The sequence below is a fragment of the Triticum urartu genome, chromosome 1 (genome assembly GCF_003073215.2).
Source record: "Triticum urartu cultivar G1812 chromosome 1, Tu2.1, whole genome shotgun sequence".
NCBI classification, from domain to species: domain Eukaryota; kingdom Viridiplantae; phylum Streptophyta; class Magnoliopsida; order Poales; family Poaceae; genus Triticum; species Triticum urartu.
Genome location: NC_053022.1, coordinates 497,363,354 through 497,435,442, shown reverse-complemented (window position 1 = coordinate 497,435,442; position 72,089 = coordinate 497,363,354). Strand labels below are relative to the sequence as shown.

The window sequence follows — 72,089 nt, the reverse complement described above, 5'->3', positions numbered from 1 at the left end:
GGAGGTGTGGCCGCCTTCGGGCGTCTCTCTGCCCAAAGGGGCCCACCGTCTGTGGGCCACACTGGCGGCCCGTCGTGGGTGATGCCAAGGTCAACATGGCAACAGTGCCGCGCCGGACGGGTCGCGCCTACCCCGTACCGCGCACTGCGCCAGGCGTGCTCCAGGATTCGGGGGTGGCAGGCTCTTCTGTAAGCCACGCCCCGTCGCACCGCCGTTAGGTGGGTGCAAACTTTGTGGGTACAGTCTTGACCGCTTTATGGGGAGCTGGCTTCTTGGAGTTGGCCTTCTCATGGCCGGCTTCTTGGAGTCGGCCTTCTCATGAGGGCTAAAGTCGGACCGCCTTCCGAAAGCCGGCCTGGGTTGCAGCCAGCTAGGGGAAGGCGGCCCCATGTCTTGGATTCTTGAGAGCCGGGCGGGCTCGTAACTTTTTCAGAAGGGCCAGGGGAAGCCGGCTAGGCTACCCATGGCTATTTACTCCGACAGCTCCTACGTAGCAGGTTATCTTTAGTGAGGATGTTGTTTCTAAGAGCCAGCCACATGAAGACCTTAACTCTAGGTGGTATTTTGATCTTCCACATATACAAATGTGGGTATTTGATTCCATTCTCTATTAAATGTCTATAAAAGGATTTTACCGTATATATCCCCTTGTTTGTTAGAGTCCATTTCACCTTATCTTTTTCATCCCTCAGCACCACTGAGTTGCAAGCCTCTTTTATATGTTCCCACATCTCTCTTGAATCCCCTGTCAGAGTTATCCTAAATTGTATGTTATCAATCCCCCTCCATAATATCCTTAATTGTTTTCTTTTTATCAAAACAAATGTTATACAATCTGGGGAAATTTTTGCATAAAGGTGCCGATCCAATCCACCAGTCTTCCAAGAATCTAGTGTTTCCTCCATCTCCTACAACAAATTTACAAAGCGAGGTAAAATGGTCTCTATGTTTTAATATCTCCTTCCAAAATTGGGAGTCTCCCTGTTTGGCAATTATATTTCCAATAGCCTTAACCCCTTGATATTTTTTCATAATAATTTCCTGCCACAAACCTCTTGTGTTATAAATTTTCCACCACCACTTGCTCAATAAAGCTTTATTCATATTTGTTATGTTTTGAATTCCCATTCCACCCATGTCTTTAGGTCTGCAAACATCAGACCATTTGACAAGATGATATTTTTCCTTTTATCATCTTCCTGCCATAACAGTCTAGCTCTAAAAAAAATCCATACGCTTATTCACCCCAACAGGTAATCCATAAAAGGACATCATAAAATAAGGAATGCCTGTCAGGGAAGATTGGATTAATGTGACCCTCCCAGCACTAGCCAGAAGCCTTCCTTGCCAGGTTTCACATTTTTTCCATCTTGTTCTCTGGAGGTTTCCAGTGTTTATTTTTTATTCTTCTTTTATCCACTGGTAGTCCTAAATATTTCATGGGTAAGGCCCCTATTGGACAAGTGAATATTTTAGCATATTCATCCTTTTTTTCCTCGGCCTCCCCAAAAAGAAAAAGCTCACTTTTATGAAAATTAATTTTCAAACCAGACATTTGCTCAAAAGGCATAATATGTATTTGAGGTTTTGAGCATTATCCATGTCATCTTGTAAAAGGAAAATGGTGTCATCTGCATATTGAAGCATGTTAATCCCATCTTCAACATATTCCTCCAGAACACCTTTTACTAACCCATTTTTTCTGGCATTATCCAGCATGATGGCTAAAGCATCAACTGCCAGGTCAAAATTGAGAGGTGACAAAGAGTCCCCCTGTCTCAGCCCTTTATGAGTAGGAAAATATTTTCCTAAGTTTTCATTAACCTTCACACATACTTTCCCACCTCTAATGGTTTCCATTACCCAATCTATCCATTTATCTGGAAAGCCTTTAATTTGGAGCATTTGGAAAAAGAAAAGACCATTTGATCTTATCATATGCTTTTTCAAAATCTATCTTCAAGAGCAAGGCACCTTGTTTTTTCTTTTTATGCTATTCAAGGCTTCATGCAAGATCAAAACTCCCTCCATAATATATCTGCCTTTAATAAAAGCAGTCTGCATAGGAGAGATGACATTAGCTGCCATCAGGTTTAGCCTGTTCATCAAGACTTTCGTTATAATTTTGAAACAAACATTCAGCAAACAAATATGTCTAAACTTTTGTATTTTATTAGCATATTTTCTTTTTGGGACCAAGGTGATAATCCCATAATTCAACCTACTGATATCAACTTTTTTTTAGCAAAATCATCCAGCAGAGCCTTGAGATCATGCTTAACCAGATCCCAATAGTGTTGATAGAACTCAGCTCTAAATCCATCAGGGCCAGGTGATTTGTTATGGGCCATTTTAAAGACCACAATCTTAATTTCCTCTAAAGAAAAATCCCCAGTCATCATGTCTCTGTATGGATCCTGAATCATCTATGGATTTTCAATATTTAAAGAAAATGTAGAGTCATCAGGGTGACCAAACAGGTTTTTATAAAAACTTGTGATATAATCCAATAAATTTGTATCCCCTTCAATCTCCCCCTCATCTTGCTCTAATCTATTAATCATATTTCTCCCAAGTCTTCCATTTGCCTTGGCATGCAAGAATCTTGTATTACTGTCTCCTTCTAGGAGTTCATCTACCTTAGCTCTTTGTTTCCATTTAGCTTCTTCTTGCTGCATAAGCCTATCAATATGTGCTCTGAGTTCCATTTGTTCTTTTCTGTCAGCTGCTGTGAGCCCATTGATTTCACAATCTTTATCAATATTATCTAGTTTAAGTAAAATGTCTTTCTTCAATTCAATATACCAAGCATTCATATTTCTATTCCACCCTTTCAATTTGGGTCTAAGCAGTCTAAATTTTCCTAACAATCTATCTACATTGTCCCCAGTGATGTTGTTGTCATTCCAAACATCATGAATTTTTTTATCAATCCCCTCCCTTAGAAACCAAGTATTTTCAAATCTGAAAATGGGGTCAGATTTTTGAATATCACCAGAATCCAGGAAGAGTGGAGTATGTTCAGACTTTTCTCTAGTTAGAGTTGTAATTTGGGTCAAGGGGTATACCTCCTCCCATTCTGTACTACATAGAATCATATCTAGCTTTTCAAAGGTGGGGACAGGTAAATTGTTCCCCCGTGTAAATTTTCTACCATTCATTTCAAGCTCTCTAACTCCATCTTGTTCCGGAATAGCATTGAACAGGAAGCTCCAATGTCCAGGAGTACCAGATTTATTTTTTTCACTGGCTTTTCTAATAATATTGAAGTCACCTCCAATCAAGCTAGGGTTAACACTAGTATGGAAAGTTCTAGAAAGCTCAGCTAGAAATTTAGCTTTCCTCTCTGGTTGGGCATCTCCATAGATCACCACTAGGTCCCAAATAAACCTAGTTTTTAAATCATGCACTATCATTTTTATATGGTAATCCCCTTCATCTTGTGAAATCACATCAAGAGTAGTATAATTGACTCCTAAAAGAATTCCACCAGATCTTCCCCTAGCTGGAGTGAAATGCTAATGGAAGTCTCTACTAGCACAGATTTGCTGCAGTTTATTTCTAGAATTTTTTTGTCTCATGGTCTCTTGTAATCCCAGAAAGTCAACTTTCATATCCATAATCATTTCTCTAAGAAACCTTTTTTTAATATTCTTGATAACCCACAAGTATAGGGGATCAATTGTAGCCTCTTTCGATAAGTAAGAGTGTCAAACCCAACGAGGAGCTAAATGTAGAACAAATATTCCCTCAAGTTCTATCGACCACCGATACAACTCTACGCACGCTTAACGTTCCCTTTACCTAGAACAAGTATGAAATTAGAAGTACATTGTAGGTGTTGTTGGATAGGTTCGTGATACGTCCATTTTGCATCATGCTTTTATATCGATATTTATTGCATTATGCGATGTTATTACACATTATGTCACAATACTTATGCCTATTCTCTCCTAATTTACAAGGTTTACATGAAGAGGGAGAATGCCGGCAGCTGGGATCTGGGCTGGAAAAGGAGAAAATATTAGAGACCTATTCTACACAGCTCCAAAAGTCCCAAAACTTCACGGAAGACGTTTTCAAAATATATAAAAAATACTCAGCGGAAGAAATTCACCAGGGGGGCCACACCCTGCCAACGAGGGTGGGGGGCGCGCCCTACCCCCTGGTCGCGCCCCCTACCTCGTGGGCCCCATGGTGGCCCTCCGGTGGCCATCTTCTGCAATATGAAGTCTTTCGATGGGAAAAAAATCATAAGCCATCTTCTCAGACGAAACTCCACTGCCACGAGGCGGAACCTTGGCGAAACCAATCTAGGGCTCTGGCGGAGCTGTTCTGCCAGGGAAACTTCCCTCCCGGAGGGGGAAATCATCGCCATCATCATCACCAACGCTCCTCTCATCGGGAGAGGGCAATCTCCATCAACATCTTCATCAGCACCATCTCATCTCAAAACCCTAGTTCATCTCTTGTATCCAATTCTTGTCTCCAAGTCCGGGATTGGTGCTAGTAGGTTGCTAGTAGTGTTAATTACTCCTTGTAGTTGATGCTAGTTGGTTTAATTGGTGGAAGATCATATGTTCAGATCCTATATGCATATTAATACCCCTCTGATTATGAACATGTTTATGCTTTGTGAGTAGTTACTTTTGTTCCTGAGGACATGGGAGAAGTCTTGCTATTAGTAGTCATGTGAATTTGGTATTCGTTCGATATTTTGATGAGATGTATGTTGTCCCTCCTCTAGTGGTGTTATGTGAACGTCGACTACATGACACTTCACCATTGTTTGGGCCTAGAGGAAGGCATTGGGAAGTAATAAGTAGATGATGGGTTGCTAGAGTGACAGAAGCTTAAACCCTAGTTTATGCGTTGCTTCGTAAGGGGCTGATTTGGATCCATATGTTTCATGCTATGGTTAGGTTTACCTTAATACTTTTGTTGTAGTTGCGGATGCTTTCAATAGAGGTTAATCATAAGTGGTATGCTTGTCCAAGTAAGGGCAGCATCCAAGCACCGGTCCACCCACATACCAAATTATCAAAGTACCGAACGCGAATCATATGAATGTGATGAAAACTAGCTTGACGATATTCCCATGTGTCCTCGGGAGCTCTTTACATCATATAAGAGTTTGTCCAGGCTTGTCCTTTGCTGCAAAAGGATTGGGCCACCTTGCTGCACTTTATTTACTTTTGTTACTTGTTGCTCGTTACAAATTATCCTATCACAAAACTATTTGTTACCACTTATTTCAGTACTTGCAGAGAATACCTTGCTGGAAACCGCTTATCATTTCCTTCTGCTCCTCGTTGGGTTCGACACTCTTACTTATCGAAAGGACTACGATAGATCCCCTATACTTGTGGGTCATCAAGACTCTTTTCTGGCGCCGTTGCCGGGGAGTGATGCGCCTTTGGTAGGTGGAATTTGGTAAGGAAAAATGTATATAGTGTGCTGAAATTTACTGTCACTTATTACTATGGAAAGTAATCCTCCGAGGGGCTTGTTCGGGGTATCTTCACCCCGACTAGTAGAGCAAAGAGTTGCTCCTCAACCTATTGAACCTACTAAAAATGAATATGAAAATGAAAATGCTTTCTTTGAAGTTCCTGCGGGTATGATATAAAAACTGCTAGCTAATCCTTTTTTAGGAGATGGAACAAAACATCGTGATGAACATTTGATATATGTGGATGAAGTTTGTGGGTTATTTAAGCTTGCAGGTGTACCCGGAGATGTTGTTAAGAAGAAGGTTTTCCCTTTATCTTTGAGGGGAGATGCATCGACATGGTATAGGCTATGTGATGATATGAGGTCTTGGAATTACAAACGATTGAAATTGGAATTTCATCAGAAGTTTTATCATATGCATCTTGTTCATCGTGATCGCAATTATATATATAATTTTTGGCCTCGCGAAGGAGAAAGCATCGCTCAAGCTTGGGGGAGGCTTAAATCAATGTTATATTCATGCCCCAATCATGAGCTCTCAAGAGAAATGATTATTCAAAAAAATTATGCTCGGCTTTCTGGTAACAATCGCGCCATGCTTGATACTTCTTGTGCTGGCTCTTTTATGATGAAGACTATAGAATTCAAATGGAATTTATTGGAATAATTAAACGCAACTCTGAAGATTGGGACCTCGACAATGATAAGGAGTCAGGTATGACACCTAGTTTTGATTGTGTTAAATCTTTTATGGATACCGATATTTTTCGTAAATTTAGCACTAAATATGGACTTGACTCTGAGATAGTAGCTTCTTTCTGTGAATCTTTTGCTACTTATGTTGATCTCCCCAAAGAGAAGTGGTTTAAATATCATCCTCCCATAGAAGTAAAAGTAGATGCACCTATTAAAGTTGAAGAAAAGACTATCACTTATAATGATCCTATTGTTCCTACTTCTTATGTTGAGAAACCACCTTTCCCTGTTAGGATAAAGGATCATGCTAAAGCTTCAACTGTAGTTCGTAAAAGCAATATTAAAACATATACACCTCCTAAGCAAGTTAAAGTTGAACCTAATATTGCTATTGTTAAAGACCTCTTGTCTGATAATGTTGATGGGCATGTTATTTATTTCTGTAATGAAACTGCTAGAATTGCTAAACCCTGTGATAAAGATAAACCTAGACCTGTGGTAGGCATGCCTATTATTTCTGTTAAAATAGGAGATCATTGTTATCATGGCTTATGTGATATGGGTGCTAGTGCTAGTGCAATACCTATTGACTTATACAAAGAAATTATGCATGACATTGCACCTGTTGAGTTAGAAGAAATTGATGTTACTATTAAACTTGCTAATAGAGATACTATTTCATCAATGGGAATTGTTAGAGATGTTGAAGTCTTGTGTGGGAAAACTAAATATCCTGCTGATTTTCTTATTCTTGGTTCCCCACAAGATAGCTTTTGTCCCATTATATTTGGTATACCCTTCTTAAATACTGTTAATGCTACCATAGATTGCAAAAGAGATGTTGTTACTGTCGGTTTAGATGATATGACTCATGAATTTAATTTCTCTAAATTTAGTAGACAACACCGCGAAGAAGAATTACCTAGTAAGGATGAAATTATTGGTCTTGCTTCTATTGCCGTACCTCCTAGTGATCCTTTAGAACAATATTTGCTAGACCATGAAAATGACATGTTTATGAATGAAAGAAGGGAATTAGATGAGGTATTCTTTAAACAGGAACCTATTCTGAAAAACAATTTACCTATTGAAATCCTAGGGGATCCTCCTCCACCCAAGGGTGATCCCGTGTTTGAGCTTAAATCGTTACCTGATACTCTTAAATATGCTTATCTTGATGAGAAAAAGATATATCATGTTATTATTAGTGCTAACCTTTCAGAGCATGACGAAGAGAGATTATTTAAAACTCTGAAGAAGCACCGTGCTGCTATTAGGTATACTCTTGATGATCTTAAGGGCATTAGTCCCACTTTATGTCAACATAAAATTAATTTGGAAAAAGATGCTAAACCAGTTCGCGATCATCAACGCCGGCTGAATCCTAAAATGAAAGAAGTGGTAAGAAAGGAGATACTAAAGCTCCTTGAGGCAGGTATAATTTATCCCATTGCTGATAGTCAGTGGGTAAGCCATGTCCATTGTGTACCTAAGAAGGGAGGTATTACTATTGTTCCTAATGATAAAGATGAATTGATTCCTCAAAGAATTATTACAGGTTATAGGATGGTAATTGATTTCCGCAAATTAAATAAGGCTACTAAAAAGATCATTACCCCTTACCTTTTATCGAGCAAATGCTAGAAAGATTATCCAAACATACACATTTTTGCTTTCTAGATGGTTATTCTGGTTTCTCTCAAATACCTGTGTCAGCCAAAGAACAATCAAAGACTACTTTTACATGCCCTTTTGGTACTTTTGCTTATAGACGTATGCCTTTTGGTCTATGTAATGCACCTGCTACCTTTCAAAGATGCATGATGGATATATTCTCTGACTTTTGCGAAAAGATTTGTGAGGTTTTCATGGACGACTTTTCCGTCTATGGATCTTCTTTTGATGATTGCTTGAGCAACCTTGATCGAGTTTTGCAGAGATGTGAAGAAACTAATCTTGTCTTGAATTGGGAAAAGTGCCACTTTATGGTTAATGAAGGTATTGTCTTGGGGCATAAAGTTTCTGAAAGAGGTATTGAAGTTGATAAAGCCAAGGTTGATGCTATTGAAAAGATGTCGTGTCCCAAGGACATCAAAGGTATAAGAAGTTTCCTTGGTCATGCTGGTTTTATAGGAGGTTCATTAAGGACTTCTCCAAAATTTCTCGGCCTCTGACTAATTTATTACAAAAAGATATACCATTTGTTTTTGATGATGATTGTGTAGAAGCATTTGAAATACTTAAGAAAGCATTGATTTCTGCACCTATTGTTCAGCCACCTGATTGGAATTTACCCTTTGAAATTATGTGTGATGCTAGTGATTATGATGTAGGTGCTGTTCTAGGACAAAGAGTTGATAAGAAACTAAATGTTATTCAATATTTTAGTAAAACTCTAGACAATGCTCAAAGAAATTATGCTACTACTGAAAAAGAATTCTTAGCAGTTGTATTTGCTTGTGATAAGTATAGACCTTATATTGTTGATTCTAAAGTAACTATCCACACTGATCATGCTGCTATTAAATATCTCATGGAAAAGAAAGATGATAAACCTAGATTTATTAGATGGGTTCTCTTGCTACAAGAATTTGATATGCATATTGTTGATAGAAAAGGAGCTGAGAACCCCGTTGCAGACAACTTGTCTAGGTTAGAAAATGTGCTTGATGACCCACTACCTATTGATGATAGCTTTCCTGATGAGCAATTAAATGTCATAAATGCTTCTCATACTGCTCCATGCTATGCTGATTATGCTAATTACATTGTTGCTAAGTTTATACCACCTAGTTTCACATACCAGCAAAAGAAAAAGTTCATCTATGATTTGAGGCATTACTTTTGGGATGACCCACATCTTTATAAAGAAGGAGTGGATGGTGTTATTAGACGTTGTGTACCTGAGCATGAACAGGAACAGATCCTACGCAAGTATCACTCCGAAGCTTATGGAGGACACCATGCGTGAGATAGAACTGCACATAAGGTACTGCAATCTGGTTTTTATTGGCCTACTCTCTTCAAGGATGCCCGTAAGTTTGTCTTATATTGTGATGAATGTCAAAGAATTGGTAATATTAGTAGACGTCAAGAAATGCCTATGAATTATTCACTTGTTATTGAACCATTTGATGTTTGGGGCTTTGACTATATAGGACCTTTTCCTTCCTCTAATGGTTATACACATATTTTAGTTGTTGTTGATTACGTTACTAAGTGGGTAGAAGCTATTCCAACTAGTAGTGCTGATCATAACACTTCTATTAAAATGCTTAAAGCATTTATTTTTCCAAGATTTGGAGTCCCTAGATATTAAATGACTGATGGTGGTTCACATTTTATTCATGGTGCTTTCCGTAAAATGCTTGCTAAATATGATGTTAATCATAGAATTGCATCTCCTTATCATCCTTAGTCTAGTGGTCAAGTAGAATTGAGTAATAGAGAGCTCAAATTAATTTTGCAAAAGACTGTTAATAGATCTAGAAAAAAATGGTCCAAGAAACTTGATGATGCATTATGGGCCCATAGAACTGCATATAAAAATCCTATGGGTATGTCTCCGTATAAAATGGTCGATGGAAAAGCATGCCACTTACCTCTCGAACTAGAACACAAGGCTTATTGGGCTATTAAAGAACTTAATTATGATTTTAAACTTATCGGTGAGAAGAGGTCATTTGATATTAGCTCACTTGATGAATGGAGAACCCAAGCCTATGAAAATGCCAAGTTGTTTAAAGAAAAGGTTAAAAGATGGCATGACAAAAGGATACAAAAGCGTGAGTTTAATGTAGGTGATTATGTATTGCTATACAACTCTCGTTTAAGATTTTTTGCAGGAAAACTTCTCTCTAAATGGGAAGGTCCTTACGTTATCGAGGAGGTCCGTTCCGGTGCCATAAAAATCAACAACTTCGAAGGCACAAATCCGAAGGTGGTGAACGGTCAAAGAATCAAACATTATATCTCAGGTAATCCCATAAATGTTGAAACCAATATTATTGAAACCATAACCCTGGAGGAATACATAAGGGACACTTTCCGGAACGTTTCAGACTCCGAAAAGGAATAGGTATGTGGTACGGTAAGTAAACCGACTCCAAAACAGTTGTTAAGGCAATATTTCTCCGTTTTGGAATATTTAGAAAAATAGAAAAATAAGTAGCAGTCCGGGAAGGACACGAGGGTAGAGGGCGCGCCCTACCCTCCTGGGCGCGCCCCCTACCTCGTGGGAACCTCGTGTGCTCTCCGGACTCCGTTTTCGTACACGTTACGTATTTTGGTCGGTAAAAATTCATTATATAATCTCCCGGGGGTTTTGACTCCCGTATCACGCAAAAATCTCCTTTCTTTGTTTCAAGCTGTCCTGCTGCAGATTTGAGCAACATGTCGTCCCAGGATTCGGAAGGGGAGAGCTATGTGGTTGATTACCTTGCAGACCCTAAAGTCTATGGGGATGTGGAGCATTGTGGTTGGACTACGGAAGAAGAAGAGGACTATGAACCTAAGGGAAAGGAGGAGACGAGCTCGAATGAAGATGAAGTCCCACTACCTCAACCTGGGGACATGCATGTGGAGTTCAAAAAGTCAAGCCTCCCCGATAGAGTGAAGAAACCTAAGATCGAGTTTATCCCTTTTCGCCTCTTGCAGGAAAACAAACAGGAACTATGCAAAAAGATACTGAGCCTGGAGTAGGAGATCGAGGACCTAAGGGACCAAAATTCTGTCCTCAAGCGTAAATTAAGGAAGAAACCTACGCCATCAACAAAATCACCACCGTCTCCACCAACAAAGAAGAATTGAGTATCTGGTATGGGCACCTCCCTTGGCAACTGCCAAGCTTGGGGGAGTGCCCCGGTATCGTATCACCATCACTTTTATCTTTACCGTTTTTCTCAGTTTGATCCTTTTGGTAATATCTTGATCTAGTAGAATAAAAGTTCTTAGTATGATCTAGTCGTGAGTTTTGCTTTATAATTCTTCTATGTAATCGAGTCCGTGGGATATATATATAATAAAGATTAGTGTTGAGTCGAGGGCTTGATTCTTTTGCCATGATCTTAAGTGAATAAAAGAAAAAGAGAAAGAAATAAAAAGAAACAAAGAGATCATGTGAGTCTTATGGAGAGTAATGAGCTCACATAGAAAAAGTATGATGAATAGAAGTTGTTGAGGGTTGACAAAGATAGTTTTGGTCATCGTTGCAATTAATAGGAAGTAATGAAGAAAGAGAGGTCTTCACATATAAATATACTATCTTGGACATCTTTTATGATTGTGAGCACTCATTAAAATATGACATGCTAAAGAGTTGACGTTGGACAAGGAAGACAATGTAATGGGTTATGTTTTCTTACATCTGAGATAAATTATATTGTCATGGATCATCCAACATGGTTGATCTTGCCTTTCCCTCTCATGCTAGCCAAATTCATCGCACTAAGTAGAGATACTACTTGTGCTTCTAAATACCCTTAAACCAGTTTTTCCATGAGAGTCCACTATACCTACCTATGGATTGAGTAAGATCCTCTAAGTAAGTTGTCATCGGTGCAAGCAATAAAAATTGCTCTCTAAATATATATGACTTATTAGTGTGGGAGAAATAAGCTTTATACGATCGTGTGATATGGAAGAAATAAAAGCGACAGACTGCATAATAAAGGTCCATATTACAAGTGGCAATATAAAGTGACGTTCTTTCGCACTAAGATTTTGTGCATCCAACTATAAAAGCGCATGACAACCTCTGCTTCCCTCTACGAAGGGCCTATCTTTTACTTTTATCTCCTACCCTGCATAAGAGTCATGGTGATCTTCACCTTTCCTTTTTACATTTTATCCTTTGGCAAGCACAATACGTTGGAAAGATCTTGGTATATATGGCTAATTGGATGTGAGTTTTCATGAACTATTACTGTTGACATTACCCTTGAGGTAAAATGTTGGGAGGCAAAACTATCAGCCCCTATCTTTCTCTGTGTTTGATTAAAACTCCATACCCATAAGTATTGCGTGAGTGTCAACAATTGTGAAAGACTATACGATAGTTGAGTATGTGGACTTGTTGAAAAGCTCTTATATATTGACTCTTTCCTATGTTATGATAAATTGCAATTGCTCCAATGACCGAGATTATAGTTTGTTAGTTTTCAATGAAGTTCACTATTCATACTTGAAATTGTGATTGAATTATTACTCTAGCATAAGAAATCACATGACAAGAATTATATAAGTTATTGTTCTAAGAATGATCATGATGCCCTCATGTCCGTATTTTATTTTTATCGACACCTCTATCTCTAAACATGTGGACATATTTTTTGATTTCGGCTTTTCTCTTGAGGACAAGCGAGGTCTAAGCTTGGGGGAGTTGATACGTCCATTTTGCATCATGCTTTTATATCGATATTTATTGCATTATGGGCTGTTATTACACATTATGTCACCATACTTATGCCTATTCTCTCTTAATTTATAAGGTTTACATGAAGAGGGAGAATGCCGGCAGCTAGGATTCTGGGCTGGAAAAGGAGCAAATATTAGAGACCTATTCTGCACAGCTCCAAAAGTCCTGAAACTTCACGGAAGACGTTTTCAGAATATATAAAAAATACTCAGCGGAAGAAATTCACCAGGGGGGCCACACCCTGCCCACGAGGGTGGGGGCGCGCCCTACCCCCTGGGCGCGCCCCCCTACCTCGTGGGCCCCCTGGTGGCCCTCCGGTGGCCATCTTCTGCTATATGAAGTCTTTTGATGGGAAAAAATCATAAGCCATCTTCTCGGACGAAACTCCGCCGCCACGAGGCGGAACCTTGGCGGAACCAATCTAGGGCTCTGGCGGAGCTGTTCTGCCAGGGAAACTTCCCTCCCGGAGGGGGAAATCATCGCCATCATCATCACCAACGCTCCTCTCATCGGGAGAGGGCAATCTCCATCAACATCTTCATCAGCACCATCTCATCTCAAAACCCTAGTTCATCTCTTGTATCCAATTCTTGTCTCCAAGTCCGGGATTGGTGCTAGTAGGTTGCTAGTAGTGTTAATTACTCCTTGTAGTTGATGCTAGTTTGTTTAATTGGTGGAAGATCATATGTTCAGATCCTATATGCATATTAATACCCCTCTGATTATGAACATGTTTATGCTTTGTGAGTGGTTACTTTTGTTCCTGAGGACATGGGAGAAGTCTTGCTATTAGTAGTCATGTGAATTTGGTATTCGTTCGATATTTTGATGAGATGTATGTTGTCCCTCCTCTAGTGGTGTTATGTGAACGTCGACTACATGACACTTCACCATTGTTTGGGCCTAGAGGAAGGCATTGGGAAGTAATAAGTAGATGATGGGTTGCTAGAGTGACAGAAGCTTAAACCCTAGTTTATGCGTTGCTTCGTAAGGGGCTGATTTGGATCCATATGTTTCATGCTATGGTTAGGTTTACCTTAATACTTTTGTTGTAGTTGCGGATGCTTTCAATAGAGGTTAATCATAAGTGGGATGCTTGTCCAAGTAAGGGCATCACCCAAGCACCGGTCCACCCACATACCAAATTATCAAAGTACCGAACGTGAATCATATGAATGTGATGAAAACTAGCTTGACGATATTCCCATGTGTCCTCGGGAGCGCTTTACATCATATAAGAGTTTGTCCAGGCTTGTCCTTTGCTACAAAAGGATTGGGCCACCTTGCTTCACTTTATTTACTTTTGTTACTTGTTGCTCGTTACAAATTATCCTATCACAAAACTATTTGTTACCACTTATTTCAGTACTTGCAGAGAATACCTTGCTGGAAACCGCTTATCATTTCCTTCTGCTCCTCGTTGGGTTCGACACTCTTACTTATTGAAAGGACTATGATAGATCCCCTATACTTGTGGGTCATTAATTTGCAAGATAATAAAGATTACGTAAATAAAAAGTAGGGGCTGTTTAGATAAAGACACAACTAAGTTAGGTTTAGTAGAGAGCTTGTTGTTACGAGAAAGTTATTTGTCCCTAGGAAATCGATAACTAGACCGGTAATCATTATTGCAATTTTATTTGAGGGAGAGGCATAAGCTAACATACTTTCTCTACTTGGATCATAAGCACTTATGATTGGAACTCTAACAAGCATCCGCAACTACTAAAGATCATTAAGGTAAAACCCAACCATAGCATTAAAGTATCAAGTCGTCTTTATCCCATACGCAACAACCCCCTTACTCGGGTTTATGTTTCAGTCACTCATGCAACCCACCATAAGCAAATCATGAACATATTGCAAACCCTACAGCGGGAATCCCTCATGCTTGCGCAACACGGAGAGCACCATAGGACAGCACCAATAATAAAACATGCAACTCAAACCAATCTTGATCATCAAATAGCCCATATGACAAAACGGATCTACTCAAACATCATAGGATAGCCATACATCATTGGGAAATAATATATAGCATTGAGCACCATGTTTAAGTAGAGATTACAGCGGGTACGAGAGAGGTTACACCGCTGCATAGAGGGGGGGAGAGTTGGTGATGATGGCGGTGAAGTTGTTGGTGAAGATTGCGGTGATGATGATGGCCACGACAGCGTTCCGGCACCACCGGAAGAGAAGGGGAGAGGGGGACCCTTCATCTTCTTCTTCCTTGACCTCCTCTCTAGATGGGAGAAGGGTTTCCCCTTTGGTCCTTGGCCTCCATGGCGTGGGAGGGGCGAGAGCCCCTCCGAGATTGGATATGTCTCTCTGTCTCTCTCTGTTTCTGTGTTCCCAGATTCTGCCCTTTCACCTTTTCTTATATTCCCGAAGATCCCTAACTCCGATTGGGCTGAAATTTTAACACGATCTCTATCCGGATATTGGCTTTCTTGCAGTGAAAGAAGGGCATCAACCGCCTTACGGGGTGGCCACAAGGGTCAGGGGATCGCCCCCCTGCCTCGTGCCTCCCTCGGGCACAGTCTCGCGTGGATTTTTCTTCCTAAAAATCATATATATTCCAAAAAAAACTCCGTCAGTTTTTATCCCGTTTGGACTCCGTTTGATATGGATATTCTGCGAAACAAAAAACATGCAACAAACAGGAACTGGCACGGGGCACTGGATCAATATGTTGGTCCCAAAAATAGTATAAAAAGTTGCCAAAAGTATATGAAAGTTGTAGAATATTGGCATGGAACAATAAAAAATTATAGATACGATGGAGACGTATCAAATATCTCCCTCAAAACCTCTCATATTCCAGAAAACACCTCTCATTTCTTTTTCTTCTTTTTTTAACAAAAGATTCTAATTTTTTATAGCTTAGGCAGTTTTAACCCCAGAACCTCTGGTGGTTTTCCTCTTCCTTTTATCCTTTTTGATGAAAAAAGCTCTCTCACTATTTCCCAATCATCATCCTCCCTATCATCCTCTTTATCATCTCCCTGATCTAAAAGATCTTCTAGGGTATATTCCCAGTATCAATAATCTCATCCCCCTCAGGCAAATTAGCCTGCTTTTGTTTTTTTATTAAAGTCAGACACCCACATATCAATTCTAATTTGTTCCACATTTTTATCAATTCTATATTATGTTTAATCATATCAGGATTATTTCCTAATTTAACTCCAACCCCTTCAGCAACTTTTTGAAAGAAATTGTCAGAATTTGGGGAACTCCCCATACAGGCCCACTTACCATAGTTATCCTTCTTTGCTGCCCTCTCCTTAGCCAGCTCTGTGATGTTACGATCCTAATGCACCTTCTCAACTCCTCCTCTTCATCTTTGAAATCAGCATCTCCTTTGTCAGCCTTCATAATCTTGGTCTCAAAAGAGTTTGTCTCTTGACTAGCTGTATAGTCCACTGGCTCCACATATCCCAGCCCAATTGCTTGTGCCATCTGTTCTTGATCTGTCATCTCCCCTCCCTCCTCCTGTTTGTCCTCAAGCACCATATGCTCATCAATATTTTCCATTTCCTCTCCCTCAGCAGTGTTTTTATCTCCAGATTGTGACCCTTTCACATCCTCAACCCCTTTCAAATTAATTTGAAGTAACTCATGCTTCCTTTTGACCTCCTTTTCAAGGGTTTTTCTGATAATCTTCATTTCCTTTCTCATTTTTTCTTTCAACATCAGCTGTGTAGTCTGTCTAGCAGCCAATTCCTCTGGTCTTTGTAGCCTAAGCATCAGGTTTTACTCTCTCCCTTGCAACTCTGCAGCTGCATCTGCCTCTTTGTTCTCTTTGGAATGTCATTGGTTTGGCAAATCTCCCCAGTCTTCAAGACCACCTGTTCATATTGTTTCAGACCCAAACTCCCTAGGCTCATGTTCTGCTTCCCTGTGTCTGCTTGTTTGCTTTTATTCTACATGTCATTCTTTCTTTTAGTCTCAAAGTTTTCTAGATCTAAATATTCAAACATCTTCCTTTTATTCCCCTCCTCAAACTTATACCAACCTTGTTCAACAACTGAATCAAACTCAAAGTTTATATCATACAGCAGCAAGTCCTTAGTGGTTATCTCAGTCCCTGCTGGAATCTTGTGAATATCTCTCACCCCAACTTTCACTTTTATCTCTTCCTTGCAGTGAATGTGTTCCACATCAACCTCCACTACTGGCCCCAAAGCAGATCCAATCTCACATACCCCAAATAATGTCTTAGGGTGTCAGGCACTCCCCACATTTTAATCCACACAGAATGAAGCTTCCCCTTAGCTTTATCATCTGGACTCCAGAAGTCAACCTCAACCATTGCTCCTGTCCCCAGCAGGGTGAATTTACCAAAGTTCTTTAATTTCACCAATTTAGATTTTTTAGGGAATCTCATCAGAAAGGTAGTAGGGCTTCGGAATTTGGCTCTGCAGGTCCATCCCCATTCAAACATCTTGAAGAATCCATAAGCTACTGTAGTTTCATTTAACTGCCATGATTGAACAGTTACTAATGCCATTGGGTTAGTATGTTCAGCAGCTACAATATCCTTCGTATGCTGCACTAATAAGCATAGCTCCATAGCCAACATACTTAGCCACTGGTTTGGTTTGCTTTAAAACTGTGCAATTATCAGTGTTGTGTGATGCTCTCTGACAAATCACACAAAACAACTTGTTTTTGCAGTCACTCTTAAGATGCCCCTGTTCTTTGCATTTGACACAGAACACTTCTTTGTTGTTGTTTCCTGGATCTTTCTTCTTTGGTATCTCTTTATCCCCTTCATCCTTTTGCTGCCCCTGTAACTTCAAAGTCTCTTGTTTTGGCATATTAGAGAGCAAATACTGTTATTGTTGTGCCATTTGCTCCTGTGGCATGAAACCAAACTGTCCCAGACCCATTCCAACTGGTACCAACTGAGGGAAGCTAGGGTTGTTCATCACAGGAAACCCCTCAGCCACCTGCATCTGTCCCCCTTGTATACCAATTTGTTGAAGATTAGGATTGACTGTCGTAAAACTGCTGCCAGATCCCATCTCTCTAATCCCACCATGAGCTCTATCTTGCTGTCCTCCCACTCTGCCTCGGCCAAACATTCATGTCTTGCCATCCAGATCTCTGTCGTTACCCATCGACGTCCCTTCTCCCCCAGAACCACTGCTGCTAGTCCCAGATCCCCCTTTGTAATTTCCGTCTCTGTTCCTCCAGTTGAAGCTATTTTGATCTCTCCCATCTTGTCTGTTGAAATCTCTCTCAGAATTGTTAGGCTTGTTGTAATAATTACCTCTTCCCCCGAAGCCTGATCCTCTCCCTGGCCTGGGACGCCAACTCTCTTGTCTGTTCGCCATGATCTCTTCTTCTCCCCAAGAGATATCTCCTTCCTCAGTCCCAGCTTCTCTGCTCGCCGCCGCCTTGAATTTTTTAGGGTTTGGGGGGGGGGGAACCAGGTTCTGGCACTAGAGGCGGAATGCCTCTGTTATATATGTCCACCCCCTCCACACCCCTCCCCGGGCCTCCAAAAATGTCCACCTTACTGGGCCAGATGCCCATACGGCCCACTTTATCAAAGCTCACATGCTCCCACTTTCCTCCTCTGTTGTCCTCTCTGTTCTCTTTCTCAGTAATCTGAACTCTCTCCCCTCTCTGAATTTCATCAACCATTTCCTCAAGCATATAATTTTCAGGAATAACTAGTTTAAAATCTTTCTTATCAATCTTGTCCAGTCTCTCATACTCTATTAAACTATCAACGTCACCCTTTCTAGACGGATAAAATCACCAGGCTCAATATCACTTAAAAACTCAGGAAATCTGGCATAGTCCCAAATTATTGGATTTCTAGGTTTCATTTTAATAAGCGCCATATCTATGTTACCACAATGATATTCTCCCCAGCTAGGGGAATCCATCTGAGTCAAATCCCTACTCCAATTAGTTTGGATCATATCAATTTTTTTCTTATCAGAATCACCCTCATGTTTCAGAAGCAAACTCTGAACATATCGATTCATTTTTTTCTTCATTTTTCGATTAGCACGCCTAATCCGGCTTTGCATATCAACATCACAGGATTGCCTTCTATATTTGTAGGCAGGAGAAGTATTGGGAGGAAAGGGGTTGCAAATGTTACCTGCATCTTCATCCTCGTCAGAATCGGTATCTGAATCTTTGCTAGCCAACCTCCAGAAGCGGTTGTGCGCTAGCGAAGGCTTCAGGCATCGTTTCCGGCGAGGCGTGTCGAGCGGCATGGAGTCGGAGTTGTCGGGGTTGGGGCGAGTCGAGCGGAGCGACATGGGGTCCGCGCCTCCTCCTGCAGTGGATGTTCCACCGAATCTTCACGAATCTTGATCGGCGCCATGGCCGAACCTGGGGCAGGAAGAGCCAGCACCCCCTCGCGGGATCTGAGCGTCGACTCCCTCATGGCGGGGGCGAGGTTCACCGTCTCGAAGGAGGTGAACGCAACCCACTTCCTCGCCACCTCCCTCACCGGCGAGTCCGCCTGATCCATCGCCCACAACAACACCTGGAGCGGGTGCTTGCGTCCACCCCGTCCAAACAGAGACCTCTCCTCCGCCGCCGTCAGATCTTCGAAGATTGCCTCCGCCTCCGCATACATCTCCGTTTTGCTGGTGTACCACGAACCAATCTCCCGCAGGCGAGCACGCAGGCGCACGTCCCTGCCTACAAATCTCCTCATCTTCTCCTCGCTGATCTCCACCATCGCCGCCGCGGTCGCCAACCAGGAGAGAGGGGAACGAGGCAGTTGGAAGAGGTAATGGAGGACCGAGGGGGAACGGGGCGAACTCACCATAAGTATTGCCCGAATTTAATTCCCCACCGGCCGCAATTCCTCTCCCACCTGCCGCAATTCCTTCCTCGCCGGCTTCCGAGGCGTCGCTCCCGCCCGGGTCTTCCTCCTCGATGCGCGCGACGTAACAAGGGAACACGATCATGGTGCCAGGGGCCAACACGAGCCCTCTCCTGGTCCGCCTGTCCATCGTGCATCCCCGCTCATCGACGAGATCCACCGTTGTTGGTTGCGAGCCAAGCACGACCTCTCCGTGGTGTAGCCTGAGAGTCGTTGTCGTCCGGAAATTGGCGGCGAACCACGCCGGCCACCGTCGCGGGGCGGGGTCGCCCAGCGTGTCGCCAGGGAAACGTGACGGACCTGTCAACCTCTGCCGAACTCCGTCAGTTATCCATCCAATACACGGTAGTGGCAGACTGGCAGTGTCACGTACGCACCAGCAAAACCCTCTTAGAGAAATATACATACGTACTCTCTCCGTTCTAAAATAAGTGACTTAATTTTATAATAGATTTGCATTTATTTTAGGACGAAGGGAGTACATTATTGTGGCGAACGCGCGGCTGCGGAAAGCCACGTCCATCTCGAAGCAGAAAGCAGAGACAAAAGGGAGGAACCTCCAAGTGGCGTCCATGGCGGAAAGCGAAGGAGATGGCATCTCCGAACTAGCTGTTGCCTAACAACTGATAGATCCTGCTTCAATTACATGCCCTAGCAGAGTCATGCATCGATCCAAAAAGTTCTCTAGCAGGAGTCGTCCAACAGGAGTTCTCAACCCTTATGCCTGATGATCGCACTGCCGGCCGGGGATGCCGACAGCGGGAGCAGTAGCGGGTCGTCGTGCGCGCAGTTCGATCGGTGGCAGGAGAGGAGATGATGGTGTGGTAAAGGCTAAAGAGCTCCCAGCAATAATTTCTGCTTTCCCTTTGGCCATAGGTGTCACTCCGTCAGTCACGCACTCAAGTTTGCATCTCGACACGCCCCAAATATCTGGACATGTCTAGGGTTCTTGGTCAGTGCATATTATATGTACAGAGTACAGTAGAACACCAAAACCAACTCAACTTGCTGCGTGCCTTGCTCAATTTTTAAATACGCTATTATCAGTCTACTGAGGCTGCAGGTGTCTATTCTTGTGCAATATATATCGGATTAATCTTCAGCCTAGCTACAAAGGTGGGCGTCACATGCATAATCATGAACTTATGACTCCATTCTCAGTTTCATCAAGGAAAATACTTTGCCGAACCTGGCCTTTCTTTAGGCCCTGAACCGTAGAACAACTAACAGAACCTGAGTCGGTCGCCTAGACCAATAAAAGACGTGAAAGGACACATGAGTCTTTTTTACATGATAATACGCGTCTCATTTATATAAGGATCATAATATAAGTTACGTACACACTGACCTGACAAACATAAACAAATAGCAAAAGGCTAGACTTTGCACAAAGAAAGATCGACTAAGAAGTAAAAATATAGACAAGATTAAAGAAATATCTGAGCTTGACACCAATGTCCGTCATCTGCTTCTGGCATCATCACAGTAGCTATCAAAGAACAAAATAACAAATCACCTCCACACCCGAACTCGACGCGGCTCCATCGCTGATATGCAACTCTACGGACCTCGAAGGTGGCTCGCCGAAGGCGAAACTATTACTGTTAAACGAATCAGACCGGGGCAACACCCCATACACGTCATCGAACTGTAGATCTGGCACCCCACATGACTAAGACGTCGGAGGAGGAAACCATATTTGTCATCCGCGTATCACGAACCCAGCACACGATCCACCATCTTTCAAATGCCGCCAATGCGGAACACAATCTGCATCCGCTCTTGAACTACCTCCTAAACTCCGCACCGGCACTGGAGCAGACGTCGCAACGGCGGAGTCCGAGGAACAAGTCCACCATGAAGATACTGCCGCCGCCGCACCATTCTTACTTGAACAGACTGGATTTCAGATATGCCTCCAAGCATAGGACCGATTGCTTCGTTGGAGTAAAATTTGAAGAAACTTTATTTGTTGTCGCCATCGCCATCGCTGCCGCCGAAGGCAAAACGATGAACAACCTAAAAATTTAAACTATTTTGGCCTAAAACTATTCACAAACGTGGATCCGCAATCAAGGTCGTCGGCGGAGGGGAGCCGCCGGAGGATGGCGCTGGAAGGCTGACCTCTATGGCGGCGCTAGGGTTCCAGACGCTCGTGAGGAAAAGAACGACCCGATAAAGGACATACAAGTTTGACAAGTCAAGAAGAAATGCTTAAAACTTCTCCCGGTCTTGGAACACGACTATAGATACGTATACGCCGAGTAGAAGACCATATCTAGAAGCAAGCCAGTTAGATTCCGACATGCATCAGATAGCACGGTCGGAACAGGCTACTGGAGATCGGTCGCCGACCCCATCATCGGAATGCATGCCACGTCAGAGCTCGACAGCAAGGTAAGAGAAGGTACGTACGCCGCGTGCACACTGCGCCAGCGATTCGACTCGCAGAATCAGGAAAAGGTGGCGAAAAATTAAATAATCGTTGGCATCTGCGTGCGTTGCGACGCAAGTCGAATCCAGCAGGAACCACTGACGATTTAACTAGTGATTCACCGCCGGCGACGACGTCCCGGGAGATCGATAGGATGTCGTCGTGGTCCGGCGATACGGTTGCCAGTGGCGGGTGACACTCCCTGTCTGGCTGGGATCTTGGTTTGGCAGCTTTTCTTTTCTAGACAGGTTTGTTTATACGGCCACATGATGATATATCGTGTTGGATTTACATCGTCGGTACGACGATGCTTAACTTTCTTTCGGCTCGATGATGCTTGGTTTTGCGCAGGCAAATATTCTTCCGTGGTGGCCAGCCAGAGTGTTTTACTCTCTTTTTTTTTGTGTTTTACACAACAAGTATACTCAGTTGAGCGAAAAAGGAGATGATGATTCTTGTGAGACGCGAGTTTTAAATTTCTTATAAATATACAATATCCAGACAAATATATATATAGGAGTATGCTACAGTTGGTTTTCTGTAAAGAAAACAGTTTTCCCCTACTTCTAAAACAAACACAAAATATGATAGGTTTGGAACAATGCAGTTCATTGATTTAACTTTTTCTTAAAGTCCATTGATTAACTTTTCCTTTTCGAGTGAATGGTCGAACTCCATAACTGTCCTTGTTAAATTTATTTTTATGAGGCAAATATTATACGTACATTGCTTTGGATCAGATATTCAAGAAAAGATAAAGCAACTCACAAAGTCAAGAATTGCACCGCAATCTCCCAGATGCACCTTCTCTGTGGTAACAAGACGAAATTCTACCAAGGCTTCAACTAAGACAAGGCAACACTGGAGCAGCCACACTTGAATAAATTTACCATGAGCCACCCATCTAAAAAACATGGAAAACCTTGAGTAATAAACGTACTTAGGGTGGAAATAATCCCTTACAAGTGTAGGCTATCAAATCAATGGATATTCACTATATATAGTGGCAATGAAAGATTCCAACTCGAAAAAATGAACCAATAAAATCAACAAGACACTAAAAAACTCAATAGACCCGAAGGATTGGTCATGTGATAACATGCCAGATGCATGGACACGCTTTCGGCCCAAACCCATCAAATCGACCTGATCCAAATGGCCTCTTAGGCCTGTGTTATTCAAAGATTAGGCAGGAGAAACCGTGGGAGCTATGTCTCGCTTGTCGCGAGACATAACTTCAGCTCGCCGATCCATGGCTATTGGGTCGGACCAACTCTGTAGCTACCTCATGTTTTTTTTCTCAATGATTTTCTTATCAGTTTTCACTGTTTTGCATTTTTTTGCATTTCCTTTTCTTTTTTTTTGATTTTCTATGTTTCTTTCTTTGATTTTCATCAATTTTATTTTTTCCTTTTTCTTCAACATATGTCTACATTTGCCATACACATTGTACATACACATCAGGAACATCTTTTTCATGTTTAAAATTTTCCAAATACAAGATTACCATTATTTCAAATATATATTTTGATGTGTATTTTTTAACATTTTTGCAAATACATGTTTTCGAACATGATTTTGAATACGTGTTGGAAATTTTTCAAACACACACTGAAACATTTTTTTGAATGATACAAAACTTGCTTTCTAAAATTATGCAAACATTTTTAAATTGTATAAACATTGTTTAAAGAAAAAAGTCCATTTTACTACCCTGAAGAAACCTGCTGGCCCCCTGATTTTTTTTCTGCTCCCTTTACCCCCCGCAACTATCCCATACCGGTCCAAAAAATCGCTGGTTGGTTTGCCCCGATTGAATGCTAACATGGACACGGTCAAAAGAGCTATTTGACCTACGGATGGGTCCCACTGGATTAAAACAAATCCTAAAAAGCTAGTTAACCGAGGGGGAGGCACGTGTTAGGGACCTAACTAACCCTAATTAACCCTAAACTAATCATGCCACACTAGCTACACCGGTGATTAGCTGCCGGTGGCCCAATCCACCACGGAGGGGGCTCGAGTTTGATAATTTGCCAACCATTTAATGCACAAATGGGGTCCGCAAAGAGCTGGGACCAAGCCGCGTCTGTTGGTGGTGATGTGTCTGCGGTGGATGGTCGGAATCGTTGCCTACGACGAGGCTTGCAGCGACATGTTGGAAATATGCCCTAGAGGCAATAATAAATTAGTTATTATTATATTTCCTTGTTCATGATAATCGTTTATTATCCATGCTAGAATTGTATTGATAGGAAACTCAGATACATGTGTGGATACATAGACAACACCATGTCCCTAGTAAGCCTCTAGTTGACTAGCTCGTTGATCAATAGATGGTTACGGTTTCCTGACCATGGACATTGGATGTCGTTGATAACGGGATCACATCATTGGGAGAATGATGTGATGGACAAGACCCAATCCTAAGCCTAGCACAAAGATCGTGTAGTTCGTATGCTAAAGCTTTTCTAATGTCAAGTATCATTTCCTTAGACCATGAGATTGTGCAACTCCCGGATATCGTAGGAATACTTTGGGTGTGCCAAACGTCACAACGTAACTGGGTGGTTATAAAGGTACACTACAGGTATCTCCGAAAGTGTCTGTTGGGTTGGCGCGAATCGAGACTGGGATTTGTCACTCCGTGTAAACGGAGAGGTATCTCTAGGCCCACTCGGTAGGACATCATCATAATGTGCACAATGTGATCAAGGAGTTGATCACGGGATGATGTGTTACGGAACGAGTAAAGAGACTAGCCGGTAACGAGATTGAACAAGGTATCGGGATACCGACGATCGAATCTCGGGCAAGTACAATACCGCTAGACAAAGGGAATTGAATACGGGATTGATCGAATCCTCGACATCGTGGTTCATCCGATGAGATCATCGTGGAACATGTGGGAACCAACATGGGTATCCAGATCCCGCTGTTGGTTATTGACCGGAGAACGTCTCGGTCATGTCTGCATGGTTCCCGAACCCATAGGGTCTACACACTTAAGGTTCGATGACGCTAGGGTTATAAAGGAAGTTTGTATGTGGTTACCGAATGTTGTTCGGAGTCCCGGATGAGATCCCGGATGTCACGAGGAGTTCCGGAATGGTCCGGAGGTAAAGATTTATATATGGGAAGTCCTGTTTTGTTCACCGGAAAAGTTTCGGGGTTTATCGGTAACGTACCGGGACCACCGGGAGGGTCCCGGGGGTCCACCAAGTGGGGCCACAAGCCCCGGAGGGCTACATGGGCCAAGTGTGGGAGGGGACCAGCCCCAGGTGGGCTGGTGCGCCCCCCACAAGGGCCCAAGGCGCCTCCAAGAGGGAAGGAGGGGGCAAACCCTAGGGCAGATGGGCCCTAAGGCCCACCCCAGGTGCGCCTCCCCCTCTCCCCCTTGTGGCCGCCACCCAGATGGGATCTGGGGGCTGTCGCCACCCCTAGGGAGGGAACCCTAGGTGGGGGCGCAGCCCCTCCCCTCCCCCTATATATACTTGAGGTTTGGGCTGCCCAACACACATGAATTCTTCCCCTGTTGGTGCAGCCCTACCCCTCTTCCTCCTCGTCTCTTGCGATGCTTGGCGAAGCCCTGCTGGAGTACCACGCTCCTCCACCACCACCACGCCGTTGTGCTGCTACTGGATGGAGTCTTCCTCAACCTCTCCCTCTCTCCTTGCTGGATCAAGGCATGGGAGGCGTCACCGGGCTGTACGTGTGTTGAACGCGGAGGTGCCGTTCGTTCGGCAATAGGATCTCTGGTGATTTGGATCACGACGAGTACGACTCCTTCAACCCCGTTCTCTTGAACGCTTCCGCATAGCGATCTACAAGGGTATGTAGATGCACTCTCCTTCCCCTCGTTGCTGGTTTCTCCATAGATAGATCTTGGTGACACGTAGGAAAATTTTGAATTTCTGCTACGTTCCCAACAGTGGTATCAGAGCTAGGTCTATTGCGTAGATTCTATGCACGAGTAGAACACAAAGTAGTTGTGGGCGTTGATTTTGTTCAATATGCTTACCGTTACTAGTCCAATCTTGATTCGGCGGCATTGTGGGATGAAGCGGCCCGGACCGACCTTACACGTACTCTTACATGAGACTGGTTCCACCGACTGACATGCACTAGTTGCATAAGGTGGCTAGCGGGTGTCTGTATCTCCCACTTTAGTCGGATCGGATTCAATGAAAAGGGTCCTTATGAAGGGTAAATAGCAATTGGCATATCACGTTGTGGTTTTGTGTAGGTAAGAAACGTTCTTGCTAGAAACACATAGCAGCCACGTAAAACATGCAAACAACAATTAGAGGACGTCTAACTTGTTTTTGCAGGGTATGCTATGTGATGTGATATGGCCAAAAGGATGTGATGAATGATATATGTGATGTATGAGATTGATCATGTTCTTGTAATAGGAATCACGACTTGCATGTCGATGAGTATGACAACCGGCAGGAGCCATAGGAGTTGTCTTTATTTATTGTATGACCTGCGTGTCATTGAACAACACCATGTAATTACTTTACTTTATTGCTAACCGGTAGCCATAGTAGTAGAAGTAATAAGTTGGCGAGACAACTTCATGGAGACACGATGATGGAGATCATGATGATGGAGATCATGGTGTCATGCCGGTGACAAGATGATCATGGAGCCCGAAGATGGAGATCAAAAGGAGCAATATGATATTGGCCATATCATGTCACTATTTGATTGCATGTGATGTTTATCATGTTTTTGCATCTTATTTGCTTAGAACGACGGTAGTAAATAAGATGATCCCTCATTAAAATTTCAAGAAAGTGTTCTCCCTAACTGTGCACCGTTGCGAAAGTTCGTCATTTCGAAGCACCACGTGATGATCGGGTGTGATAGATTCTTACGTTCGAATACAACGGGTGTTGACGAGCCTAGCATGTACAGACATGGCCTCGGAACACATGCGAAACACTTAGGTTAACTTGATGAGCCTAGCATGTACAGACATGGCCTCGGAACACAAGAGACCGAAAGGTCGAGCATGAGTCGTATGGTAGATACGATCAACATGAAGATGTTCACCGATGTTGACTAGTCCGTCTCACGTGATGATCGGACACGGTCTAGTTGACTCGGATCATGTAATCACTTAGATGACTAGAGGGATGTCTATCTGAGTGGGAGTTCATAAGATGAACTTAATTATCCTGAACGTAACTCAAAAGGTCTTCGCAAATTATGTGGAATCTCGCGCTTTAGTTCCACTGTTTAGATATGTTCCTAGAGAAAATTTAGTTGAAAGTTGGTAGTAGCAATTATGCGGACTAGGTCCGTAAACTGAGGATTGTCCTCATTGCTTCATAGAAGGCTTATGTCCTTAATGCACCGCTCAGTGTGCTGAACCTCGAACGTCGTCTGTGGATGTTGCGAACATCTGACATACACATTTTGATAACTACGTGATAGTTCAGTAAAACGGTTTAGAGTTGAGGCACCGAAGACGTTTTGAAACGTCGCGAAACATATGAGATGTTTCGAGGGCTGAAATTGGGATTTCAGGCTCGTGCCCACGTCAAGAGGTATAAGACCTCCGACGATTTTCTTAGCCTGCAAACTAAGGGAGAAAAGCTCAATTGTTGAGCTTGTGCTCAGATTGTCTGAGTACAACAATCATTTGATTCAAGTGGGAGTTGATCTTCCAGATGAGATAGTGATATTTCTCCGAAGTCATTACCACCAAGCTGCTAGAGCTTCGTGATGAACTATAATATATCAGGGACATATATGATGATCCTTGAGATATTCGCGATGTTTGACACCACAAAAGTAGAAATCAAGAAGGAGCATCAATTGTTGATGGTTGGTGAAACCACTAGTTTCAAGAAGGGCAGGGGCAAGAAAGGGATACTTCATGGAACAACAAATCAGTTGCTGTTCTAGTGAAGAAACCCAAAGTTGAACCCAAGCCCGAGACTAAGTGCTTCTGTAATAAAGGGAACAGCCACTGGAGCAGAATTACCCTAGATACTTGGTAGATGAGAAGGCTGGCAAGGTCGGTAGAAGTATATTGGATATACATTGTGTTAATGTGTACTTTACTAGTACTCCTAGTAGCACCAGGGTATTAGATACCGGTTCGATTACTAAGTGTTAGTAACTCGAAATAAAAGCTACGGAATAAACGGAGACTAGCTAAAAGGTGAGATGACGATATGTGTTGGAAGTATTTTCAAGGTTGATCAAATATCGTACGCTCCCTCTACTATCGAGATTGGTGTTTGTGTTGAGCATAGACATGATTGGATTAATGTCTATCGCAATACGGTTATTCATTTAAGGAGAATAATGGTTAATCTGTTTATTTGAATAATACCTTCAATGGTCTTACACCTAAAATGAATGGTTTATTGAATCTCGATCGTACCAAGCTCGTCGCCGGTGCCGATTCCGGCCAAGTCCGGCCATACCACCACCCCCACTCGACGCGACATCGGGTGGCCGTTCGGCTGGACCAAGCTGCGCGCCGAACGGCGCCGTGTAGCGAAATCCCGACGAGGCCCGGGAGCCCCCGCCGCGTTTTGACGTCGCCGGCGGCCAAACGCCGGCCGCCGCCTACGTGGTTGGCCTGGGGCCACCCCAAGGCCACTGCCAGCGGGCCCTGCGGGTCCTAGTTGACTGGGTTGACCCAGTCAACTGCTGACGTGGCAGCTACTGCCACTGACATGCGGGGCCCATGTCAAAAACGAATAAAATTAAATAGATAATTTGCTAATTAATTAAATTAGTCAATTAAACACTAATCTCTCACTGACTACAGGGCCCCACCCACTAATTAGCCTATTTAGTTAGTTTTAAAACTCTGTTAGTACCCTGTCAATGACATGTGGGTCCCACTGGACCCACCTGTCTGGTTTGACTGGTCAACCGACCAGTTGACCTGCTGACATCACTATGATGTCATGCCTGCATCATCATTCACTGTTTTGAATAATGTTGGATTTAAATAAATAATTAAAATCAGAAATTAATAAAATCTTTAAAAAATCATATCTTTTAATCCGTAACTCGGATTAAAATACTTTCTACATGAAAGTTGCTCAGAACGACGAGACGATTCCGGATACGCAATCCGTTCGTCCGCCACACCCCCCTAACCTATCGAACTCGTAACTTTCCCCCTCCGGCTCCTCTGCCCGAAAACGCGAAACACCGGGGATACCTTCCCGGATGTTTCCCCCCTTCACCGGTATCACCTCATACCGCGTTAGGGCACCCCTAGCACCGTTACTTGTCTTGTCATGCATCGTTATGCATCTGTTTGCATTGTATTCATTGTTTCTTCCCCCCTCTTCTTCCGCTAGACACCGAGACCGACGCCGCTGCTACCCAGTACGACTACGGAGTTGACGACCCTTCTCTCTTGCCAGAGCAACCAGGCAAGCCCCCCTTTGATCACCAGATATCGCCTATTCTTCTCTCTACTGCTTGCATTAGAGTAGTGTAGCATGTTACTGCTTTTCGTTATCCTATCCTGATGCATAGCCTATCCTTGCTACTACTGTTGTTACCTTTACCTGCAATCCTAAATGCTTATTAGTATAGGATGCTAGTGTTCCATCAGTGGCCCTACACTCTTGTCCGTCTGCCATGCTATACTACTGGGCCGTGATCACTTTGGGAGGTGATCACGGGCATATGATATATACTTACACTGTTACATTACTTATGATACTGTTTGGAGATGGGGGCTGAAGGGGCAGGTGGCTCCATCCAGGTAGTGATGGGCCTGAGTTCCCGACGGCCCCCGACTGTTACTTCATGGCGGAGCGACAGGGCAGGTTGTGACCACCTAGGAGAGAGGTGGGCCTGGCCTTGGTTGGTGTTCGCGGATACTTAACACGTTTAACGAGATCTTGGTATTTGATCTGAGCCTGGCTACTGGCCTATACGCACTAACCATCTACGCGGGGACAGTTATGGGCACTCGACGTCGTGGTATCAGCCGAAGCCTTCGTGACGTCAGCGACTGAGTGGCGCGCGCCGGATTGGACCGTAAGCCTGCTCTTGTATTAAGGGGGCTAGTTCTGCTTCCGGCCGCGTACGCAACGTGCAGGTGTGCAATGGGCGATGGGCCCAGACCCCTGCGCCATAGGATTTAGACCGGCGTGCTGACCTCTCTGTTGTGCCTAGGTAGGGTTGCGACGTGTTGATCTTACGAGGCCGGGCATGACCCAGGAAAGTGTGTCCGGCCAAATGGGATCGAGCGTGTTGGGTTATGTGGTGCACCCCTGCAGGGAAGTTAATCTATTCGAATAGCCGTGATCTTCGGTAACAGGACGACTTGGAGTTGTACCTTGACCTTATGACAACTAGAACTGGATACTTAATAAAACACACCCTTCCAAGTGCCAGATACAACCGGTGGTCGCTCTCTCACAGGGCGACGAGGGGAGGATCATCGGTTAGGGTTATGCTATGCGATGCTACTTGGAGGACTTCAGTCTAGTCTCTTCTACATGCTGCAAGACGGAGGCTGCCAGAAGCGTAGTCTTCGACAGGATTAGCTACCCCCCCTCTTATTCTGGCATTCTGCAGTTCAGTCCACCGATATGGCCTTTACACATATACCCATGCATATGTAGTGTAGCTCCTTGCTTGCGAGTACTTTGGATGAGTACTCACGGTTGCTTCTCCTTCTTTTCCTTCTATCCCTTCTACCTGGTTGTCGCAACCAGATGTTGGAGCCCAGGATCCAGACGCCACCGTCGACGACGACTCCTACTACACCGGAGGTGCCTACTACTACGTGCTGCCCGCTGACGATGACCAGGAGTAGTTAGGAGGATCCCAGGCAGGAGGCCTGCGCCTCTTTCGATCTATATCCCAGTTTGTGTAAGCCTTCTTAAGGCAAACTTGTTTAACTTATGTCTGTACTCAGATATTGTTGCTTCCGCTGACTCGTCTATGATCGAGCTCTTGTATTCGAGCCCTCGAGGCACCTGGCTTGTAATATGATGATTGTATGACTTATTTTATTTGTAGAGTTGTGTTGTGATATCTTCCCGTGAGTCCCTGATCTTGATCGTACACATTTGCGTGTATGATTAGTGTACGATTGAATCGGGGGCGTCACAACCTACTTGTGGCACTGCCACGTAAGTCATATCGGTATAAAACGCATGAAGAAGCTCCATGTTGATGGATCTTTGGGCTCACTCGTTTTTGAAAAGTTTGAGACATGCGAACCATGTCTATTGGTGTATATGCATGAAGAAACTCCATGCAAATGGACCATTTGGACTCACTTGATTTTGAATCACTTGAGACATGCAAATCATACCACATGGGCAAGATGACTGAAAGCCTCGTTTTCAGTAAAATGGAACTAGAAAGCACCTTGTTGGAAGTAATACATTTTGATGTGTGCAGTCCAATGAGTGCTGAGGCATGTAGTGGATATCGTTATGTTCTTACTTCACAGATGATTTGAGTAGATGTTGAGTATATTTATTTGATGAATCACGAGTCTGAATTATTGAAAGGTTCAAGTAATTCAGGGTGAAGTTGAAAGATCATCGTGACAAGAGGATAGAAGATCTATGATATGATCATAGAGATGAATATCTGAATTATGAGTTTGGCATAGAATTAAGACATTATGGAAATTGTTTCACAACTAATACAGCCTGGAACACCATAGTGTGATGGTGTGTCCGAACATCATAACTACACCCTATTGGATATGATGCATACCATGATGTCTCTTATCGAATTACCATGATAGTTTATGGGTTAGGCATTAGAGACAACCGCATTCACTTTAAATAGGGCACCACGTAATTCCGATGAGATGACACCGTATGAACTATGGTTTAGAGAAACCCAAGCTATCATTTCTTAAAAGTTTGGGGCCGCGACGCTTATGTGAAAAAAGTTTCAGGATGATAAGCTCGAACCCAAAGCGGATAAATGCATCTTCATAGGACACCCAAAACAGTTGGGTATACCTCCTGTCTCAGATCCGAAAGCAATAAGGGATTGTTTCTAGAATTGGGTCCTTTCTCGAGGAAAAGTTTCTCTCGAAAGAATTGAGTGGGAGGATGGTGGAGACTTGATGAGGTTATTGAACCGTCACTTCAACTAGTGTATAACAGGGCACAAAGAGTTGTTCCTGTGGCACCTACACCAATTGAAGTGGAAGCTTATGATATTGATCATGAGACTTTAGATCAAGTCACTCCCAAACCTCGTGGGATGACAAGGATGTGTACTACTTCAGAGTGGTACGTAATCCTGTCTTGGAAGTCATGTTGCTAGACAACAATGAACCTACGAGCCATGGAGAAGCGATGGTGGGCCCGAATTCCGATAAATGGCTCGAGGCCATAAAATCCGAGAGAGGATCCATGTATGAAAACAAAGTGTAGACTTTGGCAGAATGGCTCGATGGTCGTAAGGCTATTGAGTACAGATGGATTTTAAAAGGAAGACGGACAATGATGGTAAGTATGACCATTAAGAAAGCTCGACTTGTCGTTAAGATTTTTTTTTCCGACAAGTTCAAGGAGTTGACTATGATGAGACTTTCTCACTTGTAGCGCTGCTAAGAGTCTGTTGGAATTATATTAGCGATTACTGCATTATTTATGAAATCTTGCAGATAGGATGTCAAAACATTGTTTCCTCGACGATTTTCTTGAGGAAAGGTTGTATGTGATACAACCGGAAGGTTTTGTCAATCCTGAAAGATGCTAATAAGTATGCAAAGCTCCAGCAATCCTTCTAAGGACTGGAGTAAGCATCTCGGAGTTGGAATGTATGATTTGATGAGATGATCAAAAATTTTGGGTGTATACAAAGTTTATGAGAAACTTGTATTTCCAAAGAAGTGAGTGGGAGCACTATAGAATTTCTGATGAGTATATGTTGTTGACATATTGTGGATCAGAAATGATGTAGAATTTCTGGAAAGCATATAGGGTTATTTGGAAAGTGTTTTTCAATGGAAAACCTGGATTAAGCTACTTGAACATTGAGCATCAAGATCTATAAGGATAGATCAAAACGCTTAATGGTACTTTCAAATGAGCACACCTTGACATGATCTTGAATGTGTTCAAGATGGATCAGTCAAAGAAGGAGTACTTGCCTGAGTTGTAAGGTATGAAGTTAAGACTTAAAGCTCGACCACGGCAGAAGAAAGAGAAAGGACGAATGCCGTCCCCTATGCTTTTGTCATAGGCTCTATACGGTATGCCATGCTGAGTACCGCACCTGATGTGTGCCTTGCCACATGTCTGGCAAGAGGGTACAAAGGTGATCCAGGAGTGGATCACTAGACAGCAGTCAAAATTGTCCTTGGAGTAATAGGGACATGTTTCGCAATTATGGAGGTGATAAAGAGTTCGGTGTAAAGGGTTACATCGATGCAAGCTTTAACACCTATCCGAATGACTCTGAGTAGCAAACCGGATACGTATAGTGGAGCAACCATTTGGAATAGCTCCAAGTGGAGCGTGGAAGCAGCATTTATAATATGACCTAGAGATTTGCGAAGTACATACGGATCTGAATGTTGCAGACCCGTTGACTAAAATCTCTCTCACAAGCAAAACATGATCAAACCCAGAACTCATTGAGTCTTAATCACATGATGATGTGAACTAGTTTAGTGACACTAGTAAACTCTTTGGATGTTGGTCACATGGCGATGTGACCTGTGAGTGTTAATCACATGACGATGTGAACTAGATTATTGACTCTAGTGCAAGTGGGAGACTGTTGGAAATATGCCCTAGAGGCAATAATAAATTAGTTATTATTATATTTCCTTGTTCATGATAATCGTTTATTATCCATGCTAGAATTGTATTGATAGGAAACTCAGATACATGTGTGGATACATAGACAACACCATGTCCCTAGTAAGCCTCTAGTTGACTAGCTCGTTGATCAATAGATGGTTACGGTTTCCTGACCATGGACATTGGATGTCGTTGATAACGGGATCACATCATTGGGAGAATGATGTGATGGACAAGACCCAATCCTAAGCCTAGCACAAAGATCGTGTAGTTCGTATGCTAAAGCTTTTCTAATGTCAAGTATCATTTCCTTAGACCATGAGATTGTGCAACTCCCGGATATCGTAGGATAACTTTGGGTGTGCCAAACGTCACAACGTAACTGGGTGGCTATAAAGGTACACTACAGGTATCTCCGAAAGTGTCTGTTGGGTTGGCGCTAATCGAGACTGGGATTTGTCACTCCGTGTAAACGGAGAGGTATCTCTGGGCCCACTCGGTAGGACATCATCATAATGTGCACAATGTGATCAATGAGTTGATCACGGGATGATGTGTTACGGAACGAGTAAAGAGACTTGCCGGTAACGAGATTGAACAAGGTATTGGGATACCGACGATCGAATCTCGGGCAAGTACAATACCGCTAGACAAAGGGAATTGAATACGGGATTGATCGAATCCTCGACATCGTGGTTCATCCGATGAGATCATCGTGGAACATGTGGGAACCAACATGGGTATCCAGATCCCGCTGTTGCTTATTGACCGGAGAATGTCTCGGTCATGTCTGCATGGTTCCCGAACCCATAGGGTCTACACACTTAAGGTTCGATGACGCTAGGGTTATAAAGGAAGTTTGTATGTGGTTACCGAATGTTGTTCGGAGTCCCGGATGAGATCCCGGACGTCACGAGGAGTTCCGGAATGGTCCGAAGGTAAAGATTTATATATGGGAAGTCCTGTTTTGGTTGCCGGAAAAGTTTCGGGGTTTATCGGTAACATACCGGGACCACCGGGAGGGTCCCGGGGGTCCACCAAGTGGGGCCACATGCCCCGGAGGGCTACATGGGCCAAGTGTGGGAGGGGACCAGCCCCAGGTGGGCTGGTGCGCCCCCCACAAGGGCCCAAGGCGCCTCCAAGAGGGAAGGAGGGGGCAAACCCTAGGGCAGATGGGCCCTAAGGCCCACCCCAGGTGCGCCTCCCCCTCTCCCCCTTGTGGCCGCCACCCAGATGGGATCTGGGGGCTGCCGCCACCCCTAGGGAGGGAACCCTAGGTGGGGGCGCAGCCCCTCCCCTCCCCCTATATATACTTGAGGTTTGGGCTGCCCAACACGCATGAATTCTTCCCCTGTTGGTGCAGCCCTACCCCTCTTCCTCCTCGTCTCTTGCGATGCTTGGCGAAGCCCTGCTAGAGTACCACGCTCCTCCACCACCACCACGCCGTTGTGCTGCTACTGGATGGAGTCTTCCTCAACCTCTCCCTCTCTCCTTGCTGGATCAAGACACGGGAGACGTCACCGGGCTGTACGTGTGTTGAACGCGGAGGTGCCGTCCGTTCGGCACTAGGATCTCCGGTGATTTGGATCACGACGAGTACGACTCCTTCAACCCCGTTCTCTTGAACGCTTCCGCATAGCGATCTACAAGGGTATGTAGATGCACTATCCTTCCCCTCGTTGCTGGTTTCTCCATAGATAGATCTTGGTGACACGTAGGAAAATTTTGAATTTCTGCTACGTTCCCCAACTCGACAGTGGCATGTGTTCGACGTAAGTGTCGCTACAGGGTGCGAGGGAGCTACCTAAGGAGCGCAAAGGCATCCTAGGAGAGGGCAGCGAAGAAGGCGTCGGTACGGGGCGCGGGGGAGCTAGCTAAGGTGTCACTACGGCCACGTGAACAAGGAAATGCGGCGATAGGGTGCTCTGACCTAATCGGGGAAGAGGCCAGGGAAGAAGGGGAAAAAGCCAAGGGGGCAAGGGAAGCTGGCAAACAGCTTCGGGAGGCCTTATCCCCTCTTCGACTAGCCGCCAACAAGTAGGAGGTGGGGGCTACGCACGTGCGTTGACCACACGCACATCCTTCTGTCCAAAGGTAGAAGATGTGAGGGGCTCTAGGTTGTGTTGGCTATTGGGCCCACTGGTCAAATACCGCTATGACCTTGTCCACGTCAGCAAACCACCAGAGGAAACCACATAAGATGTTTTCTGAACGGTATTGGATAGATCAGGGGGTTAAGAGAGCAAAAAAAGGTTATGGGGTTATGTGAACCACCAAGTTTCTTCAGGGTAGTAAAATGGACATTTTTCTTCCAAAATGTCACGAACGTATTTTTGAAACTCGTGAAGATTTTTTAAATGTAATGTTCATTTTTTTAATGGTACGAAACATTTCTTCATAATTTTAAACACAACATTTATTTTACATTGTATAAAGATTTTAAAAAATAATGTATATTTTGTTTGGAATGCGTGAACATTTTGTAATATCACCAACATTTTTTTGAATGTTATATCACCAACATTTTTTTGAATGTTATATCACCATTCTAAAAAATTACTATGATAATAAACTTTTTACACCGTATTAACAATTTTCATACTCAGAGTGAATGTTTATTTAAAAAAATTATGTGAATTAAGTATTTTATTGGGAAATACATATGTATTTAGAATATTCTAAAATATAAATAAAAAATAAAAGTAAAAAAGAACGAAACTGGCGAACTATATTTACTGGCCCGACCTAATTAGGGTGTTGACAAGGCGAGGAGACAGAGACGCACCCAGGAAGAAGGGAAAAGTTTGTTTTTGCCACTCTAGTTTTTGCCCAGCTTGCTTATGTCACTCTTGAATTTGACATTTTATTTTTTGTCACTCTTAGCTTTTGACAATATTCACTTTTGTCATTCGGTGGCAAAAGCAAAATTTTCAGAGTGGCAATTGTGATGTATTGTCAAAAGCTAAGAGTGACAAATGTGAAATAAAAAATTGTCATTTTTCTATGGAATGACATTTATAATGTATTGTCAAAAGCTAAGAGCGACAAAAGTGAGATGTCAAATTCTAAAATGACATAAATAAAATGAAAAAAAACTAGAGTGACAAAAATAAAGTTTTTCCTAAAAAGTACATCTTCGGATCATTTTCTAGGGCCTCTATGCGCGTGCACAGAGTCCCAAAAATGCCAACTGCCCCCTAAAAAAACTCCAACTGGGTTTGCGGCGGATCTCGAGGCAGAAGCCGCCACCCCAGCACGATACTTGGCGCACGGACAGAGGCGGAATCCCGTCACGATTCACACGGCCGCCCAGTTCGTCTCTCACTTCAAGGTTCGAGCTGCAACGACGAGTGGCCAAGGAAGAGAGATGCTCTCTGTCATTTGTAGCACTGACTCATGTGCTACTTCTTTCTCTTTTTTTGAGGGAAAACTCATGTGCTATTTCGAAAACAAAGGGACTGGAACAAGACATGACAGCCCATGCAGATGCAGGACCGTTGCAACTCATGTGGTAGGCTGTACTATTCCAGCCCGTAGTCACACTATAGCCTGACACATTACAGATCACGAGGCCCATACGGCCGCCAAAAGCCCACCACACCACGATACTACTCCCTCTGTCCCGAAATAATATAAGAACGTTTTTGATAGTACAATGCTAGTGCAAAAAGTGTTCTTATATTTTAGGACGGAGGAAGTACTTGTTGGCGCACGGACAGAGGCACGATTCGCAGTTCGCAGTTCGCACAGCCGCCCCGTTCGTCTCTCTCTCTCAGTCTCTCGCTTCAAGGTTCCGGCCAACCAGCTGCAATGGGCTCCGTGGCGGTGCCGCCGTGCCACGTCGTGGCCGTGCCGTTCCCTGGCCGCGGCCACGTCAACGCCATGCTGAACCTGTGCCGCCTCCTCGCCGCCCGCGACGGCGTCTCGGCCACCGTCGTCGTCACCGAGGAGTGGCTCGGCCTGCTCGGCGGTCCCGCGCTCGCGCCGGGCGTCCGCCTCGAGGCCGTCCCCAACGTCATCCCCTCCGAGCACGGCCGCGCCGCCGACTGGGCCGGGTTCGTGGACGCCGTGTACAACAAAATGGAGGCGCCGTTCGAGCGCCTGCTCGACCGTATCGGGGCCGCGCCCGCGGCCATTGTGACCGACACGTTCGTGCCGGGGGCAGTGCGCGTCGGCAACCGGCGGGGCGTCCCCGTGTGCATCCTCTCGGCGCTCGGCGCCACCATGTTCTCCGTGCAGTACCGCTTCGACCGGTTGCCCACGGCTTCCGGCGGTAGCGCTGACATGACCGGTACCAGCACTATACCTCAGCTACCTCGTCCCTCTCGTAGCTAACGCGCAGTGTTCTTCTTTCTCTAGTTAAACATTTCTGCAGCACATTACTGTAAATGATTAGTCTGAAATCTCATGCAGATGTCACTGATGATCCTTGTCTGATGGAAAACTACATTCCTGGACTCAAGTCGATCAGGCTTGCCGATCTTGAGCCCACGCACTCCGACAAGATTAGGCTGGACAAAATCCTTGAAGCATACCCGTATGTGAGGAAAGCGCAGTGTGTCATCTTCACCTCATTCTACGAACTCGAGAGCAACGCCATTGACTTTCTCAGGCAAGAGCTCCCCTGCCCTGTGTTTGCCGTTGGTCCTTGCATCCCCTTCTTGGCACTCCAAGAAAACCAGGCCGATTCAGAGGAAGAAAAAGGCTACATGACTTGGCTGGACACACAGCCGGCGAGCTCAGTGCTCTACGTCTCACTCGGCAGCTTCCTCTCGGTGTCGCCCGCCCAGATGGACGAGATCGCCATCGGCCTTGCGCAGAGCAAGGTCAGGTTCCTTTGGGTGCTGCGCGACGCGTGCGGCCGCGTGCAGGGCTTGGCTTGCGGTGGTGGAAGCGACGGCGTGGTTGTCCCATGGTGTGACCAGCTCAAAGTATTGTGCCATCCCTCCATTGGTGGGTTCATCACCCACTGTGGCATGAACTCGACGCTGGAGGCGCTGTACGCCGGCGTGCCGATGCTGACTCTGCCGATAGCCTTCGACCAGCCGATCAACAGCCGGCTTATCGTCGATGAGTGGAAGGTCGGGTACAGCCTCAAGGAGAAAGCCCGGGCCGACGGCGTCATTGGTAGAGAGGAAATCGCGGAAACCGTGAAGAGGCTGATGGACTGTGGTGATGGCGAGGGCACGAGGAGGAGAGCTTCGCTGCTGAAGGAGGCTTCTCGCGCCGCCGTTGAAGTGGGTGGTTCCTCGGACAGAGATATGACGTCTTTCATCAATTACATTTCACAGTTCAAGAACTGATATGTTCTTAGAGGCTACATTCTCAAACAAACGTACTCCCTTCGTTCCATAATTCCTGTCGTGGTTTTAGTTCAAAAATACTAGTAGGTTCGTTATCATGATGTATTCGAATTCGATTTGTATTAGCTGCTAGTACTCCACCATTTCCAAATGAACTCTGGTCGATTTTCTCATGGAATGGAGGAGATTTCTAATAGTACTTTCAGAACAATCTCTTTGGTGTAATAAACTTGCACAAGATTCAATTGGTGGCAGATTGTTAATAACTCAAACTACTTTCTCTAGTGTAGTAAGTCGACTCCACAGGCCCTCTTTGCTTTTTTATGAGGTATTAACTCATTTTTCTGCACTTTTCTGCCGGAGTAGTGTATTTGTGCATTTAACATCTCTTTGTACTCTTTGTCTTTGAAGGAAATAATTAATTATTACAATAGCTCTCCTTGTCTTTGAGAAAGTCACTTGCATTGTTCAGAACACTTGCAAGTAAGTACATGACTATTTTGTTCAACTAATCTAACAAAAACCAGAGAAATGACCAATACCACACAAGAAACTGGAAAAGCTTTAGGACTCCATTGATTCAAAGGATTTTCATAGGAGTTTTAGAGGATTAGAATTCTTAGGGTTTTTTCTACGTTGGTTGTTCGATTCGTAGGATAGAAATAGAATCATCTAGGGATTTTTCTTATGGATTTCTTTGTATTACTTCTCATAGGATTTCTAGCATCCACTCAAACCTCTTTAAAAGAATTCTTTATTTTTAGGCCTCGAGGATTGTATCTTCTCAATGCAGACATAGTCATTGATGTCATAGGTTGAGCACCCATAGGCAAGCGCTTGAAGAGCCACAACACACTTCATCAATGAAAAATCCTCGCAGTGAGTCATGGAGTGAACCCATTGTCTAAATTTTATGGCTCCAACCCCTACACAGAACTATGGTGGTAGCAACATCGGCACATCGTCGCCACATGTGCGGGATGAGGATGGAGGATTCTCCGATGATTGGACTATATTTTCTCTTTATTTTAGGGGGTTTCTTGTAATGCTCGTGTTTGATTAATATAGAGCTTCAACTCCTTTACAAAAAAAGGGAAATGCTTTAGAGATGATGTTTTCCCTGCGTGGATCGCAAAGCGGTGAAAGCATAGCAATGATCGTTTCCTCCCATGCACCCTCCCGAGCGAATGATGCAAATGTTCTCTCTCTCTCTCTCTCTCTCTCTCTATCTCTCTCTCTCTCTCACGATCCCGTGTTTAGCATGGAACCCTCTACGATGTAGGATGGCAATTACTTGAAGCATATATAACAACTTTCCTGCACACAATGGAACATGTGGGCAACTTCCCATTTTTTTAGCCTGGCAATTCTCTCAGCTGTAGATGGCATATCCTTGATACGCATGACAATTTCTCTTTCTACTCCATAGCAAACTCATGTGATAATTATTTTTTCTTAGCATGGCAAATCTCTCATTATAGCACGACAAATCTCTTTGTTATAGCATGACAATTCCTAAAATACTCCCTATGGGTTGTTTTTTGAAAAAATGCTCTTTGCTAACACCATTCACTAGAAAGAGCCTCCATGAGGGACGTTGGCTCACCCCGGGGCCCTCCTGTTCATCTCCCTATTAGGGTAAACATAGCCTAAAGTATTGTAAACTTTTCTCCCTCCCTGTTCCCAGTCATACAACTCGTTTGCATAATGCATGTTCGCTAGTTACTGATGTTTAAAGTATGTTTGATTGGTGACTAACTTTGTCACATTATTTTTCCCACGCTTGCCTTACTTGAGGTGCTCAGATTCTTAGCCACACTTTAGATTGTCTTAGGAAATTTCGACACACTTTTTGTGTGTATATGATATGTGAGGCTTTTTACTCACAACAAAATTCTTGCCACACTTGGTCTGTCTAGAATCAAACACCCACTTAATTTGGTCAAACTTGCTTAATTCAAGATGTGGCAAAGTGTTTTTTTTTGCGAATTGGCAAGGTGTGGTTTGGAACAATAATTTTATATATTATGCACGTTGCGTCAAATTGCCTCTGCTTCGCACAGATCTGAGGGACGACCTAAATAAATGGGCCGTCTCACTAGGCCAGTCCACCCCCGCCCCCCCCCCGGCGCGATTTTTATGATGGTTCTGTACGGCTTTCTTTTCACTTGTTTTTCTTGTTTTCTTTTGGTTTTTATTTTTTTATTTTTCAATTTTTATTTTCTTTTCCTTTTTCATTTTAATTTGTCAAAATTTGAAAAAAAGTTTGTGCTTTTAAAATAATGTTTGAAATATTCTAAATTTGCTCATGTTTTGAAAAAGCTTCACATTTAAAAAGATGTCTAGAAATTTAAATTTTGTTTGCTTCTTTTAAAAATGATTCGATTTTTTTTAAAAAAAATGAGTTTGTGGTTTCAATAAATGTTTGGAGGTTTAGAAAAATTCACTTTTCAGAGAATGTTTAGAATTTTTAAAAAAAATTGCACTTAAAAAACAAAACTTCAAAAAACACATTGTGTCAAAATGTTCAAGTTTTTCAAAATATGTTTTCGTTTTGAAAAAAATTCATGTTTGAAAAAAATACTCATTTTGTCTGAAAGAAATCAATTATTATTATTATTATTTTCCTATTTTTCAAGAATGAATGAAAGAAAGCAAAACTTTTCTTCTAGAACCACCAAGCTTTATTATTCATAGTTCAGAAAACTGGGGATACAAACGGGATCATGAGGTTGTCCCAATCAGAAATGTCTATCACAGAATGAGATAACTTGGCTAGTAAATGGGCTTCTGTATTTAATGGTCGGCCCTCGAAATAAAAACTGCAATTGAACTCGGCTGCCCTCAACTTAATCTCAGCTACAATAAGACCATAAACACCAATTGCAGCCCCTGTTGGTATCACTAGCCACCTGCTTAGAATCAGTAGCCACCACAAAATTATGAAGTAGAAGATCATCCACCAAAGATAGAGCTTCCCTGCAAGCATGGCCTCTAGAGTTGCACATCTCTCACGCAATGTGTCGGCGTTCTGAAAATGGGGGTCCCCAGACTTGCCTGCCTGCGGCCTGCGGCGTGGCTCAAAAGGGGGCCCAGCGCGGCCCATCTTCACCAACACAAACCCAAGACCCTCGCGAGGGGCCAAGCATCGCGGGGCGGACGACGCGGAGCTTCCTCAGACACGGCCTCGTCAGGCTGGCTCACGAGGAGGCGGAGAGATCAAGGCGGGGTACCTCACGAGGTGCCCGTGACGCAAGCCATGACGATCGAGGGTGCCAGGCGGGTGCCAGCCCGCGCAGTGTCCTCCTTCCCTTTTTGGTGCAAGGGGGGCAAGCGCAGCCGCGGAGTACCGAGGCATCAGGCAAAGATTGCCATTTCGGTGCAACGAGACCAAGACCAGGAGGACTACGAGATGGAGGTCACCGTGGAGCCCAAGACGGCGTCATCACCAGAGCTTTGCGCAGGCGAAGACTAATTTTGTCAGGATAGCTAGTACTAGCTGTCCCCCTTCAAATTAGCCCGCCATTGTTGGCTCCCTTCCCGCTCGATATTTGGGAAGAGGACCAGGGCCCCTATAAATAGGACCAGCCACCTGCTAGACAGAGAGGACGGATGGAGAAAGAGAGAGAGAGAGAGAGAGAGAGAGAGAGAGAGAGAGAGAAAGGTGACTGAGCTCCTCCCAGCAGTTCATCGCCCAGCCAAGAACAGACCCTCGCGAGGCTGTTCTTCCTGGTATTGTTCATCATCATCAGCCCAAGAGGCAATCCACCACACCACACACTGGAGTAGGGTATTACACCAAAATGGTGGCCCGAACCAGTATAAACCCTGTGTCTCTTGTGTTGTTCTTTTCTTAGTTTAGATCCTAGCAAGGCGGAGGGGTGCAGGTAGGTAGGAGACGAAAGCTCCGCGCGCACCCAGTGTTCGAACCTCAAGGGTCTGCCGGAACCCGAAATCCGACATTTGGCGCGCCAGGTAGGGGTGCGCCGGGATTCTTCCACCACCCCGTTCTCCTCCAACCATCACGCCCATGTCTGACGCTCATCGGGCCCGTGCCGAGCGCCAGGCCGCGCTCGCTTCCCGCGTCGCCCAGACGGCCCCTGTCGGCGGGCGCCCTCGCCGTTCCTCGTCACCTGCCGTCAACACCGCCACCGGCCCGGCGGGGGACGAGCGGCAAGCATCGTCCTAGCATCCGTCCGTGCGGCAAGACGGCCGCACCGCAACTCCCTCGTTCACCCTAGCTAGTTCTTCGTCCCGCGCGCTCCGCGCGCCCATGGAGGCTCGAGCTGCACTCATCGCGGCGAACGATCTCCTGCGCTACCGCCCCGTCGACGACGTCTACGAAGAATAGATCGACCGCGTCGCTGAGCTCGTCCACGCCGCAGGGGGCTCTCCTGCGCCGTCTGTTCCACTGCACCGCACCCCGCCCCGCGCGGGCAATGAAGCTCCGGCGGCGCCCCGACCGCCTCCTCCTCAGGAAGGCGCCATGGATCCCAGGCGCGTGGCCCCTGGGTGGAACCCGCTCCGGCAGGCGCCAGCGCAGCAAGAGCAGAGCTGTCAAGAAGTCCCTCACCCGCAAGAAGCTGCCCGAGCGCTCCCTACTCCAGCACGTCGCGACCATGCTCCTGCTCCCGCGCGTCAAGACCCCGCGCTGCACCTAGCTGAAGCACGTGGGGACATGCAAGACCAAGCTCCCCGTCATCCAAGGCCTCCCGTGGCCACAGCAGGCTGCCGCGCCTTCACCGCCGAGCTACGCAACGTCGCGTGGCCCGGCAAGTTCAAGCCATACTTGCCTCCTCGCTACGACGGCACGGCTGACCCTGCAGAGTTCCTCCAGCTCTATGAGCTGGGCATCGAAGCTGCCAACGGAGACGAGAAGGTCATGGCGAACTGGTTCCCCATGGCACTCAAGGACGGGGCCCGCACCTGGCTCCTGAACCTGGCTCCAGGCACAATCTCCTCCTGGGACGAGATGCGCACCCGCTTCATCGCCAACTTCCAAGGCACTCGCGACCGGCCACCCGCCGTAAGCGACATGCGCCGGATCAAGCAACAGCCCGGGGAGACCCTGCAGAAGTACATCCAGCGCTTCAACAACACGCGCCTCAAGATTCCCAAGGTGACCGAGGAGGCCATCATCTCGGCCTTCTCCGACGGCGTGCGCGACGTCAAGATGAAGGAGGAGCTGGCGATGCATGAAGACCTGTGCACCTCCTTGGAGCTGTTCAACCTAGAAACCAAGTGCGCCAGGGCCGAGGAAGGGCATCTCTCCCTCCTCGAGCTGCCTGCCGCAGACCCAGAAGAGAAGAAGCCCAAGACCAAGGATGTGAAGTGCAAGGGGGCTACCGTGCTCGCGGCAGAACCAGACACCAAGCGAGGCAGAGATCAGCCCGAACCTTCCAAGGGCGGTCGGTACTGTGTGTACCACGACCTCCACACCCACAACACCAACGAATGTCAAGAGCTCCGAGCCGTGCGAGAAGGAAGGATCGGCCGTCGCCCTGATCGAAGTGACCAGGGCTATGGCCGAGGAGGAGGAAGGAACGCAGGACGCTGGGAAGACCGTGGCCCACGCCAAGGGTGGCGCAACCAACCTCGCGAGGATCGCTGGCAAGACCCACCTCGCGAGGGAGGTTGGAGGGATCAGCCTCACGAGGGGGACTGGAGGGATCAGCCTCGCGAGGATCGCCCGCAAGGCAACGCAGGCCTCCCACCGCTGCCGCGGCAGCCAAGAAGAAACGAAGACCACACCAGGACGAGGGGGCTGGGGGCTTCCAGGAGCCACGCGCGATCGCCTGCATCTTGGGCGGGGCACAAGCCCCAGCCTCTCAGCGCATCTTCAAGCAGTTCGCCCGCGAAGTGAACGCAGTCCTCCCCAGGCTCGAAGCCACGCGCCCTCTCAGGTGGTCGGCGTGCGCCATCACGTTCAGCTCGGCAGATCAGCTCAAGTGTGCGGCTACAGCCGGAGTCCTCCCGATGCTTTGTTCCCCAATCATCAGCAACATGGTGGTCACCAAGACCCTCATCGATGGCGGGGCAGGGCTCAACGTCCTGTATGTGGAAACATTCAACAACCTCCAAGTGCCCTACAGCCAGCTTCAGCCAACCAAGCCTTTCTCCGGTATCACCAACGGCTCCACGGCCCCGATTGGGCAGGTCCGCCTCCCTGTCACCTTCGGGGCACGCGACAACTACCGCACCAAGCTCATCGACTTCGACGTCGCTCACATTCACCTGCCGTACAACGCCATCCTTGGGTACCCAGCGCTGGCCAAGTTCATGGCCGTAACTCACCACGGCTAGAACGTCCTCAAGATGCCAGGAAGTGGCGGAGTCATCACGGTGCCCTATGAAGAGAAGGATACGGTGTGTTCCCTGGAACGAGCCTTTCAGGCCGCGTCACTGGAAGACCCGGATCGTGGAAGCAGGAGGCCTCCCGAGACCGCCCCTAAGAAGAAGAAGACATCGTCCGGCCCGACCACTCAGGAGGTGTTGGAAATATGCCCTAGAGGAAATAATAAATTGATTATTATTATATTTCCTTGTTCATGATAATCGTTTATTATCCATGCTAGAATTGTATTGATAGGAAACTCAGATACATGTGTGGATACATAGACAACACCATGTCCCTAGTAAGCCTCTAGTTGACTAGCTCGTTGATCAATAGATGGTTACGGTTTCCTGAACATGGACATTGGATGTCGTTGATAACGGGATCACATCATTAGGAGAATGATGTGATGGACAAGACCCAATCCTAAGCATAGCACTAGATCGTGTAGTTCGTATGCTAAAGCTTTTCTAATGTCAAGTATCATTTCCTTACACCATGAGATTGTGCAACTCCCGGATACCGTAGGAGTGCTTTGGGTGTGCCAAATGTCACAACGTAACTGGGTGGCTATAAAGGTACACTACGGGTATCTCCGAAAGTGTCTGTTGGGTTGGCACGAATCGAGACTGGGATTTGTCACTCCGTGTGGCGGAGAGGTATCTCTGGGCCCACTCGGTAGGACATCATCATAATGTGCACAATGTGATCAAGGAGTTGATCACGGGATGATGTGTTACGGAACGAGTAAAGAGACTTGCCGGCAACGAGATTGAACAAGGTATCGGGATACCGACGATCGAATCTCGGGCAAGTACAATGCCGCTAGACAAAGGGAATTGTATACGGGATTGATGAAGTCCTTGACATCGTGGTTCATCCGATGAGATCATCGTGGAACATGTGGGAGCCAACATGGGTATCCAGATCCCGCTGTTGGTTATTGACCGGAGAGTCATCTCGGTCATGTCTGCATGTCTCCCGAACCCGTAGGGTCTACACACTTAAGGTTCGGTGACGCTAGGGTTATAGAGATATTAGTATGCGGTAACCTGAAAGTTGTTCGGAGTCCCGGATGAGATCCCGGACGTCACGAGGAGTTCCGGAATGGTCCGGAGGTAAAGAATTATATATAGGAAGTGCTATTTCGGCCATCGGGACAAGTTTCGGGGTCACCGGTATTGTACCGGGACCACCGGAAGGGTCCCGGGGGTCCACCGGGTGGGGCCACCTGCCCCAGGCGGCCACATGGGCTGTAGGGGGTGCACCTTGGCCTATATGGGCCAAGGGCACCAGCCCCAAGAGGCCCATGCGCCAAGAGAAGAGGGAAAGCAAGAGTCCTAAAGGGGGAAGGCACCTCCGAGGTGCCTTGGGGAGGAGGGACTCCTCCCCTGGCCGCACCGTTCCTTGGAGGAAGGGCCAAGGCTGCGCCCCCCCTCTCCCTTGGCCCTATATATAGTGGGGGGGGGAAGGGAGGGCAACCATACCTAAGCCCTGGCGCCTCCCTCTCCCTCCCATGACACATCTCCCTCCTCCCGCAGCGCTTAGCGAAGCCCTGTTGGAATCCCGCTACTTCCACCACCACGCCGTCGTGCTGCTGGATCTCCATCAACCTCTCCTTCCCCCTTGCTGGATCAAGAAGGAGGAGACGTCGCTGCTCCGTACGTGTGTTGAACGCGGAGGTGTCGTCCGTTCGGCGCTAGGATCATCGGTGATTTGGATCACGACGAGTACGACTCCATCAACCCCGTTCTCTTGAACGCTTCCGCGCGCGATCTACAAGGGTATGTAGATCCACTCCTCCCTCGTTGCTAGATTACTCCATAGATAGATCTTGGTGACACGTAGGAAAATTTTGAATTTATGCTACGTTCCCCAACAGTGGCATCATGAGATAGGTCTATGCGTAGTTTCTATGCACGAGTAGAACACAAAGTAGTTGTGGGCATTGATTTTGTTCAATATGCTTACTGTTACTAGTCCAATCTTGATTCGACGGCATCGTGGGATGAAGCGGCCCGGACCAACCTTACACGTACGCTTACGTGAGACCGGTTCCACCGACTAACATGCACTAGTTGCATAAGGTGGCTGGCGGGTGTCTGTCTCTCCCACTTTAGTCGGATCGGATTCGATGAAAAGGGTCCTTATGAAGGGTAAATAGCAATTGGCATATCACGTTGTGGTTTTTGCGTAGGTAAGAAACGTTCTTGCTAGAAACCCATAGCAGCCACGTAAAACATGCAAACAACAATTAGAGGACGTCTAACTTGTTTTTGCAGGGTATGCTATGTGATGTGATATGGCCAAAGGATGTGATGAATGATATATGTGATGTATGAGATGATCATGTTCTTGTAATAGGAATCACGACTTGCATGTCGGTGAGTATGACAACCGGCAGGAGCCATAGGAGTTGTCTTAATTTATTTATGACCTACGTGTCAACATAAACGTCCTGTAATTACTTTACTTTATTGCTAATCGTTAGCTATAGTAGTAGAAGTAATAGTTGACGAGACAACTTCATGAAGACACGATGATAGAGATCATGATGATGGAGATCATGGTGTCATGCCGGTGACAAGATGATCATGGAGCCCCAAGATGGAGATCAATGGAGCTATATGATATTGGCCATATCATGTCACTATTATTTGATTGCATGTGATGTTTATCATGTTTATACATCTTATTTGCTTAGAACGACGGTAGTAAATAAGATGATCCCTCATTAAAATTTCAAGAAAGTGTTCCCCCTAATTGTGCACCTTTGCGACAGTTCGTTGTTTCGAAGCACCACGTGATGATCGGGTGTGATAGATTCTAACGTTCACATACAACGGGTGTAAGACAGATTTACACACGCGAAACACTTAGGTTGACTTGACGAGCCTAGCATGTGTACAGACATGGCCTCGGAACACAGAAGACCGAAAGGTCGAGCATGAGTCGTATGGTAGATACGATCAACATGAAGATGTTCACCGATGATGACTAGTCCGTCTCACGTGATGATCGGACACGGCTTAGTTGACTCGGATCATGTAATCACTTAGATGACTAGAGGGATGTCTATCTGAGTGGGAGTTCATAAGATGAACTTAATTATCCTGAACATAGTCAGAAGGTCTTTGCAAATTATGTCGTAGCTCGCGCTTCAGTTCTACTGTTTAGATATGTTCCTAGAGAAAATTTAGTTGAAAGTTGATAGTAGAATTATGCGGACTAGGTCCGTAAACTGAGGATTGTCCTCATTGCTTCATAGAAGGCTTATGTCCTTAATGCACCGCTCAGTGTGCTGAACCTCGAACGTCGTCTGTGGATGTTGCGAACATCTGACATACACATTTTGATAACTACGTGATAGTTCAGTAAAACGGTTTAGAGTTGAGGCACCGAAGACATTTTGAAACGTCGCGAAACATATGAGATGTTTCGAGGGCTGAAATTGGGATTTCAGGCTCGTGCCCACGTCAAGAGGTATAAGACCTCCGACGATTTTCTTAGCCTGCAAACTAAGGGAGAAAAGCTCAATTGTTGAGTACAACAATCATTTGAATCGAGTGGGAGTTGATCTTCCAGATGAGATAGTGATATTTCTCCGAAGTCATTACCACCAAGCTGCTAGAGCTTCGTGATGAACTATAATATATCAGGGACATATATGATGATACTTGAGATATTCGCGATGTTTGACACCACAAAAGTAGAAATCAAGAAGGAGCATCAATTGTTGATGGTTGGTGAAACCACTAGTTTCAAGAAGGGCAAGGGCAAGAAGGGATACTTCATGAAACGGCAAATCAGCTGCTGCTCTAGTTTAGAAACCCAAAGTTGAACCCAAACCCGAGACTAAGTGCTTCTGTAATAAGGGGAACAGCCACTGGAGCAGAATTACCCTAGATACTTGGTAGATGAGAAGGCTGGCAAGGTCGATAGAAGTATATTGGATATACATTGTGTTAATGTGTACTTTACTAGTACTCCTAGTAGCACCAGGGTATTAGATACCGGTTCGGTTGCTAAGTGTTAGTAACTCGAAATAAAAGCTACGGAATAAACGGAGACTAGCTAAAGGTGAGCTGACGATATGTGTTGGAAGTGTTTCCAAGGTTGATATGATCAAGCATCGCACGCTCCCTCTACCATCGAGATTGGTATTAAAACCTAAATAATTGTTATTTGGTGTTTGCGTTGAGCATAGACATGATTGGATTATGTCTATCGTGATACGGTTATTCATTTAAGGAGAATAATGGTTACTCTGTTCATTTGAATAATACCTTCAATGGTCTTGCACCTAAAATGAATGGTTCATTGAATCTCGATCGTAGTGATACACATGTTCATGCCAAAAGATAGTAATGATAGTACCACCTACTTGTGGCACTGCCACGTAAGTCATATCGGTACAAAACACATGAAGAAGCTCCATGTTGATGGATCTTTGGGCTCACTCGTTTTTGAAAAGTTTGAGGCATGCGAACCATGTCTATTGGTGTATATGCATGAAGAAACTCCATGCAAATGGACCGTTTGGACTCACTTGATTTTGTATCACTTGAGACATGCAAATCATACCACATGGGCAAGATGACTGAAAGCCTCGTTTTCAGTAAAATGGAACTAGAAAGCAACTTGTTGGAAGTAATACATTTTGATGTGTGCAGTCCAATGAGTGCTGAGGCATGTAGTGGATATCGTTATGTTCTTACTTCACAGATGAATCACGAGTCTGAATTATTGAAAGGTTCAAGTAATTTCAGGGTGAAGTTGAAAGATCGTTGTGACAAGAGGATAAAAGATCTATGATATGATCATAGAGATGAATATCTGAATTACGAGTTTGGCACAGAATTGAGACATTGTGAAAATTATTTCACAACTAATACAGCCTGGAACACCATAGTGTGATGGTGTCTCCGAACATCATAACTGCACCCTATTGGATATGATGCATACCATGATGTCTCTTATCGAATTACCACGATAGTTTATGGGTTAGGCATTAAAGACAACCACATTCACTTTAAATAGGGCACCACGTAATTCCGATGAGATGACACCATATGAACTATGGTTTAGAGAAACCTAAGCTGTCATGTCTTAAAAGTTTGGGGCTGCGACGCTTATGTGAAAAGGTTTCAGGCTGATAAGCTCAAACCCAAAGCGGATAAATGCATCTTCATAGGACACCCAAAACAGTTGGATATACCTCCTGTCTCAGATTCGAAAGCAATAAGGGATTGTTTCTAGAATCAGGTCCTTTCTCGAGGAAAAGTTTCTCTCGAAAGAATTGAGTGGGAGGATGGTGGAGACTTGATGAGGTTATTGAACCGTCTCTTCAACTAGTGTGTGGCAGAGCACAGGGAGTTGTTCCTGTGGCACCTACAACAATTGAAGTGGAAGCTTATGATAGTGATCATGAAACTTCAGGTCAAGTCACTACCAAACCTCGTGGGATGACAAGGATGCGTACTACTTCAGAGTGGTACGTGATCCTGTCTTGGAAGTCATGTTGCTAGACAACAATGAACCTACGAGCTATGGAGAAGCGATGGTGTGCCCGGATTCCGATAAATGGCTCGAGGCCATAAAATCCGAGAAAGGATCCATGTATGAAAACAAAGTGTAGACTTTGGCAGAATGGCTCGATGGTCGTAATGCTATTGAGTACAGATGGATTTTAAAAGGAAGACGGACAATGATGGTAGGTATCACCATTAAGAAAGCTCGACTTGTCGTTAAGATGTTTTCCGACAAGTTCAAGGAGTTGACTACGGTGAGACTTTCTCACTCGTAGCGATGCTAAGACACTACAAGAAATATGTCAACTTATGACCTTCTGTCAGTGACCCTCGAAGAATTGGTCATAAATTTATGACCATTTTAGACCAATTGGTCAAAAGCTGTTCAGGGGGCTCCAAACCCTAAACCATTGCGACCATTTTGGTCAGAAAGGTCGTAATTTCCTTACACGAAATGGTCACAAAGCAAACAGTGCTAGTCCGCTGCCTTATTTCTAGTTTTTAATGACCAATATAGATGGTCATAGCCTTGTAGATTGTGGTGGGTTGTGATGACTAGGCGCCATCTCATCAGTTTTGCCTATGTGTCATGTCCATGTGGCAGTTTTTGCCCTAGGTTGTGAAGCAACCTATATTTCTATCATTCCCAAAATTCCCAAAAAAATCTCATAAATTCTTTGGGGCATGTCTTCATCAAATATGTAAAAATCCTTCCTTGCCTAGTTCAAAACTAATTCAACAATATTCATTTTCCTATTCTGTTCACAACAACACTTTATGAAGGAAGTGCTATTTATATATTCTTGATTGCCCTCGGAATTTTTGGGCACTCTTTCCTATCCAAATCATTACCGCATGACAAAATTCAGCTCCATTTGCCTAGCAAATCTTCCTCGGCAAATTTCCAAAGTTTTTGTCCACCTAGAAGCATTGTGAAGGAAGTACCTTTTTATATCTCTAAATGACATGAAATTTATACAGTTTCTTCATATGCCAAAATTATCACCTTCCTCCAAATTGTAGCTCAGTCAAATCATCTATGTGAGCCCAGGTTCAATTTATATTTTATGGCCAAATTGGCACGTTGCAAAGCAAGTGTTATATAGACCCCTCCTATTACCCTCAAACTTTTCGGGCACTCTTCCATATCCAAATCATTGCCACATGGTAATATTCAGCTCAATTTTCCTAGTAAATCTTTCTCGGGAAATTTCCAAAGTTTCTACCTCGAGAGAAGCTTTGTGAAGTAAGTACTAGCTAGGCTTACCGAAATGATCTGGAAATTTACCAGCGCATGACCATACCTAAGTAACTTACCCACACCAATTTTGAGCTCATTTCATTCATCCAATATCTCTCACTAGTTTTCCCAAGTTTCTGTCCATAGAAGAGCATTGTGAAGGAAGTACTACTTTGGCATGTCCAAATGGTATCAATTTTCTACAATGCTTTCCTATGCCCAAATAACCATCCTCCACAAAATTTCAGCTCACTCCATTCATTATTTTGAGCCCAGCTTCAACATTCATATTTTTGTCTAGCGTGGTACTTTGCAAAGCAAGTACCACCTAGGATCCTCCTTTTGAGCTAAAAATTTGTGAAGACATTCTACTTAGTAGATGATAATCCTCAGCCAAAACTCACGCCCATTGGCCATGTGCATTTCCCGTACCGCTAATCAAACACTTGGCTGCTAATTCATGTTTGAGCATCGATCGGTCTCCTCGTGAGAATCTTATGTTGTAATTTTCTTCCTAGCACCAACCTGGGGAGTGCCCAACCCACTAGACATGCCTAGGCCGCCCAGAACACATGGCAACATTACGGTCACGTGGTGACCACGCGACGGGCATGCGAGTTTACGCGCTCTAGAGTTGGGGCCCTCGGCCACCGCCCAAACCTCGACGTATCGCCACCAAACCATGTATTTATGATTAAATAGGTCCTTATGTAACTAGAAATGATTTTTGGAAAAAATAAATAGCAAACTATGAGGCAGTTGCAGTTCAAATTTGACCGGCTTCCAACTGAATCGGCAGAAATTTGTCTTTTTCACGAGAGGTGGATCAAAAAATTTTACACCCAACCATTTTGTCAATTGTGCATTAAATATGTCCTAGTATTTTATAAAAATGATTTGGTCTAATTTTGCAACAATTATTTGGTAGTTCCTTCACAAAAAACCTCCTTTCGGGCACTCGAAAAATGGAAAATGGTTTTTTCGTCCAACGAAAATGAAAACTTCCTTACGCAACATTGTTTGCCATTCCCATATGCACCCTTGTGCACAATATGAGATCATTTGAACAAACTATGCCATGGATGTGGCCATAAGATTGATCATTTGGCTTGAAAGCCATTGATCTCCACACATGATAGCTCGTTTCTGAGAACACTTTTTTAAAATAATTGCCGTATTACAAGTTTGTTATTTTTCATAGGAACTTGGCCACATATGATGACACAATGCGAAGGTTTCCCAATTTTTTGATTTTTTTTTGAATTTTTTATGCCCGTTTCAAAATGCGGTCAAAACGGCGGGAATGACCGTTCCTAGCTAGTGGTTGAATCTTGGATTTTTTCTGGTGTTTCTCTGATTAAATAGATACTTATGTACCTAGAAATGATTTTTGGAAAAAATAAAGAGCAAACTACGAGGCAGCTACAGTTCAAATTTGACCCGCTTCCAGCTGAATCGACGGAAGTTTGTCTTTTTCACCAGAGGTGGATCAAAACTTTTTACACCCAACCATTTTGTCAATTGTGCATTAAATATGGCCTAGTATTTTATAAAAATGATTTGGTCCAATTTTGCAACAATTATTTGGTAGTTCCTTCACAAAAAAACATCCTTTCGGGCACTCGAAAAATGGAAAATGGTTTTTCCGTCCAACGAAAATGAAAACTTCCTTAGGAAACATTGATTGCCATTCCAATATGCACCCTTGTGCACAATATGAGATCATTTGAACAAACTATGCCATGGATGTGGCCATAAGATTGATCATTTGGCTTGAAAGCCATTGATCTCCACACATGATAGCTCGTTTCTGAGAACACTTTTTTAAAATAATTGCCGTATTACAAGTTTGTTATTTTTCCTGGGAACTTGGCCACATATAATGACACAATGCGAAGGTTTCCCAATTTTTTAATTTTTTTTGAATTTTTTATGCCCGTTTCAAAATGCGGTCAAAACGGCGGGCTTGACCGTTCCTAGCTAGTGGTTGAATCTTGGAATTTTTTTGGTGTTTCTCTGATAAAATAGATACTTATGTACCTAGAAATGATTTTTGGAAAAAATAAAGAGCAAACTACGAGGCAGCTACAGTTCAAATTTGACCCGCTTCCAGCTGAATCGGCGGAAGTTTGTCTTTTTCACCAGAGGTGGATCAAAACTTTTTACACCCAAACATTTTGTCAATTGTGCATTAAATATGGCCTAGTATTTTATAAAAATGATTTGGTCCAATTTTGCAACAATTATTTGGTAGTTCCTTCACAAAAAACCTCCTTTCGGGCACTCGAAAAATGGAAAATGGTTTTTTCGTCCAACGAAAATGAAAACTTCCTGAGGCAACATTGCTTGCCATTCCAATATGCACCCTTGTGCACAATATGAGATCATTTGAACAAACTATGCCATGGATGTGGCCATAAGATTGATCATTTGGCTTGAAAGCCATTGATCTCCACACGTGATAGCTCATTTCTGAGAACACTTTTTTAAAATAATTGCCGTATTACAAGTTTGTTATTTTTCCTCGGAACTTGGGCACATATAATGACACAATGCGAAGGTTTCCCAATTTTTTGATTTTTTTTTGAATTTTTTATGCCCGTTTTAAAATGCGGTCAAAACGGCGGGCTTGACCGTTCCTAGCTAGTGGTTGAATCTTGGAATTTTTTTGGTGTTTCTCTGATAAAATAGATACTTATGTACCTAGAAATTATTTTTGGAAAAAATAAAGAGCAAACTAGAAGGCAGCTACAGTTCAAATTTGACCCGCTTCCAGCTAAATCGGCGAAAATTTGTTTTTTTCACGAGAGGTGGATCAAAACTTTTTACACCCAATCATTTGGTCAATTGTTCATTAAATATGGCCTAGTATTTTAGAAAAATGATTTGGTCCAATTTTGCAACAAATATATGGTAGGTCCTTCACAAAAAAATTCATTTTGGGTACTCGAAAAATGAAAAATGATTTTTTCGTCCAAAGAAAATGAAAATTTCCTTAAGCAACATTGTTTGCCATTCCAAGATGCACCCTTGTGCACAATATGAGATCATTTGAACAAACCATGCCATGAATGTGGCCATAGGATTAATCATTTGGCTTGAAAGCCATGCACATTCACACATGATAGCTCTTTTCTGAGAACACTTTTTTTAAAAGAATTGTTGTATTACAAGTTTATTATTTTTTCTGGTAACTTGGTCACATATAATGACACAATGCAACGGTTTTCCAATTTTTTTGATTTTTTTTGAATTTTTCATGCCCGTTTCAAAATGTTATCAAAACTGCGGGCATGACCGTTCCTAGCTAGTGGTTGAATCTTAAAAAACTATTGGTGTTTCTCTAATTAAATAGATACTTATGTACCTAAAAATTATTTTTGAAAAAAATAAAGAACAAACTATAAGGCAGCTGCAGTTCAAATTTGACCCGTTTCCAACCGAATCAGCAGAAATTTGTCTTTTTCACGAGAGGTGAATCAAAACTTTTGACATCCAAATATTTAGTCAATTATACATTAAATATGTTCTAATATTTTAAAATTTTGATTTTGTCCAATTTTACAACAAATATATTGTAGGTCCCTCACAAAAAACTCATTTTGGGCACTTGAGAAATGAGAAATGAATTTTTAATCAGCTAGACCAATTTTTTAGTCAATTACGACCAATTTAGATGGTCATGACATCGTAGCCGTGTGCTGCATTTTAATTGGTCTGTGGGTGTTTCACGCGGATCATGGATGGACACCGTCGGATGCTCGCGGATCCAACGGCAGTCCTCACCGCAAGCCCACCTAAGGCAAAACCCTAGTCCTCGTGGACATTTTCCATCCACCCCCCGTCTCCATTCTTTCTCCCCTCGCTCTCTTCTCCGTCCGCGCACGCCTCCCCTCCCCGCTCCCTCCCATGGCAAACCCCGTCGCCTCCCCTCTCCTCCTCCCCTCCCTGACCTTCCCGCCCTGCTGCCTCACCACCCCCAGCACCACGGCCTCCACCACCAATCCGCCATGCCGTCCTCGCTCCCCTGCCGCCGCCACCTCCATCGCCATCTCCCTCTCTCCCTCTCCCCGATCTCTGACCCAGCCACCACCCATGGCGCCAGCCAGAGCAGCCACCAGCTATGGTGACGGCGAGGCTAGAGGCCGCCGGATCCGGGATCAGGGTGGCGCATAGCCCCTCCTCCCGTGAGATCCTCTACATCGAGCAGCTCCTCTGCACGCTGCACCTTGTCCCCATCCAGATCAAGTAGTTCCTCTTTGTCCGCTCTACCAATCCCCTCCGTCAGCCGTTGCTACACAGTACACTTCCACCGCTTCCGCCGCCTCCCAAGTCGCCGTCCTCCTGATCCCCTCCCCTTCCCCTTCCTCTGCTCTGGACACCCCATCTCCGTCGAGCCGGGCGCCCCATCCACCTCTACGGGCGTAGACGGCGTTGGCGTATGAGCAATGGCGCCGCCCGGGTCGCGACGGTGGGCGTACGTGCGGATCATGGCCGGCACCATCGTCGGTGGCGGCCTCGGCTTCTACGTCATGCTCCGCATCGAGACCTCCTACAAGGTACGACAACTCCCGTCGCACCAACCTGCCGCGATCTGTGGACCATTTGGTCGAAGCCGTGGTGCTTACTCCCGCTTTTCTTTGTCGTGTGCAGGTGAGGATGGAGGAGAGGCTGCGTCGATGGCAAGCTGGAGTGCCTCTACCATGGCTGGCAGTTGGATGGCCAGGGCAAGTGCATCAAGATCCCACAGGTCCCACCATTCCACACTTCTTTCTAATCAAGTTCAGTCATGGATCTGTACAAACGCATGAGATTCTAGTCCAAAATTTATGTGTGATACTGTATAACTGTGTTATGTTTGAGATTCTAGTCTTGACACAGTAGCTCTTACTCTACCTGTGTGGCAATCATATTGTGTTTGAATGTAGCATAGTATCTGATTATGGTGTTTTTTTAGGTATTTATCTTCAGAAAAGGGATGTGTACAGTATTAGTATTTCCAGGAATCTGATTATGACACCCTGCTATCATGCCCCCCTAAAACACATGAATTTGTTTTACCTTTCCCCCTTCGTGGTTACTGGTTTTGGACTTAAGGACACACATGCGTTAGTCGTTAGTATTCACGTTTTATTTCTTTTTGCAGGATAGTTAGTATTCACTTTGCTGTTCTGCTTTATACCTGTGGTTAGTCTACTTACTGTTTCTGGACTTGAGGGCACACTTGTGTTGTGTGGTGGTATTTTACTTTTCTGTTTGGTTTTATACCTGTCCATGGTGTATATATGAATGTCCTGAAATCAAATAACCTTCATAGGATAGGAAATTGGTAGTTTAGCTCATATAGATGATCTTATAGTGAACAGCTTCAGTTGTTTGATGCATGTTGCTGCCGTTTATCGCTGCATCTATGTTCATTCAGTATTAGTAGCTCCTTGGATCTGTGCCCATGCATTGTATGCTCTTCTTTCCATATATGTACTGCATTTCTATATGGCAATGAGCTTACCCTCTGCTGTCCTGTTTCCATGGCGCGCGCAAACTGTGCAGTGCTGCTGTGGCTCCTGGTGGCGGTGAGCGTGAAGCTGGGGCGGCGCCACATCGCCCACAACGTGGTGGAGCTGATGGAGAGGCATCTGGCCAAGGACGACTTCCCCGAGTACTATGACGGAAAGACGGGGCGGTACATCGGGAAGCAGTCGCGCAAGTTCCAGACGTGGTTGGTGGCGGGCTACCTGGTGGCCAAGATGCTCCTGGACAACCCCTCCAACCTCCGCGCCGTCTCCCTGGAGGACGACAGCCACACCCGAGCAGCATCTAATGTTAGCATCTGCTGCACTATCGCTGATGATGTTTGTTTAAGGCTGTTGCTTTGCTCTGTGTGATTTTACTCTAGCATGTGTGTTGCATTTTGTCCTGCGCCTTGAGAATGACTAGGATTTATGTTATAGAATTCCAAGTGTAGTCGCAATATATAACATGCCTAAAGTATATGGACTTGTGCAGTGTGTCCATCGAGAGTAGATAGACTATTTCTTTCATGATTCATCTATATATGCTGCTCTTATATGCAAGTACCGATCGAGTACGGACGTGGTACTAGTAGCGACACTGTGCCCGCAATCAATGCACGCTTTCCATCATGTTTGGTCATTGGTTGTTCGATCGGTGACTTGGTTTACTTCTTCTGTATTACTCCTGTTATACTATATAGGAAGCTATTCACTTATTATATGCCTGTTCTACACCGATGCTATTTTTTATGCTGGTTCTATGTCATGGCTGTTAATATCTACTACCTATTTACTGCTTGTTGTGCAAAATCTTTTGGTTATTGTAAATCATTCCCTGCTGTATAAAGTTTGGTTTTAGTCTGTTGCATTTTGTTGGTTCCTATCTTGTCAATGTATACAACAATATGCTTTCTTGGTGGCCATTTGTGCTTCACATTTTTTGGGTATGCCACTTCTCTAATGAGTGGGTGCATCTCTTCTTTGTTTTATCATTCTATATTGTTTTCCTAACCTTTTTGGTATTCTGCTTTCTCCTTGCAGATGGCAAGCACCATTTTGTTGGTTCCTGTCTTGCTAATGTCTACAGCAATGTGTGCGTCCTCTGTCTCATCTGCGGCATTACCGTAGGGCAACTCATAATGGGCCTATCAAGCATACTGACCTTGTGATGATAGATAAAGAGGTTGATTTCAGTGCCATTCTGATAAATATATTTTTAGCCCTATGAATTGAAAAATGAGTGCTTCTTGGTTGCTTCTGTTGTTGGTCCAGAAGATTCTTGGTGCTTTTAGTGCAGTACTATACTATGCTCCTTGGCACTTCTTGCTGTGTTAACTAAATGGTTTAGTCCTGCGCTTCATAGAAGCAGTTTTAACTAAATGTAATGAACTAATTAAGTGCCTTCTTTTATTGTTGGCTAATCCTTTGGTTTTATCGCATGCTACATTCTACTCTCTCCATTCCTAAATATAAGTCTTTCTAGACATTTCAAATGGGCTACAACATACGGATGTATATGATGATATGCTACCACTCTAATAAGTCCAAGCACTATAAACCCTATGAACTTAATAATGATACTCTGCATGCTATGAGTAAAGTGCTCTATTTTCTTGCGTCACCTTGTATGCCAGACATACATGTCTTACAAAGTCGTTACTCTTGTTTGAAGCTAAGCTAGGCTACCGCAGTTCCAGCAAAATGCAGGGGAGCCGCTCTCTTTTTTCTTCACTAATCAATTCTTGTTTGAATGCATATCCTGGGGGTGGTGAAGCTGGGAGCCTTTCCTCCCCATAAAAATACTTTGCTCTTCATTATGAGCAGTGCCCTTATATAATTAGCTGCTAGGAGTGTTGATTATGTAATGGTTTGGAGTAGTTGAGCATGGCCTGATGCAACATTCATGTTGTTAGCATGTATATATACACTATTACAACAGCTTGTTGATCAAGCGTTTGTTTCTATCTAAATGTGTGCACAGAAGTTCAGTTACCTTCTAAAAAATTATTAGTGCATTTTTTGTTTATGTTATGTTACAAGTGTTTTGAATTAAGTCCATAAATGATCGTTGTCCAGTGCACACAGTAGCACTGCAAAATGCAAGTATGCTGATTATTTTTTGAAAACTCTATATATTATTTCTAGCATCTTATACATGTAAAAAGAGAGTTAGAAAATGTGAATTAAGTGTAACCGTGAGCTTTGTTTGTTCTTGTACTCTTTGTATGTTCCTGGTCGCCACCACCGACTGCGAGCGGGGGTCCTGGTCCTCTCCCTCGTCGTCCTCGGCGGCGGCATCGCGGCTTGGCGCCATCGCCGTGCCTTGCGTCAACGTCACGATCAGCTTCACGGATCGCCGTCTTCACGGTACGCACGCACACATTTCTGAAATCCATAGTCAACAGTTTGGTGTACGCGCTGACTACTGAATCATGAGACATGCGTGTGGTTGTGCTTGTGCAGAGGTTGGTCGAAGAGGGCTGGAGTTCAGGCTGTTCCTACTGTCCCTGTTTGTGTTCCTCTTCGGTACCTCCTAGTTCATCTTCGACCTCATCCTGGTGAGATTTCCATCCAACCCTCCCCGTCCCCATGGTGCTCTTTCTAGTTAGTACTCGTCCGAGAGAGTTGCTTGGAGTAACTATACTCAAGATGCAGTCGCAGTAGGATTAGTTGCTTGGAGTATTTAACAAGACCGAACAAGATTTAACTTGTCAAGATTTAACAATATTTCTTAGTAAAGCTGAGTAGAGTATATATTCTGAACATGAAAGCATAAATATTCTCAGCATAAGTACATGATTAGGAGTATCATGCTTCTGAATATCTCCAAGCTGGATATTTCCATTAAACATGTTTCTGAATACCTCCCATATATATTTCCGTTAGTCTGCTTAGTGCATCATTAAGATTATAAGCATCATTTTCATTGAATCCTGGTTACATATTTGTGTGTACTCAAGTTGAAAATAGGACTTGGAATAATATGCAAGTTTCATCTTTTCTATTGCAGCGAGTGGGTCGGTTATGCACTGGCAGCATCCTTGTATGAATGAGTATATCGTCTGAACTATCTGGGGACAAAAATCATTGTATTAGCTGAATTTGTGTTATCTTTCTAAAGAACTTGTCCTTTTTTTGAATGTTCTGTTCATAATATATTGGCTCCAGTGTTTTGATTCTTCTCTTCTGATTCATGTAACAGGGCGACGGCCGAAGGCATGATGATAGTTCTATTGCTGTCCTAGTGTAGCGAAGGTAGCCTAGTCGACTATGGTCGCGTAGTTAGTCATGCATACAGTTTCATCTGACTGGAGCCCAGTTTGTGCTGATTGTCAATTCTCATTGTGATTGTCCCTATATCTGTGTGACTGATTGTATTTGTATCTGTGTTGTAACTGTGTCATGACAGAAGGAGCCCAGTATATTTGTATGACTGTGATTGATTCTCGCTGTTGTTATTTGAAATATTACTTGTGTTTTCTGTCTGTTCTTATTTAAACATGGTTATTTATTTCTGTCAAATTGTCAAATTGTAATCTGAATAATATGATGCTACCAAAAGGGTCCCACTTTAATAGAACCTGACAACTGGGACCCATCTGACTAGTGGACCCTTCTTTTGGGAAAAAAGAAAAACTAAATTCGTTTAGACAAAAAGGCCACAACCCAACAATAAAAAGGCTGCAATATTGGACTTGGCCCATGAACCCAACCAAAAATTGACACAGAAAAAAACACAAATAGGCCGAATTGTTGGGCTAGGCCCATGTAGAAAATCGAATTGGACCGGGCTGAATCTTGTGCCACATCAGCTTGCCACGCTGGATGCCTACGTGGCCTGGGGAGGTTGCTAGTGACCAAAACGCCACAGTGGACTTATTTTGGTCATAAACGTTTGCGACCATTCCAGAAGAAAGGTCGCTATAGTCAGTTTATGACGCCCAGCTTTTGACCTTATGTTTTGGTCACAAAAAGGTCATAAATGGAAATTTGTGACCTTTCAGTGACCAATAGTGGTGGTCATAAGTTGACATATTTCTTGTAGTGAGAGTCTGTTGGAATTATATTAGCGATTACTGCATTATTTATGAAATCTTGCAGATAGGATATCAAAACATTGTTTCCTCGATGATTTTTGAGGAAAGGTTGTATGTGATACAACCGGAAGGTTTTGTCAATCCTGAAAGATGCTAATAAGTATGCAAAGCTCCAGTAATCCTTCTAAGGACTGGAGTAAGCATCTCGGAGTTGGAATGTACGCTTTGATGAGATGATCAAAGATTTTGGGTTTATACAAAGTTTATGAGAAACTTGTATTTCCAAAGAAGTGAGTGGGAGCACTATAGAATTTCTGATGAGTATATGTTGTTGACATATTATGGATCAGAAATGATGTAGAATTTCTGGAAAGCATATAGGGTTATTTGAAAGTGTTTTTCAATGGAAGGCCTGGATTAAGCTACTTGAACATTGAGCATCAAGATCTATGAGGATAGATCAAAACGCTTAATGGTACTTTCAAATGAGCACATACCTTGACATGATCTTGAAGGTGTTCAAGATGGATCAGTCAAAGAAGGAGTTCTTGCCTGAGTGGTAAGGTATGAAGTTAAGACTTAAAGCTCGACCACGGCAGAATAGAAAGAAAGGACGAAGGTCATCCCCTATGCTTAAGACATAGGACCTACAGTATGCTATGCTGTGTACCGCACCTGAAATGTGCCTTGCCATGAGTCAGTCAAGGGGTACAAGAGTGATCCAAGAATGGATCACAAGACAGCGGTCAAAGTTATCCTTTGTAACTAGTGGACTAAGGAATTTTCTCGATTATGGAGGTGGTAAAAGAGTTCGTCGTAAAGGGTTACGTCGATGCAAGCTTAACACCTATCCGGATAGCTCTGAGTAGAGATACCGGATACGTATAATGGAGCAACAATTTAGAATAGCTCCAAGTAGAACAGTTATTTGGAATGGCTCCAAATGTAGCGTAGTAGTTGCATCTAGGAGATGACATAGAGATTTGTAAAGCGCACACGGATCTGAAAGGTTCAGACCCGTTGACTATAACCTCTCTCACAAGCATAACATGATCAAACCCAGAACTCATCGAGTGTTAATCACATGGTAAATGTGAACTAGATTATTGACTCTAGTAAACTCTTTGGGTGTTAGTCACATGGGGATGTGACCTTGAGTGTTAATCACATATCGATGTGAACTAGATTATTGACTCTAGTGCAAGTGGGAGACTGTTGGAAATATGCCCTAGAGGCAATAATAAATTGATTATTATTATATTTCCTTATTCATGATAATCATTTATTATACATGCTAGAATTGTATTGATAGGAAACTCAGATACATGTGTGGATACATAGACAACACCATGTCCCTAGTAAGCCTCTAGTTGACTAGCTCATTGATCAATAGATGGTTACGGTTTCCTGACCATGGACATTGGATGTCGTTGATAATGGGATCACATCATTAGGAGAATGATGTGATGGACAAGACCCAATCCTAAGCATAGCACTAGATCGTGTAGTTCGTATGCTAAAGCTTTTCTAATGTCAAGTATCATTTCCTTAGACCATGAGATTGTGCAACTCCCGGATACCGTAGGAGTGCTTTGGGTGTGCCAAACGTCACAACGTAACTGGGTGGCTATAAAGGTACACTACGGGTATCTCCGAAAGTGTGTGTTGGGTTGGCACGAATCGAGACTGGGATTTGTCACTCCGTGTGGCGGAGAGGTATCTCTGGGCCCACTCGGTAGGACATCATCATAATGTGCACAATGTGCTCAAGGAGTTGATCACGGGATGATGTGTTACGGAACGAGTAAAGAGACTTGCCGGTAACGAGATTGAACAAGGTATCGGGATACCGACGATCGAATCTCGGGCAAGTACAATGCCGCTAGACAAAGGGAATTGTATACGGGATTGACATCGTGGTTCATCCGATGAGATCATCGTGGAACATGTGGGAGCCAACATGGGTATCCAGATCCCGCTGTTGGTTATTGACCGGAGAGCCGTCTCGGTCATGTCTACATGTCTCCCGAACCCGTAGGGTCTACACACTTAAGGTTCGGTGACGCTAGGGTTGTAGAGATATGAATATGCAGTAACCCGAAAGTTGTTCGGAGTCCCGGATAAGATCCTGGACGTCACGAGGAGTTCCGGAATGGTCCGGAGGTAAAGAATTATATATAGGAGGTGCAGTTTCGGCCATCGGAAGAGTTTCGGGGTCACCGGTATTGTACCGGGACCACCGGAAAGGTCCCGGGGGTCCACCGGGTGGGGCCACCCATCCCGGAGGGCCACATGGGCTGTAGGGGGTGCGCCTTGGCCTATATGGGCCAAGGGCACCAGCCCCAAGAGGCCCATGCGCCAAGAGAAGAGGGAAAGGAAGAGTCCTAAAGGGGGAAGGCACCTCCGAGGTGCCTTGGGGAGGAGGGACTCCTCCCCTGGCCGCACCCTTCCTTGGAGGAAGGGCCAAGGCTGCGCCCCCCCTCTCCCTTGGCCCTATATATAGTGGGGGAAAAGGGAGGGCAACCATACCTAAGCCCTGGCGCCTCCCTCTCCCTCCCATGACACATCTCCCTCCTCCCGCAGCGCTTAGCGAAGCCCTGTTGGAATCCCGCTACTTCCACCATCACGCCGTCGTGCTGCTGGATCTCCATCAACCTCTCCTTCCCCCTTGCTGGATCAAGAAGGAGGAGACGTCGCTGCTCCGTACGTGTGTTGAACGTGGAGGTGCCGTCCGTTCGGCGCTAGGATCATCGGTGATTTGGATCACGACGAGTACGACTCCATCAACCCCGTTCTCTTGAACGCTTCCGCGCACGATCTACAAGGGTATGTAGATCCACTCCTCCCTTGTTGCTAGATGACTCCATAGATAGATCTTGGTGACACGTAGGAAAATTTTGAATTTATGCTACGTTCCCCAACAGGAGATAGGCCCCTCTGGGCCCACGCCTGCCTAGGGGGAACCTCCTTCCATCGCATAGGAAAGCGCGCCCAACGCCCTCCTCAGGCAGGGCTCGGGGGCTCTCCCCTAGAGGGCCACCGACCTAGCTAGGGTCATGAGGGAGGCGCTTGGGCACCACATGGAGGTGTGTTTCGAAGCACGTTTCCCTCAAGAAGGAGCAAGGCAAGGAGATCCAAACCCTCAGGAGTTCATCAGCAAGGCCATTCAGGAGCTACAGGAGTCAAGAGTCATGAAAGGCGGTCGCCACCTACCAGCAGTGGCTCCCCATCCAGGCGAGGATGGTGGGCTGCACGTCTGCATCGACATACCAAGGCTCAACCGAGTCGCCTCTCTGGAGTGCCTCTGGCCCTCGCTAGTGGGGCGCTGTGGAGGCCCACCCCACAGCTACGTTCGCATGCCTTACGGCCTGCCGAGCGCGGCTGACGCGTACCAGCGCCTCATGAGGGGCATCACGGAGGCACGAGAGGCCAGGTGTTCTGCTGCCCTGGCAGGGGTGGAGATGGCCCGCGAGGAGCCACCAGCGCCTCCGGAGCCTCCCGAGGCCCCTGGGCTTGGGGGCTCGTGAGGATCGGCTCCCGCAGCCCACCGAGCCTGCTACATCAACGCTCCTTCGTCCTCAACATCATCGGGTAACACCTTTCTAGTTTTACTTCCAGCTGGGAGCGCCTTCCTAGGGCTGCATTATTCCCAGGCCGCGTGGGTCCGTCCCTGCGGCGTGTATCCCTTTTTTATTCCATATTGTTAGCTTACCTTGTTGGGGGCGCCCCTCAGGCTGCATGATCCCCAAGCTGCTCGGGCCAGGCCCAGTGGCATGTATCCCATTTGCTTTTATTTCCGATTATGCGTTAGACCCACCATGCTTGATTATTTGATGCCGGTCCACGGCACCTCTTCTTCTCCATGCCGTCCACTTGCACGTTAAAGGGGGGGTACCTGAGCATCGCGACTCAGGGCTCTTACTAGCTCTCCAGCCCTCACCCTCTGGCCTTGTCCATGGCATCGCGACCTGGCATACCAGCGACGGCTGAGACCAGCTCGAGGGCCGGGACCCGAGGACGTAGAGTGCCGACATCTAACCAAATTTGCAGGAATGCATCACAAGATAAGGCCCAGTGCCAGGCGCAACCCGCCTAGAGGTAGGGCCCCGTGAGTCCCGCGCTGGCTCACGGGTGCCCAGATACACCTCGCCAGGCCCTACCGTGCCAGCCACGTGTCAGGGCGGGGCTGTACACGCCCCGGGGGCTCCTCCCGGAGGGGAGCCCCCTCCCACGTACTAGTGGAAGCACCATGCTCCGCGCTGGCTGACGACACTGCCGAGGAGCGGCTATGCCCATACACATACGGAAGTGCTATGCTCCGCGCTGGTGATAAACAACTGAGGGTGGCCCCCGGGCCGCATCAACCTCAGGGAGCCCAGAGCTCAGTGTCTAGCCTCATCGCAACGCCTTCCCTCGGGAGTGCCGCGCGAGGAGGCTGGGCACGGGGGCTGCGCCTGGGTCACGCCCAGACGCACGCCACCCAGCCAGGCCCCCCCGGGCCTGGTTCGACGCGCGTCTCTCCCCGAGCGGAGCCAAGGTACGAAGGCCGTTTGAGCGTCAGGGGGGACTCCTGAGCATCGTGACTCAGGAGCCTAACTAGTCATGTAGCCCCTCACTCCTTTGGTCCCGTCCTGGTTTCCGGTCGGGGCTAATGCTGGGTGAGGTATGCGCGGGGCCGGGCTCTGCAGACGTAGAACGGTAGATCCACCTACATCACACCTCCCTACTTGTTGTTCGTGCGCCAAGGGGGACTCCTGAGCATCGCGACTCAGGAGCCTAACTTGTCACGTAGCCCCTCACTCCTTTGGTCCCGTCCTGGTTTCCGGTCGGGGCTAATGCTGGGTGAGGTATGCGCGGGGCCGGGCTCTGCCGGCGTAGAACATAAGCAAGTAGGAAGGAAAAGCGTAAATTCAAGGAATTCAAAAGCAAATATTACAGTCCACACTGTTATCTCGATACCAAACGCAAGTTTAAACGCCTCCTCGAGGCACGATACATGTGCAGGAATTAAAAGCAGGACAGGAGCCACAACGGAGCCACTTGTCGGCAGTGGAGCAGCGCGGAGTGGCTTCGCCTCATGGAGCAGCGGGGTCGGCAGCGCCTTGCCTTGGCTTGGTGCTGAAGGCCCGGAATTTCCCCAGCAGAACCTCTGCGCGACCCTTCACGGCCTCAGCAGCGGCAGCGGCACGCTCGCCGCTCACTGGCTCCAGCAGGCTGTCGAGGTCGACACTGGGATCGCAAAGGTAGATGTGGGTGAGGACCCGCGTCAGTGCTGCAGAAGATAGGACACGCGCCTCGGCCTCGGCCGTGGGGCCAAGGCCAAGGGCGACATCTTCAAGAGCGTGAACAAGGAAGGGAAGCAGCTTGGCGGGGCCGTCCTCAGAGCCAGCCAGTGGGCTCTCCAGGCCGCTGTCGTAAAGCGTCCTCAGTGAGGAGCGAGCCCTCGCCTCCATCTCCGTGAAGGCCACGCGGTCCTCGGCAAGAACCAGGGCCTCGTCGTCTAGCTTGGCCTTCCTCGCCCCCAACTCCTGCTCCAGCGCGCCTAGGCGGTCACGGCGTTTCTTGAGCTTGACCTCCCTCTCCTCGAGAGCCGCCTCGCGAGCCTTCACGCCTTCTTCCTGCTCTTGGCGAAGGTGGACCTCGTTCGCGAGCTGGTCCCGCAAATCTTGCAGTTCGCCCTCCAGCGCCTTGCAACGTCCACGGACGTCGACCACCTCCCCCAAGGCTGCGTCACGAGCAGCCTTCGCCTCAAGGACGGCCTGCTTCTCCTCGTCGCATGCCGTCGAGGCCTGGACCAGCGCCGCCCGAATCGAAGCGTCAGAGCGAACCCATCCTGAAGCCAGCTCCAAGCGCCCGACCACCAAGCAGGGGTTGGTGCCAAGAAGATCCTGCCGCAGTCGGTCTAGCTCAGCAACAGAACGATCCAGAACGGCAGAAGGAGTCGGAGAGACAGCAGCCAGTGGAGTAGGAGGAGAAGGCGGCAGCGCGGCCACAGCATCCTGAGGCGGAGTCTGCCGCGCCCCGACAACTGTGGGCGGCGGCAGGCGAGAGCACCTCGGGAGCCACTTGGGCCGTGGGGGCTGAGCTCGCCCCAGCCGGCTCAGCCAGGCCTCGCGAGGACAACCGGGCAGGAGAAGCCTGTGCGTCGCGGTCTATCCAAGAGATGCGGACGTCAAGCCTCAGCAGCAGAGCAAGAGATAAAGACAGGAATCGAATGCTTACGGGTCGTCGCCAGCGAGCTCAAGCGGCCTCCGGCCAAATTTGAAGCCTGAAAGCCGGCTGGAAGGGTCAACCTCGGGAAGCTTGGAGGCGGAAGGTGCATCTGCGGTCCTCCCTGGGGCCGGGGAAGACCCTCGGGAGATCAGCCCGGTCCTGTCCTTCTTCGGGATCGGGGGTGAGCTCCCGCCGTCCTGCTCGTCATCGTCTTCATCGTCATCCTCATCGTCGTCGCTCGGAGAGAGGCGGAGAACGCGGGACCTGCGCCGCTGGAGGGGAGCCCTCGACTCTCCGTCAGTCGCCTCAGAGTCAGGCCCTTTTCCCCGCTCCCCTCCTTCCTCCTCTTCGCTGGAGTCGTCGGAGGGCACGTCCACCGGTTCCTTGGGAGTTTCCATGGGCACGGGCCCATCCCCGTTGAAGACGGGCATGGGCTCCACTACCCGCTCCCAGTCGTCGCGAAGTAACAAGGGCATAGGAGCGCCCGCCGACCTCGCCACATCGCCCCCGACCAGAGATTGGAGGACAGCAGCCAGATCACCGTCGGCTAAGGCCGCGGGGCTCGGACGGGGCCTCCACATCGGAAGTGAGTACTGTCGAAGCGGAGCCAGCTGGTGCTCCAGGAATTCCCTCAGCAGCGGCGCGCCGGTCAGCTTCGCCGCCGCCATATTGGCCGGCCTCAGATCTGCGTCCATCTTCTCCAACATCAGCTTCGCGCGGGGGTCCGTGAGCTCCGCTCGACCCCAATTGCTGGAGCTCGTGGGCTGCTCCTTTGGCAAGATCAGCCGAGGGTGGATGCGCCCAGCATCCACCAAGACCCACTTGCTCCTGAAGCCCTCAATCCTTTTCCCGGGGTTCGAAATGGCAATGGCGCCACCGTACGCGATGAAGCTCACGCACGCGGAAGCAGTACCGCGAGAGGTACGAAGGTAGAAGTAGTGGCGCTGCAAGGCTACTGAGGGCTGCACCCCTATGTGAGCCTCGCAGTAATAGGCGAAGATTTCCAAGAGAAGGACGGAGTTGGGGTGGAGATGCAAGGCTTGCAGCTTATAGTGGCGGAGGACAGAGAAGAAGAACTCGGAGAAGGGAGGCACCAGGCCAGCAGCAATGGCACTTACGAAGAGCGGATAGAAGGTGCTCCCTTGACCCTCAGGGGAGGCAGAGCCGGCTTTAAACATCTTCGCCCCGTTGACGCCCCGCGCCGTCGCCATCCGGCGCAACCGGGCAAGGCTCGCCTCCGACACGTTCGGCGGGACCAGGGCGGACGAGTACCAAGCTACGGCCGGGGGCTGGCGAGGCGCCATGGCTTCCTAGGTCACACGGTCGGAGCGGATCTGGAAATTTTGGAGGAAGGAAGGAGAGGGCAAGAAAGGGGATCTGAGCAGCAACCGGGGAAAGTAAGGAGCAAAGCCTAGGTGGGTGCCGCTCCTTAATCAACTCGCGCGGTTGCTAAGGCGCCCACGTCCAATCAACCGCCATGCGGCGCCCAAGGCCTCAGACTGTTAGGGCCCGCGGCGCTTCGCTCTTGCCCTTCCGCCTCCCTGCACGGCCAAGTCCGGGCGCGTCTTGGGCCCGGGGGCTACTGTCGGTGTTCTGGGAACAGGGGTCCTCAGACTTGCCTGCCTGCGGCCTGCGGCGTGGCTCAAAAGGGGGCCCAGCGCGGCCCATCTTCACCAACACAAACCCAAGACCCTCGCGAGGGGCCAAGCCTCGCGGGGCGGACGACGCGGAGCTTCCTTAGGCATGGCCTCGTCAGGCTGGCTCATGAGGAGGCGGAGAGATCAAGGCGGGGTACCTCACGAGGTGCCCGTGACGCAAGCCATGACGACCGAGGGCGCCAGGCGGGTGCCAGCCCGCGCAGTGTCCTCCTTCCCTCTTTGGTGCAAGGGGGGAAAGCGCAGGCGCGGAGTACCGAGGCATCAGGCAAAGGTTGCCATTTCGGTGCAACGAGACCAAGACCAGGAGGACTACGAGACGGAGGTCACCGTGGAGCCCAAGACGGCGTCATCACCAGAGCTTTGTGTTGGAAATATGCCCTAGAGGCAATAATAAAATGATTATTATATTTCCTTGTTCATGATAATTGTCTATTATTCATGCTATAATTGTATTGTCCGGAAATCGTAATACATGTGTGAATACATAGACCATAATGTGTCCCTAGTGAGCCTCTAGTTGACTAGCTCGTTGATCAACAGATAGTCATGGTTTCCTGGCTATGGACATGGGGATGTCATTGATAACGGGATCACATCATTAGGAGAATGATGTGATGGACAAGACCCAATCCTAAACATAGCACAAGATCGTATAGTTCATTTGCTAGACTTTTTCCAATGTCAAGTATCTTTTCCTTAGACCATGAGATCGTGTAACTCCCGGATACCGTAGGAGTGCTCTGGGTATACCAAACGTCACAGCGTAACTGGGTGACTATAAAGGTGTACTACGGGTATCTCCGAAAGTGTCTGTTGGGTTGACACGGATCAAGACTGGGATTTGTCACTCCGTATGACGGAGAGGTATCTCTGGGCCCACTCGGTAATGCATCATCATAATGAGCTCAAAGTGACCAAGTGTCTGGTCACGGGATCATGCATTACGGTACGAGTAAAGTGACTTGCCGGTAACGAGATTGAACGAGGTATTGGGATACCGACGATCGAATCTCGGGCAAGTAACGTACCGATTGACAAAGGGAATTGAATACGGGGTTGCTTGAATCCTCGACATCGTGGTTCATCCGATGAGATCATCGAGGAGCATGTGGGAGCCAACATGGGTATCCAGATCCCGCTGTTGGTTATTGACCGGAGAGCCGTCTCGGTCATGTCTACATGTCTCCCGAACCCGTAGGGTCTACACACTTAAGGTTCGGTGACGCTAGGGTTGTAGAGATATGAATATGCGGTAACCCGAAAGTTGTTCGGAGTCCCGGATGAGATCCTGGACGTCACGAGGAGTTCCGAAATGGTCCGGAGGTAAAGAATTATATATAGGAAGTGCAGTTTCGGCCATCGGGAGAGTTTCGGGGTCACCGGTATTGTACTGGGACCACCGGAAAGGTCCCGGGGGTCCACCGGGGGGGCCACCCATCCCGGAGGGCCCCATGGGCCAAATTGGGGAGGGGAACAAGCCCATAGTGGGCTGGTGCGCCCCCCTAGGTCCACCCCATGCACTTAGGGTTGAAACCCTAGGGGTGGGGGGCGCCCCACCTTGCCTTGGTGGCTACTCCACCCTTGGCCGCCCCCCTAGGAGATCCCATCTCCTAGGGCCGGCGCCCCCCTAGGGAGCCTATATAAAGGGGGGGAGGGAGGGGCAGCCACACCTTGAGTCTTGGCGCCTCCCTCTCCCCTGCTTCACCTCTCCCTCTCGCAGTACTACGGCGAAGCCCTGCTGCGGTGACGCCCTGCATCCACCACCACGCCGTCGTGCTGCTGGATCTTTATCAACCCCTCCTTCCCCCTTGCTGGATCAAGAAGGAGGAGACGTCACGCTGACCGTACGTGTGTTGAACACGGAGGTGCCGTCCGTTCAGCGCTAGGATCTCCGGTGATTTGGATCACGTCGAGTACGACTTCCTCATCCCCGTCCTTGAACGCTTCCGCGCGTGATCTACAAAGGTATGTAGATGCAATCCGATCACTCGTTGCTAGATGAACTCATAGATGGATCTTGGTGAAACCATAGGAAAATTTTTGTTTTCTGCAACGTTCCCCAACAGTGGCATCACGAGCTAGGTCTATGTGTAGTTCTCCTTGCACGAGTAGAACACAATTTGTTGTGAGCGTAGATGTTGTCAACTTTCTTGCCGCTACTAGTCTTATCTTGCTTCAGCGGTATTGTGGGATGAAGCGGCCCGGACCGACCTTACACGTACGCTTACGTGAGACTGGTTCCACCGACTGACATGCATTAGTTGCATAAGGTGGCTAGCGGGTGTCTGTCTCTCCCACTTTAGTTGGAGCGGATTCGATGAAAAGGGTCCTTATGAAGGGTAAATAGAAGTTGACAAATCACGTTGTGGCTATTATGTAGGTAAGAAAACGTTCTTGCTAGAACCCTTTTGCAGCCACGTAAAACTTGCAACAACAATTAGAGGACGTCTAACTTGTTTTTGCAGCAAGTGATTTGTGATGTGATATGGCCAAAGTTGTGATGAATGATGAATGATATATATGTGATGTATGAGATCATGCTCTTGTAATAGGAATCACGACTTGCATGTCGATGAGTATGACAACCGGCAGGAGCCATAGGATTTGTCTTTATTT

General features: G+C 46.0%; 3 protein-coding genes across 3 annotated transcripts; all 3 read left to right on the top strand.

Moving 5' to 3' along the window:
- The first annotated feature begins 37,371 nt into the window (after positions 1–37,371).
- Positions 37,372–39,238, top strand: LOC125536580 (UDP-glycosyltransferase 87A1-like). The gene is made up of 2 exons (XM_048699822.1): positions 37,372–37,935; positions 38,058–39,238. Exons 1-2 carry the CDS (start codon positions 37,455–37,457, stop codon positions 38,945–38,947), a joined length of 1,371 nt encoding a protein of 456 aa, XP_048555779.1. The 5' UTR covers positions 37,372–37,454; the 3' UTR covers positions 38,948–39,238.
- A 17,262-nt stretch (positions 39,239–56,500) lies between these two features.
- On the top strand, positions 56,501–57,244 carry LOC125532977. Its single transcript, XM_048696806.1, has 3 exons — positions 56,501–56,611; positions 56,706–56,779; positions 57,199–57,244. Exons 1-3 carry the CDS (start codon positions 56,501–56,503, stop codon positions 57,242–57,244), a joined length of 231 nt encoding a protein of 76 aa, XP_048552763.1.
- A 336-nt stretch (positions 57,245–57,580) lies between these two features.
- On the top strand, positions 57,581–57,937 carry LOC125532976 (probable alkaline/neutral invertase D). Its single transcript, XM_048696805.1, has one exon. The coding sequence runs from the start codon at positions 57,581–57,583 to the stop codon at positions 57,935–57,937; it is 357 nt and encodes a 118-aa protein (XP_048552762.1).
- The last annotated feature ends 14,152 nt before the right edge of the window (positions 57,938–72,089 follow it).

Excerpts from the sequence above, each read along its gene's own strand:
- LOC125536580 (XM_048699822.1), top strand. The coding sequence starts at position 37,455 with ATGGGCTCCGTGGCGGTGCCGCCGTGCCACGTCGTGGCCGTGCCGTTC. Across the intron at positions 37,936-38,057 it reads CGGTAGCGCTGACATGACCG|ATGTCACTGATGATCCTTGT; the intron begins GTACCAGCACTA and ends AATCTCATGCAG.
- LOC125532977 (XM_048696806.1), top strand. The coding sequence starts at position 56,501 with ATGGCGCCGCCCGGGTCGCGACGGTGGGCGTACGTGCGGATCATGGCC. Across the intron at positions 56,612-56,705 it reads GCATCGAGACCTCCTACAAG|GTGAGGATGGAGGAGAGGCT; the intron begins GTACGACAACTC and ends TGTCGTGTGCAG. Across the intron at positions 56,780-57,198 it reads CTGGCAGTTGGATGGCCAGG|GATAGTTAGTATTCACTTTG; the intron begins GCAAGTGCATCA and ends TTCTTTTTGCAG.
- LOC125532976 (XM_048696805.1), top strand. The coding sequence starts at position 57,581 with ATGGCGCGCGCAAACTGTGCAGTGCTGCTGTGGCTCCTGGTGGCGGTG.